Source organism: Danio rerio, chromosome 19, assembly GCF_049306965.1.
Source record: "Danio rerio strain Tuebingen ecotype United States chromosome 19, GRCz12tu, whole genome shotgun sequence".
NCBI classification, from domain to species: domain Eukaryota; kingdom Metazoa; phylum Chordata; class Actinopteri; order Cypriniformes; family Danionidae; genus Danio; species Danio rerio.
In genome coordinates this window covers 45,706,121-45,778,209 of record NC_133194.1, presented here as the reverse complement: position 1 = coordinate 45,778,209, position 72,089 = coordinate 45,706,121, and the positions used below count along the sequence as shown (strand labels likewise).

The 72,089-nt window shown below is 37.2% G+C and overlaps 3 protein-coding genes across 61 annotated transcripts in view; all 3 read right to left on the bottom strand.

The window, feature by feature from the left end:
* pdcd6ip (programmed cell death 6 interacting protein) overlaps positions 1-26,316 on the bottom strand; it is a 27,877-nt gene extending 1,561 nt beyond the window's left edge. For 2 of the 4 annotated variants that reach the window (XM_005159737.5, XM_009294414.4), the window contains exons 1-18: positions 25,996-26,281; positions 21,244-21,292; positions 21,059-21,128; positions 18,907-19,034; positions 16,764-16,917; positions 16,583-16,683; positions 13,140-13,271; positions 11,488-11,710; positions 11,133-11,256; positions 9,268-9,445; positions 6,891-7,002; positions 6,500-6,669; positions 5,059-5,307; positions 3,225-3,359; positions 3,042-3,136; positions 1,355-1,472; positions 1,084-1,280; positions 1-71 (exon numbers count right to left, since the gene is read on the bottom strand). The exon at positions 1-71 is cut by the window's left edge. In XM_005159737.5, coding sequence (XP_005159794.1) covers positions 1-71; positions 1,084-1,280; positions 1,355-1,472; positions 3,042-3,136; positions 3,225-3,359; positions 5,059-5,307; positions 6,500-6,669; positions 6,891-7,002; positions 9,268-9,445; positions 11,133-11,256; positions 11,488-11,710; positions 13,140-13,271; positions 16,583-16,683; positions 16,764-16,917; positions 18,907-19,034; positions 21,059-21,128; positions 21,244-21,292; positions 25,996-26,201 — 2,512 coding nt within the window. In that variant the 5' untranslated portion in view covers positions 26,202-26,281. Of the gene's footprint in view, positions 72-1,083; positions 1,281-1,354; positions 1,473-3,041; positions 3,137-3,224; positions 3,360-5,058; positions 5,308-6,499; positions 6,670-6,890; positions 7,003-9,267; positions 9,446-11,132; positions 11,257-11,487; positions 11,711-13,139; positions 13,272-16,582; positions 16,684-16,763; positions 16,918-18,906; positions 19,035-21,058; positions 21,129-21,243; positions 21,293-25,995 lie in introns of all 4 variants that reach the window. The other 2 variants (NM_213360.4, XM_068215110.1) reach the window with 2 other exon arrangements.
* A 2,062-nt stretch (positions 26,317-28,378) lies between these two features.
* On the bottom strand, positions 28,379-67,053 carry ubp1 (upstream binding protein 1). Of its 5 annotated transcripts, XR_012394455.1 has the most exons (18): positions 66,383-67,053; positions 56,022-56,173; positions 54,232-54,305; positions 53,606-53,711; positions 51,726-51,832; positions 47,276-47,428; positions 46,373-46,483; positions 45,877-45,990; positions 43,913-44,019; positions 42,670-42,724; positions 41,656-41,749; positions 38,673-38,763; positions 38,460-38,581; positions 36,366-36,508; positions 36,136-36,218; positions 33,761-33,812; positions 31,134-32,101; positions 30,895-31,082 (listed from the first exon to the last, which is right to left on the bottom strand). XR_012394455.1 is itself a non-coding variant. In XM_005159726.6 (16 exons), the coding sequence occupies exons 1-16, from the start codon at positions 66,496-66,498 to the stop codon at positions 32,064-32,066; spliced, it is 1,635 nt and encodes a 544-aa protein (XP_005159783.1). In that variant the 5' UTR covers positions 66,499-67,053; the 3' UTR covers positions 28,379-32,063.
* Positions 67,054-71,318: 4,265 nt separating this feature from the next.
* Positions 71,319-72,089, bottom strand: part of clasp2 (cytoplasmic linker associated protein 2) — a 109,376-nt gene continuing 108,605 nt past the window's right edge. For 50 of the 52 annotated variants that reach the window (XM_073930670.1, XM_073930671.1, XM_073930673.1 and 47 more), the window contains one exon: positions 71,322-72,089. This exon is cut by the window's right edge and continues 71 nt beyond it. In XM_073930670.1, coding sequence (XP_073786771.1) covers positions 72,071-72,089 — 19 coding nt within the window. In that variant the 3' untranslated portion in view covers positions 71,322-72,070. The other 2 variants (NM_001328259.1, NM_207072.2) reach the window with 1 other exon arrangement.

Here is a 72,089-nt window from a genome sequence, read left to right as displayed (position 1 = left end):
GATAGGGCATGTAGGGCATATTATACTGCCCGTATGCATAGGGATTATAGGCCATTGGCATCTGGTAATACCTAAAAGAGAGGAGAAAAAGAGAAATATACAAAAGTCATGCTTCTGTAATATGCAGAGTGTTGTAAAACCTAGTGAGCTTTCTGCTGCTGAAAAATTTGATTAAGTAGTAATTATTAAGGCCCAATCCCAGTTCTATTTTTGTACCCCTTCCTCTTGCCTTTGGCCCTTGAAAAAGAGTGTGAAGGGGAAGAGCTTTAAAATTTACCCCTAAGAAATTGGGACATCACTACAGCACCTGCACAGGCCATCATATGTCATCGTGAGCTCTTGCCTCATATGAGATCAGATGATCGATCGCGCCTGCTGTACTTATTACAGTTGTGTTATTTTTTGTCATTTATCTTCAGGAAATCACTGAAGGCCTATATTATGCTATTATAACAATATAATTTGGCAATAAGATCGTAACTGTACTGTGTATTTACACCCTGGCCATATTATCTATGTAAACACACAAAAACATTATTAACATTATGCCAGACACTGTAAAAAGCTCATTTCCACCCACTAGACATGTTTTGGATGTCTCCTTTGTCTGTCACACCCATTACAGGTCTTTCAGTCTCTGCTAATGAGCTGATGATCTGAATCTGGTGTGTATGCTTAAAGAGACATGGAAAATGTGCAGAGCTGGTGGTCCTTCAGGAACATGGTTGAGAAACGCTAGTTTAAAGCATAGACTATAACACCCATCGAGTTGAAAACTTATTTGCCTTGCCTTATAAGTCTTGTTTTATTTCGGCTAGAATAAAAGCAGTTTTTAAACCACTTTAAGGTTAATATTATTGGCTCTCTTAAGCAATGTTTTCTTTCAATTGTCTACAGAACAAACCACTGTTATACAATGACTTGCCTCATTACCATAATTTGCCTAATTAACCCAATTAATTTAAATAGAAATTGGAGAAAAAAAAACATTCAAAGGGGCTAATAATTCAGAAGGGCTAATAATTTTGACTTCAACTGTACCTAACACTGAGGACACATGCACTCTTGAATGTCTTTATTTACCCTGGGTAGCCTTGATAACTGGGGTATGGTGGCCCTTGAGCCTGTGAGGGTCCAGTGGGTGCAACAGGTGGAGGATTAGAGCTGCCGGGAGCCATTGGGGCGCTGACTGGAACGGCAGCACTGGCTGCCTGAGGAGCGATGCTGGGGGGTGGGGGTCTCGCCGGCGGCTGGGGCTTAGCCTGAGGCTGCTGCTGTGACTGGAAAACAGATATACATCAGACTATTGCATGCGATCAAGTGTTATATCTGTCATCAGTGCGTGTGAACTCACAAACACAGTCCTGGGCGCAGGGGTCGGGCCTCCTGCAGGGGCAGGGGTGTTGGACTGGTATGACGGGACGCTGAATGAAGGAGCGCTTGGCTCTCGAGCAATACTCTGCTGCAGCTCCCTGTAAAATGAGACAATTATCAGCCAATCATTTGCCTGGTGAGAAATGAGGATTTTGAAGCCATTATGATTTGTTATTCTGTGGACACCAGGAGTGTTTAATGTTTTTTTGTAAAACATTTAATATTTCCTGAGTGTATATTTGTGCTGGTTTAATGATAATAATACTACATTTGATTTATAAAGCGCTTTAAGTACAATCTTAAAGGGTCAAGCTCTGTCATGGATAAATACATATGACACTAAATTCACCAGTAGGTGGCGACAAATTCAATTCAAGTTTATTTCTATAGCGCTTTTACAATGGAGATTGTGTCAAAGCAGCTTAACATAGAAGTTCTAGTAAATTGAAACTGTGTCAGTCCAGTTTTCATAGTTGAAGATCAGTTTAGTGTGGTTTAGTTTTCACTGCTGAAAGTCCAAACACTGAGGAACAAATCTATCGATGTACAGCTTCACCAGTCCCAAACCAAGCAAGCCAGTGGAGACAGTAGCGAGGAACAAAACTTCACCAATCGACGAAGTGAATCCTTGATTTAATGAGTGATTCACTGAACTGTTCATTCAAAACAGCTGATTAATTAAGAAATTAAGCAAAAGGTTGTCTTACAGACTGTTGGTTCTTTCCAAACAAGATATATTGCCCTTCAAGGGGCACTTTGAAGTGAAAAAATCATGGCAGCCATATTAAAGTGTCATTCCAAACCAAAGCGATTAAAACTGGCCACTTCGAAGGGTCCCTTTGAAATGAAAGAGTTTGAAAAATGCAACTGATGGACACTACTGGAAATTATCCTTGAATAATCTCATCCCTATCTCTAATCCCTTCAGAGGGATCTCCGAAGATTAGGGTATAAAGATGAGCCCTTCAGATTGAAATCCACCTTGAATGAATGAATCGCTGACTCATGATTCTTTTAAAAAAAATGAAAGCTCCTACTTAGTTTACAACTATTTTATTAGTCAAACATATAAAGAGACAATATTTTATTGAAAATGTGATGAACTCATTAACCTTTATTTGTTAAACCATGGGTCTCATACTCAATTCCTTGAGGGCCGCAGCTCTGCACAGTTTTGCTCTGACCCTAATCAACCACAGCTGATGCAGCTAATCAAGGTGTTCAAGACTACTAGAGTCTATTAAGCAGGTGTGAGTTGGAGGTGCTTGGAGCTAAACTATGCAGAGCTGCGGCCCCCCAGGAATTGAGTTTGAGACCACGGTTTTTATCTGTTGTATAAATGTGTATATAAAATGTGCTTATCTTCTGAATAAAGCTGCACTTGTTTCTGTAATATATCTTAACTATATCGTACTTTATCTTTTGAATATAAAAATGTAAACCCCTAAAATGTTTTTTTTTTTTGCTTCCATAACTTAAAATATATACTCAGTATAAGTAGATTATATAAAGCCTACATGCTTAAAGGCTGCAACACACAGTCACTGATGTGTGTTTGTTTATTTGAGTGACATTCTCACCATTGTCAGCTCAAACACTGCTAAAACCTCAATTATTATAGACAATAAATATTGCACACCCCTAATCCACTCTACTGAAGTACATACTTGAGCAGTTCATCTCTCTCAGTTTTGCGAGCGAAGACAATGTCGCTGCACTTATTTTGAAACTTCAGCAGGATTTCTGTCAGATCATTGTAGAACTGAAAGAAGAAGAAGAGAAGTGAGAATAAGACAGCTTTATGGAGGACACACGTGTGCAGAACTAATATTAGTGGATGTGCTGGTTACTTTAGTGCCTTCTTTGATATTGGAGCTGATCTCGATGTAGCTGTCGTGGGCGGAGGCCAGTTTCTTCAACACGTCCTCCCTGGTATTAGCCTCAGAGTTGGACTGCTTTAGTGCTGAAAACTCCTGGTGAGAAACCTGAGATGAGAAAGAAAGCACGATAGTTACTTACAGTGTTGGGTATTATTTGTGCCAAACCGATACTTTAAAAATGTTACAGAGGTGCCTAAACGGTGCTGAACCAACACTTTTAAAAAGACCCTCAAATCAAAAAAATTATTTAAATTCAATGCTATCTTTCAACTTCACAGCAGATGGCGCTGTAGGCTAGTTTTTTTTAATAGTGGACAGTGCTCTAGGCTAGTTATTGAACAGCGGCTGGTACGCTAGGCTAGTTTTTAAACAGCAGATGGAGCTCTAGGCTAGTTTTTTTTTTAAATAGTGGACAGTGCTCTAGGCTAGTTATTGAACAGCGGCTGGTACGCTAGGCTACTTTTTAAACAGCAGATGGCGCTCTAGGCTAGTTTTTCTACAGCGGATGGCGCTCTAGTCTAGTTTTTAAACCATGGACGGCTCTCTAGGCTAGTTTTTTTTAATAGTGGACAGTGCTCTAGGCTAGTTATTGAACAGCGGCTGGTACTCTAGGCTAGTTTTTAAACAGTAGATGGCGCTCTAGGCTAGTTTTTCTACAGCGGACGGCGCTCTAGTCTAGTTTTTAAACCATGGACGGCTCTCTAGGCTAGTTTTTAGACAAAAAACGGTGCTCTAGGCAAGTTTTTTTAATAGTGGATTGTGCTCTAGGCTTGTCTTTTTAACAGCAGACGGGGCTCTAGGCTAGTTTTAAACAGCAGCAGTGCTCTAGGCTAGTTTTTAAGCAGAAAACGGCACTCTAGGTTAGTTTTTAAACAGCAGATAGTGCTCTAGGCTAGTTTTTAAACAGTGGGAGGCACTCTAGGCTAGTTTTGAAACAGTGGACGTTGCTCTAGGCTAGTGTTTAAACAGAAGACAGCAATCTAGGCTAGATTTTAACACCGGAAAGCACTCCAGGCTATTTTTTTTAACACCAGAGAGTGCTCTACGCTATTTTTTTTGCAGCTGACAGCGCTTTAAGCTGGGTTTTTTTAAACAGCGAACAACGGTCCACTAGTTTTTAAACAGTGGACAGCGCTCTAGGCTAGTTTTTAAACAACAGACAGCACTTTAGGGTATTTTTTTTTAATAGCAGACGACGCTCTAGGCTAGTTTTTAACAGCAGATGGCGCTCTAGGCTATTTTTTTAATAGCGGACGACGCTCTAGGGTAGTTTTTAACAGCAGATGGTGCTCTAGGCTAGTTTTTTTATAGCGAACGACACTCTAGGCTAGTTTTTAACAGCAGATGGTGCTCTAGGCTAGTTTTTTTTAATAGCGGAAGACGCTCTAGGCTAGTTTTTTAATAGCAGATGGCGCTCTAGGCTAGTTTTTAAGCAGCAGACAGAACTCTAGGCCGGTTTATAACAGCAGATGGTGCTCAAGGATAGTTTTTAAACAGCGGATGGCGTTCTAGGCTAGATTTTAACAGCAAATGGCGTTCTAGGCTGGTTTATAACAGCAGATGGTGCTCAAGGGTAGTTTTTAAACAGCAGAAGGGGTTCTGGGCTAGTTTTTACCAGCAGAGATTATATTAATGTAAACATAACTCACTGTGAACACTCTTGTAATTTGCGTAAACCTTTTTTTAGTTAACTAATAATGATTATTTCAGGTTCAATGCAAGCAGAATATTTGTAATGTATAAAGTAACCTCGGAATCTATTTAAGAGATTTATTACGCTATTTATAATCTATTTATTACGCACCTGTATCTGTGACAGCAGCTCTTCCTGTCTGCGTAAGTTCTGTTGAACGCGTTGATTGTGTGAGCCGTATCGAGCGTCAAGCTCACTGCTGGTCATGACCTCCTCATTGATGGCGCCATCTTGAGCCAGTGCTGTAAGAAACTTTGCCGTCAGGTCAAAGGTCACTGACTTCACCTCTCCTTCCAGAACTTCTCGTTCCCTCTTGACCTCATCCAGTTGCGCCAGCTGAGACCTCAACACATTTACCACCTGTGCAGGAGATGAGACTTGGCATTAGTATAACAGCTTGGTTAGTGTGTGTTTTTTGGTGTTATATACCATTTAGGCATTTTTAATATTAACACCTATTTTAATAGTATAATTGTTTATACTAGGGTTGTTCAATATATCGTTTCAGCACTGATATCGCAATGTGATCATTCGCAATAGTCACATCACACTATCTGCAATCTTCAGTCTGTATTATAACTTGTCATTTGTATGTGCTTTTGATGCCTGTGACGGTATAATGATTTTGAAAGCACTCAAGCACAAGAAATTGTACCATGACTAACTTTAAAAATGAGTAATTGCATTGAATGAATGACTGTATCTAAATATTTGAATCACTTTCAACAGTTTTTTATGAAAATTAAACAGGTTTTTATTGAATACATTTTTAACTAATAATTAAATTGAATTAAACTAAACCAAAATTTTGCATTTACACCTCTGCATGTGGATTTGGGAAGCTTTTGAATTTGGGTAGACAAAATACAGACGGAAATCCCAATATAGCACTTGACTTTATTTGTGATTTGCCATAATGTTCATTTTATTTTAAAATAAGAAAATAAAATAAAATTATTTAGTTAATAATTATACCTAGTACAACTTTGATTTAAAATTCAGAAATTTTAAAAGAAGTTTGTCTAATATGTACAGCTGAAGTCAAAATGTTTTGCCCTCCTGTGATTTTTGTTTCTTCCCTTTTTTAAAAATACTTCCAGAATCATGTTTAACAGAGCAATGTTTTTTTTCACAGTATTTCCTATAATATTTTTTCTTCTGGAGAAAGTCCTGTTTGTTTTATTTCAGCTGGAATAAAAGCAGTTTTTTATTTTTTAAAAAGCAATTTTAAGGTCAATATTATTAGCCCTCTTAAGCTCTATATTTTTTGATTGTCTAAAGTACAAACCCTCGTTATACAAGGAATTGCCTAATTACTTTAACATGCCTAATTAACCTAGCTAAACCTTTAAATGTCACTTTAAACTGAATACTAAATACTAAAATATTATGTATAAAAGATAAAAGAAAACACTCATTAGAAACGAATTATTAAAACTATTATTTACAAAATATATGGGAAGGCTAATAATTCTAACTTCAATTGTATATATAGTATTTTAACATCACTACATGTTTTAAATCATGTTAAGCACATCGACACTGATCTCACCTCGCTGCCCTGCAGAGTCTTGGCAGGGTTGGCAGACGGTATGGCAGCACTGAGCTCATTCTCTGGCTTGCAGAGCAAAGCAATCATCTCACAATGTGCCGTGTAACGCTCTCTCACCACCTGATCGGCCTGCACCGCCTTGTCCAATATATTGCGAAAATTATTTCCCTCTGCAAGGACAAAAAAAGAGACAGACAGAGAGAAGTGAGGACAAACCATCATGAGCAAAAATGACCCTCAAGTTGGAACCAGAGAAGCATGAATCTTGAAGCAAAAGTCATGATCAGGGAACGCACAGACTCATAATGCGTTTACCTAGAAAGCACTGCAAGTCTCATTAGGTAAGAGCATCTGCTAATGCGTAAATGGGAGGCTGGAAGTGTGTTTGTACCTGCTCTGAGTGGTTTATACAGATCTCCAGAGGGAGTTCTGTTCCAGCGCTGATTGAATTTGCCTCGGAGTTCATTGTCTGTCGCTTCCTCATCATCTAACATCTTCAAGGACTGCAACATCAACACACAACAGTTTTAATCAGGAGGCAAACTGAGATACAATCCAGGTACAGTTGAAACCAGAAGTTTACAAACACTGTATAAAAAGGCACATAACCATTAAAAAAAAAAGATGTGACTTTGACTAAACTTTTTCTCTTTTAGGCAAGTTAGGATTATCATGTGTGTTTCTGTTCTGCTTAACAGCAGAATAATGAGAGAGAGATTTTGAGAAATTGTTATAACTTTTCTTGGCAAGTTTACATACAATAAGATTATTCAGCCTCTGAAAAAGCTCAGATGATGATGTCAAGGTTTTGGAAGACTTTGATTGGCTAATTGACAACATTTGAGTTAACTGGAGGCACAACTGTAGAATAGTATTTAAGGAGAACCTCAAACACACTGCTGCCTTCTGTGACAACATGGGAAAATCAACAAGCCAGAATCAACAAAAAAGCCAGATTACAATTAGCTAAATTACACTGGAAAAATAATCATTTTTGGAGACATGTCCTGTGATCTGATGGAGCTAAGAATGAACTGTTTGGCTATAATGACCAGTGTTATATTTGGAGGACAAAGGGGAAAGCTTAGGACACCATCCCAACTGTGAAGTATGGGGGCAGTAGCATTATGTTGTGGGGCTGTTTTGCTGCAGAAGGGACTGGTCCACTTCACAGCATAGACGGCATCATGAAGAAAGAACATTATGGAGAAATACTGAAGCAACATCTCAAGACATCAGCCAGGACATTAAAACTTGGCCACAAATGGGTCCTCCAAACAGACCATGACCCTAAGCATACTGCCAAAATAGTTCAAATGTGCTTTAAGGACAACAGAGTGAATGTTTTGGAGTGGCCATCACAAAGCCCTGTGCTCAATCCTATAGAAAATTTGTGGGCAGAGTTGCAATATGCTATTGCGGGCAAGGCAGCCTACAAATCTGACTGGGCCAAATATCCTTCAAACTTTTGTGAGACGCTAGTGGAAGGATACCCAAAACATTTGACCAAAGTTATACAGTTTAAAAGCAAAGCTAAAAAATACCAAGGAAATGTGTGTAAACTTTTGACTGTCTAGATATTAATCAAAAATTCTCCAGAAACATTATGTCTCATTATTCTGGCATTCAGCAAATGTAAATCATTTAGGTAATCCTAACGGACCTAAAATTGTAAACGTTTAATCTTGAGAGTTGCCACTGCATGAGAATTGCCACCAAAAACAGTTATTATTGTCTCCTGTTTGACACATAATTTTATACAAGCACAATAATTCTGCCTAAAATATACATTTTGCTCAAAAACATCTTGTTGGAATATAATGAGCCACCTAACATTTGAAAGTTTATTTAGCAAAGCAGTAACTGTAGAGTGACTAATGTAATGTATTGTAAACAAAATTGTTTAATTTAACTTGTTTTAGTTACTTAGGTTATAACGAGACAATGTAGAATGTCATGTGATCTTATAGCCTACAACAGGGGTGTCAAACTCAATTCCTGGAGGGCGGAAGCCCTGCACAGTTTAGTTCCAACCCTGCTCCAACACGCTTACCTGTAGGTTTCAAACAAGCCTGAAGGACTCAATTAGTTTGATCAGGTGTGTTTAATTAGGGTTGGAACTAAACTGTGCAGAGCTGCGGCCCTTTTGGAACTGAGTTTGACACCTGTGGCCTACAAGGTTACATTCACTATATTTGGCTTAATGTGCTTTAGTTTGAACATTGAGTTTATTTGACAACATTGGGATATTTAAAAAAAGCTCCTGCAAAAGTGGTGTGGAGCATTAAAAAAAAACACATGGGAAGAGTCTTGACAAAAACACAAGACTCTTGTTAATTCCAGGTGGAAACAGTAACGCAACTCCACTGTCTCTTGTGATCAGATTTTGAATATTTTCACTTGTTATAAGGGTAAAATTATCCAAATCTGAAGAATTTTAAAGGTTATTTTTACCCAAAATGGTCATTTAGCCACTTAAATAGTTTAAAGCCATTCAGTGTCTGTTTTTCTGTTGAATGCAAAAGAAGATATTTTGAAGAATGTTGATGATCAGTAGCTATTGACATCCATAGTAGAAAAAAAATACAACAGAGTTGATGGCTACAAGTTTCAGACAACCTTCAAAATACCTTCATTTGTGTTTGTCAACAGATGTAAGAAACTCCAGCAGATTTATGACAACAGAGTGAATAAATGATGACAGATGTTTAATTTTTGGGTCAACTCTTAGCAGTTTATAAAAGGGGATGAAACATAAAGCTCTTGACCTCATCCAGGATCTCTCGGTTCCTCTGCAGGAGCTCTGGAAGATCTTTAATCAGCTGCTCGATGCTCTGAAGGCCGCCCTGCTGGATGAGAGCACGGCTTTTCTCCAAGATGGATTGAGGAACTGCGTCTCCTGACAGATCTTCAAGAGCAGCCGGCAGGTTCAAGGATGCCAACACCCTATACGATCAATAACAACCAAATAATCACCAACAACCCAAAATATGGGTGTTTAGAAAACTTTCAGACGTACAGAAAACCCTCGTGTGCACTATTCCATCTGTGGCTGTGTTTCTATTAGAGCAGAACAATATATCGCTTGAGCACTGATATTGCAATGTGTGCAATAGCCACACCGCAGGATTAGATTATTTATCAAAGATTAAAAGATAGATATTGATATTTTGAACTATATATACACACAATAATGACTATGTTATTTAACATTTGGTTTTTCAAATTCTGTTTATATATATATATATATATACTGTTAGACACCCAAGAAAACAATTAAGCATTGTGAATTTATTACATTTTGCTTGTAATTTATTACAATTTATGCAGATGCATGGCATTAAAAAAGACTTGATCATCCCTCAGTCAGTTTAAATAATAAAATATTTGCAAATAGAGTCAAATAATCTGGTGAAGTGATGTACATATTGCAATATATATTGTGGGAAAACAAAAAATAGCAATGTCAGATTGTTCCAATATCGTTCACACTGCAAACAATTCTTACTTGGATTGTTTCTTCTTTTTTTCTAGTGCAGTTATCTAAAAATTGTTAAATCAAGAACAATTTTCTAGACAAGCAAAACATAATGTCTTGTTTTTAAAAATAATATGCCAAAATGAAGTGAGTTTTTTCTTATAACAAGCAAAAAAATCTGCCAATGGGGTAAGCAAAAGAATCTTATGTCAAAAGGAAAATGAAGATTATTTTGTTTACCCCATTGGCAGATTATTTTGCTTGCAGTGCAGCCCTAGTTTCCATCCACCAAGTTTTATGTTTTATATTGCAAACTATAAATATTTTTTAAAATGCTTACATTTTCTGGTCCTTTTGAAAATGCACATAAATAATCGTATACACACGCCACTGTGTAGAATTAACTTTTCATCTAATAGGAAAAAATGCAAATAAACTATGATGAAAGCACATTTACACAATAAGTTCAAGCAAGTGCATCAAAATTCACAAGATGTTTTTTTTAAAATTAGATAAAAATGATAAAAATAGGCGCAATGGCATGACATGTCTTTGGTACAGACATACAGTGTCATCCGAGACACTACTCGCTGCAGAGCCATTTGAGCAGAACTGAGGTCCAGCGAGGGGGAGCATGAGCTCTCGCTCCTCCTCCTATAAGCTGTTTTAATGCGTGCACCAACCCCACCCCTGACCCTACCCCCAGTGACATCACTCGTAGAAGAAGTGCAAGAAAGGAGGAGTGAGAGCTCAAGCTCCCCCTCGCTGGAGCTCAGCTCTGCCCAAATGTCATCCTGCAACTGTTTTGCAGCATATGAAATGTCCCAACCCCTATTTTTAACTGTCCAAAATGGGGGGAAAATTAGTTTTTACTCTCTAATAGTCAAAGTGTAGATAGAAATAGAAATAGAAATAAATAGAAAAGTGTTTTATGTGAATTCGGACCACGAGTCCACATGTATGGACATCATTTTTCTCTAAAAGTACATTGTATCAAAAGATGATACTTAGACTTTTATTCTAATTAGGTTCCAATAAGCCTAAATAGCAAAAAGAAATAAAAAATGCATGTAAAAAAACACCTTAGGCCTTTTTAGGAGGTTAATGCAGTGAAAATTGACTCGCGTAAGAGTAAATATATGCACAAACACTGACCCGTTGCAGAGATTGGTTGCCTCTCTCATGCTGCCGATGAGTCTGTTGACTGTTTCTGCCTTTCTGGAATTGGCTGCACTCACAGACTGCTGCACCGCCATCGGCACCATCTTCTCAAACAGATCTACAAAAACAGAAAATAATGTCAATGTGGCGCATTTTACTGGCATTTTTGCTTATTTTTCCAGATTAGGGTTACACTATATTCATGGTCCCCTGTAGACACCGTGTTAACTACATAAACAACTTCGCAGCAACCTTACATCAATCAATTAGCAGACTGATAGGTTGGGGTTAGAACAAATTGACAAGTAGTAACAAAGTTACACAGGTTTACATCAACTATCATTCTGACCTGTGAACTTCTGGCTGAGTGGTGTCTGAACTGCAGTTGCTTTGACCAGAGATGCTTTGCCGATGTGCTCCAGGTCTTTGACCTCCGGTACGCGGTCATGGTAAATGAAGTCATTGTCTTTCTTTGCAGCTGTAAGCGCTCTGTTGATCTTATCTGACAGATCCTTCACATTAACATACTCGTCGTATCGAGAAGCCGCCGTCTTCACCAGCTCTTGTGCGTGCTGCAGACAAAAACAGAAGCATTAATATTCTATTGGTGATGAATTTATTTTATTTAAGGCTAGGTCAGCAACAAAGGCTATTTTCACGGCAGAACCGTTTCATTAATAAATAGATAAAATAAATTAAACTGAATTAAAAACAAGAAACAAATTAAAAAAGATTTTTAGCGTTAATCCATGATAAAAATAGAGGCAACCAGCATTCTTCAAAATATCTTCTTTTGTGTTCAGCAGTAGAGAAAAACTCAAATAGGTTTTAAACAAGTGAATAGTGAAAAAGAGATAACAGAATTTTCATTTAATTAAGCATGCAACCAAGAAAAAAAACGAAATAAGGAAACATCATCATTAGTATAAAAACACACACTGTAGACGAGAATATTTTGACTCCACTTTCTGGCTAATGTGCAGCTAGTTTTTTCAGCCAACAGCAATCTTCCGGTGAAGGTAAATGTGACTGTTTTCAGCTTCATAAGGTTCCTTTTACACCATCGCCATTGTAATGTAATAAAATACAATCAGTAAATAGACTTAAGCATTCATTTAGCTGTCGTAAAACGAGATGAAAGACAGTGTAAACACTGCCGCCGTCAGTAGCAGCAGACTTGTGCAGAAACTCTATTGAAAAAATACTGGAGTAAAATAAATGTTCATATTTTAAAGGCATGTTGTGTAAAAAAGGATTTTAACCCAGTGCTTCTTGTCCAGTCTGAGACCCACTTTATATTGTATATCAATCAGGCAGTGATTTTCAAAGAAAACATCTTAAACATGGCATTTTGTTTTTCCTATGGAGGTAAATGGTTAAGGTTTTCTAGCCTTTCAAAATATCTTATTTTGTGTTTAACAGAAAATGGAAACTCAAAGGTTTCCAACCACTTGAGGTAGAAAGTGAGAAAAATGTTATATATATATATATTTATATACACACACACACACACACACACACACACACACACACACACACACACACACACACACACACACACACACACACACACACACACACACACACACATATATATATATATATATATATATATACACACACACACACACACACACACACACACACACACATATACATATATATATATATATATACACACACACACACACACACACACACACACACACACACACATATATATATATATACACACACACACACACACACACACACACACATACATATATATATATATATATACATATATATATATATATATATATATATATATATATATATATATATACATATACACACACACACACCTTATCAATTTTCCCTGCCCCTGGCTTAGTTATGAATGTGTGTGTTTTTTTTTATGAATTTATTTTCTACTGCTGTACCCTTTGCATATTTGTATTTATATATTTTCTGTATTGTTCTATGGTCTAATATGTGTTAGCAGGCAGACAAACACACCTGCAGCCGGGCGATCTCCTCCCCGAACTTTTTCTTCTGATTGGCCAGGGCTGACTGGTGCATCTCGGCGGTGGCCTGCATCATGCAGTGCTTGGCGGCAAGGACCGGAAGCACGTCCTGGAAATAAAAATACTGACCAGGGAGAGGCAACCACAGCAATCACAAACGCCACGGCAACCACGAACCAACACCACGGGCAACCACAAACGAGCACAGACACACAGCACAGGGCGCAGGAAGAGAAAACAGAACAGCAAATCAGCACGCGTCCTCCGGCAAACCCCAACCAAACCCTCACACAACGCTCATGCAGCGTTCACTCACAGATCAGTAGGAGAAGAAACAAAGGCTCGAGGCTTTTTGAGACTGTGTGTCTGAGTATGAGGGGACGACTAGCAGTCATACGGGAATCAAGTGCACTCATATCTGCAGATGCAAGTAGGACTGGGAGCAATGTTTTTTTTTTTTGGCAAGACTTATTTTGTTATATATATTTTTTTTTAAACCTAGGAAATATTTACATGCATCCTTAACAGTTAAGGAAAAAATGTAAGCATAGTTTAGTTTAAATATTAACTACTGGTGCATTTGCACGTTTAAAATTTGCACATTCACTGCACCACATTGAACTGTTTACTTATTGAACTGTACATACCCACTGCATATGGGCATTTGTAATTATGTACACACCCACTATACATATACATTTGTAATCATGCTTATTTATCTGCATACTACTGATTATTAATAGCAACCTGTACTTATATTCATATATTGTAACATATACACTTGTTATCATGTTTATATATCTGCACACTACTGATTATTAATAGCAACCTGCACATATATTCATATATTGTAAATCTGCTCATAGCTTATCCAACCTGTATATAATTTTCATAGTACATCCATCTGTAAATATCCCCATAGTTTTCTATAACTGCACTTTATAACTTATTCCTGTATCCTGCACTTGCTGCTATTGCACTGCTGGTTAGACCTAAACTGCATTTCGTTGCATTGTACTTGTACATGTGTGATGACAATAAAGTTGAATCTAATCTAATTACCTGCCTATTATTAAAATATTGGCTGTTTGTTAGCACTTATGAAGTATGATCATATTCTACATCCCTAATCCTAGCCAATACATAAACCTAAAAAATATTAATAAGCAGCAAATTAGGAGTTTGAGGTAAATGTCTATGTTAATTGTTTGGTAATAGGACTGGGTGTTATTTTTTACTTATTTTTTTCAGCACAACTTATATTTTGTCACGCCATAATTTTTTTAAACCTAGGGATTGTATACATGCATCGTTAACAGTTGAGAAAAATAAATAGTAACTACTGGCTTATTACCTGCACCGGCCACTTTATTAGGTACACCTGTCCAACTGCTCGTTAACTCAAATTTCTAATCAGCAAACGACATGGCAGCAACTCAATGCATTTAGCCAAGTAGACATGATCAAGACGATCTGCTGCAGTTAAAACCGAGCATCAGAATGGGGAAGAAAGGTGATTTAAGTGACTTTGAACGTGGCATGTTTGTTTGTGCCAGACGGGCTTTTCTGAGTATTTCAAAAACTGCTGATTTACCGGGATTTACTAGAGTTTACAGAAAATGGTCCGAAAAAGAGGAAATATCCAGTGAGCGGCAGTTCTGTGGGTGCAAATGCCGTGCTGATGCCAGAGGTCAGAGGAGAATGGCCAGACTGGTTCCAGCTGATAGGCAACAGTAACTAAAATAAGCACTCGTTACAACCTAGGTCTGCAGAAGAGCATCTCTGAACGCACAACACGTCCAACCTTCAGGCGGATGAGCTACAGCAGCAGAAGACCACACCGGGTGCCACTCCTGTCAGCTAAGAACAGGAAACTGAGGCTACAATTCACACAGGCTCACAATAGACTGGACAATAGAAGATAGGAGAAACGTTGACTGATCTGATGAGTCTCGATTTTTGCTGCGACATTCGCAAGGTAGGGTCAGAATTTGGCGTCAACAAAATTGTGGTGGTGTAATGGTGTGGGGGATATTTTCTAAGCACACTTTGAGCCCATTACTACCAATTGAGGTGTACCTAATAAAGTGAGTGTATATGCCTATTATAAAAATATTGGCTCTGTTTATTAGCACGTATAAAAGATGATCATATACTAAATCCCTAATCTAAGCCTAACAACTACTTAACTATTAATAAGCAGCTAATTAAATTTAAAAAGTGTGACCCAAAAATGACAAAATTTGGAGGACTAAATTCAAATTTCTTACATTAATGAATGCTAATAATTCATATTAAGATTGAGCTCTGCTTTAGCTTTGATGAAACCACCACAATTTGTGCAATAAATGCAAGTTGAGTTTTCAATGCATGGAAATTCCACACAATATTTTAGCAGTGTTATCATTCTCACAAATAGAGTTTCAGTAACTTTACTCTTTAATTTTTAGCTTGATTGGTTGAAATTGACCTATAAACTTTACATTTTGGCTTAGAAATATACACACATTTATTTTTATGTAATTTCTGAACACACAGGATATATTTAGGAAACTATTTGCTTTCAAATTTCATAAAGATATTAAACAAATGATTGTTTTTACATTTACATCTTGCTAAAAACGTAATATGTCGGAGCAAAGAGAATTGTTTTTCATGTTTGCGCTAACATGCTGGATTTATTATTTTTTCTTTAAAAGAAATACTGTTGATAATAACAACCTATTAATAGTATAATAGTTTCAGTACTTTTACTCCTTCATTTTTACTTTGAACAGTTCAAACTGACCTCTAAAACAGCTCATTTACAACAAAACAATCTGATGTTTTACATTTAAATCTTGTTGAAAACTTTATATTTTGGAGCACAGAAGAAACTGTTTCATGTTTGCGCTAATATGCTGCACTTTTTTCTTTGCTTTAAAAATACTGTCAATAATAACAACATATTAGTATAATAGAGTTTCAGTACTTTTACTCATTAATTGTAAGCTTGAACAGATCAAATTGATCTATAAACTTTACATTTTGGCAAAGAAATAGATACATTTTTAGTTTTGCATTATTTTTGAATACACAGGATATATTTAAGAACATTTTTACCTTCATATTTTATTCAGAATTGGTTGTTTTTACATTTACATATTGTTGAAATCTTACTCGAAGGTGCACTTAGAATATAACTTTTTAGCCTAATGGTTAATAAAGAAAATGATAATAAAACATGATGTAGTGAAACTTTTATTGTATGTTGACTAAATCTTCTAAAATCTTCTGCCATATTGCCCAGCCCTAAATGCAAGTATACAGACACACCAACAGTGATTGTTGCATGCAGTGTGTGGGCATCTTTATATTAAACAGTCTCTAGTGACCCCTAGTGGATCATCTTCCTCATGTTAACCGTATGTCATGTGTACTAGCAGCTGTACATACCTTAGGCAGATTCTCTTTGTATTGGCATTGCTTAAAAGCATCTCCGTAATAATCTGCCGCCTGGTTGGCAAGCTTAGCGACAATGGCGTCCTTCATCTTGTCTGTGATATAAAACACCAAGTAATTAAAATTGTGTGTCATCTATAAACACAAAAACGGCTAAACATAAACACAGACGCACCAGAAGTGGCCTTGAGAACGAAGACCTCCTGAGCCTGACTGAGCATGATCTGACTGAGCGTGCCCACTGTTTCGGGAGAGATGTCCATGGTGGGCTCTCGATTCAGGGCAGACAGAACGGTGTCCTTTATATGAGCAAACGCTCCACTCGCCAGCTGAAAAGAGACAGAATTTGCTTGAGAATGAGAGGAAATTAAACATTTACACGTGTTTTAGAAAGATTTAAAGGGGAACTATTATGCAAAAATCACTTTTTAAAGGGGTTTAAACACAGTTGTGTGGCAACAGTCTGTAAATATAACCATCATCTAATGGTAAAAATTGATTCAATTATTTTTTTATAATCACACTTGATCAAAACAGCCTGCAGAAACACTTTGATTGACATTCTCCCTTTGTACATGTCATCAGAGGGGGAAAGCCCCGCCCATTAGTGATGATCTCTCCCTCATTAGCTTATGAGGTTAGTCTTGTTTTTGAATCTGCCACTAAGCTGACACACAGGCATTTGTAGCTCCACCCTCTTTTGAAAATCACACAATCTTATTCGAATTTAAAGTAGGGATGCACCGATACCATTTTTTTTTTTTTTTTGCCGATCAGATCTTGATGCCAAAATTCTAAGTATCAATTAATACAGATCTGTCCTGATACTGTGACGTTTTTTTTTCCCAGTTACAGTTTTTATAGCTCTGGTGCTAAATTCAAATAATACACCTTCTTTGGTAAACAAAAACAACCTATAGGCCTATAAATGGCAAACAGAACAATCGAACTAAAAAAATTAGTGTGTGTAAACTAAGCTCCATTATTTGAGCATTCGTTATGACATTGATCTGCTGTGGTCCAGCTTATGTGGTCCAGTTTCCTTTTTTAATATTAAGAATTTTTTTTTTTAAATCTGCAATATACCACTATTGACATTGTTGGACAAATAATCAGCAATAATTTAGCAAAGCCTGATATTTTCCTGCAGGTTTGACGCAGACTAAACACAAACAGGTCTGAAAATATTGATATAAATAAAATGACAGTGAAATATTCACAGTTTCAGAGTGGCCTATATAAGGCTAATTAATTTTTCTGGTAACGACTCTATTGATTTAGGGTCCCTTCACACTTGCCTTATTTAGTTTGGTTGAATCGCACTAGAGTTCGTTTTTCCCTCTTGATGCGGTTCGTTTGGGCAGGTGTGAATGCAGCAATCGTACTCAAGTGCGCACCAAAAGCGAACCAAAAAAGCGTACCAAGACCTGCTTGAAGAGGTGGTCTCGGTACGCTTTCAAACAAACCCTGGAGCAATTAGTTTGTGGTGAGAATATGATCCGAACTAAAACAGACCCAACATCAAAAAGTACTGCGTCTTTTAGACTAATCCAGCTGCCGTAGGCCGATACGCTGTGCCATGGAGGTCCATGGAGGAAAAATATTTGACAGCGCTTTACCAACAGAGAGAGAGAGAGAGAGAGAGAGAGAGAGAGGGGGGAAAACATTACCTGATGAATAGTTGGTAATATTTCCGCAAGATGACCATGTCGCAGTTTAGCTAAATTAATTCATGCCTCCTCCTGAAGTGACGAAAACACTGTTTTCCAGCCGCGCTTCATTCTCTAAATGTACAGTTTGTTTAAAGTGATGTACAAATAATATAGTATACTATGAGCAAGGATACAATCAGTCAGCGCAGCGGACATTTCCAAATCAGCAGCTCAAAGGGAATAAATCAGTGTGTTGAGGATCTGTCCAATGTATTATTGAGCCTTTTCTATTTAAACATTTCAGGAAGGCCTACTTTGTGCATAACGAGCAGGAAATAATCCTCTCTACTCCAGTGCTGCGAATACGATCTGCTGATCTAACAGACACAGCGCAACGTGATTCAGAAACAAATATATGCAGTATCGAACCGATATCCGATAAAAGTATCGGCATCGGTGCATCACTAATGTAAACTGACAGCCTAAAAGGGGCAGTTTTAGAGAGTTATATATGTGTTGAGTTATATATATATAAACAATATATGTGTTGTAATTTGAGCTGAAACTACACACACACACACACACACACACACACAAACACTCTAGGGACATCAGAGACTTATTTAACATCTTGTAAAAAGCAGCATAATAAGTTCAGACTTAAACCTGGTAGAACTTGGCGGCAGTTTTGAGTCCCTCATCATTGTCGAGATTCTGCTCGGAAGCGATCTGACTGGCCAGAGCGCCCACATTAAACAACACACACGTCTTCTCATAGCCCAGACTCGCCAATGCTGAAACACAAACAACATAAAACATATAATGGAAGTTGCTGCAGACTTGTATTTCAGTATCATGACATATATTAACTTATATATATAGAATATTGAGTAAGGGGTGGGGTTTATTTATGCCCTGCCTCTCATCATTCACGTGCAGCAAACTAACAAATGAAGGATGTGGCTAAACATTTCACCTAATCTGTCAAACTGATATCATCATAGAAGGACTACTGTTTCAGAGTGAAAGCAAATGGTCGAATTTGGAATAAAGATTACCAAAATAATCTGACAAATGCTATGCAAATGACTGCATTGCCTCATGGAGTGATCATAATACACTTTTAGACAATGTACATTTGTAAAATGCAAAATTTAGCAAAAATATGCAGAATTGTAGCTTTGAATTATGTTTATAAATTATATGCAAATAGAATGTGACTTAATATTAGAACTGCTGTGGTGCATGTTGAAATTTTGCTCGTGTCCAGACTCCAGTAGTGTGAATGCAGATGAAGCAATTAGATGACCACATTAAATATTCTTCAGTGAATAACAAGTCAATGCTTGTTTTATAAAATAGTCACTTATATTTTTTCAACTGAAACTACAGTGCATCTCATAAGCAGTAAAAACTGATACACAATTTTTCTTAACAGTGTAAGAATTTATTTGATTATATCACAGATTTACTGGAATTAATAGTTCATTTTATTTGAGTCTATTAAACTCATCATGGCTCATAAACAGTCTAAATTTGATTGTTTCGAATAAATAAATATATTTAATAAATTAAATAAAAAATAATTGAATTTCCTTATCACAATAAATGAATCTTACTTGTATACAGTTTCACTTTCGGATGAAAATAAAAACTGATGCAATGCTTGTACCCAGTTCTATTAGGTTTGCCACATTTCTATCAACACAATTCAGTCTCAAATGTGTTCAATATGAAGAGAAGGCTCAATGTATTATTAATTAATTTTTTTTTAACAATGAATGAAGTTCATTTTCTTTTAGTTTACTTAACTCGAAATTGCTCATTAACAAAAAATTAAAATAAATGAAATTTACTTGTATAAATTTTCACTTTCAGGTGGAAAAAAGTCATGCAACGGTTGTACCCAATTCCACTGGATTTGCCACATTTTAATCAGCAAAATCAAGCCTAAAAAGACTAAACAAATTTTAATGGCTTTTATTATTATTAAACAAAACTAATAAAATGATGCTCCATACATATCTGGGTCCAAAATGACAGAAGCACAAAATGAACATCCTTAATTTGAGTTGTAAAATGTCATAAGGAAATATGCAACAATTAAAAAGCATGGGTCAAGAGTTGTGAAGAGTAAGTTATGTTAGTATTAGAGAACATTATTAATATGCACACATTAATACGCTTTTTATAAAAAGGAATCTCAAACTAAAGCCTTTCTTTTTATACTGGATGAGGTGCAGGTTTGCTCTGAATATGGAGAACAGAGATATTGACATTTAATTGCACCATATAGAAAATCTTTATACGCCTTCTTTCGAGTTATATCTGCAGTAAAGTATCTAACAAGTCCAAATGGTTCAAAAGAATTTACCCATAAGTCACATTCGTTGTGCAAAATAAAAGTAGATATAATATTACTAACAACAACACATGGCATAGACAAACTAAAGTGACAGTTCACCTAAAAATCTGCCATTATTAACTCATCCTATACTTGTTACAAAAGTGTTTTTCTTCTGTAAAAAACACAAATATAAGCTGAAGAAAAACAAGAAACAGCCATTTATTTCCATAGTATTTTTTTTGTTCTTATTATTGATGTTAACTGCTGCTTTTCCCCACTCAACATTCTTCAAAATATCTTATTTTGTGTTCAATAGCTGATAGAAATTCATCAAAATTTAAAACTACCTAAGTGTGAGGTAATAGTGAGGAAATGTTTAATTTTGGGTAAACTATCCCTTTAAATGAATCTGGCACATGTTTGTTTATATGCACACATTCTGCTCTTGTTTTGAATGATGCATCAACTCACCAAGCTTGACCGAGCCTCCAAAAAGAGATCCTTTATCAAAAGCATCTTTCCATGTGAATGTTAGACATAACTGAAACAAACAAAAATAGTTAGGTATTAGTTACAGGCACTAATGCATATGCTCAGTATATTATGATCAATTATTGTTATTACAGGACACGTCAGTGCCAGTGAATGACAGATACCTCTGGAAAGGGAAATTTGGGTTCGATTGCACAGAGCTGATCATAATATCTAGAGGGGAGAAAAAGAGAGAGAACAACAACTGTTAAAATTAAAAGTGAGGGAATTATTTTATTTTTTTAGTTTCTTTTTTTTAGTTTAAAACAATGACAATAATGCTGGGCAACAACAATTCTCATATCAGTGATGATAATGATATTTATCATGATATATTACCACTTCTGTAAATTCAATCGATTGATCGTATACATACTGACCCCATGTACATTTATTCATTCATTCATTCATTTTCTTTTCAGCTTAGTCCCTTTATTAATCCGGGGTCGCCACAGAGGAATAAACCGCCAACTTATCCAGCACGTTTTTATGCAGCGGATGCCCTTCCAGCTGCAACCCACCTCTGGCAAACTGACCACACGTTTAAAATTCTTATTCATATTCATTATTTTTTCTTACGCTTAGTCCCTTATTTATCAGGGGTCGCCACAGCGGAATAAACCGCCAACTATTCCAGCATATGTTTTACACAGCGTATGACCTTCCAGCCTCAACCCAGTACTGGGAAATGCCCATACACTCTCACATTCACATTCTCACACACGCACTCACGCACGCACACGCGCACCCACGCACACACATACACTAGATGCAAACATGGTTTATCCAATTTACCTATAACCGATGTCTTTGGACTGTGATCTGATTGAAGGATCATAAAAGATCCTTCGATTAGATCAATGATAAATATTTTAAAATTTGATGAACAAAATATAAAACACCTCTTTAAAACTAATATTGAAAGGCTCAACGTATAAATAATGTTAAATAAAATGCAAAATATAAACGCTGCACATTCAAGATTGCAACTTTCTCATGATGCTGTTATTCATGTTTCTGTCTGCATATTAGTAATGGTATGTAATATTGCATAAATATGTATTACCGTAAATATAAATAGCGTATTTTATGGCAGCATGAAAAATTAAAATAGAGCGTAATATGATATAATAATATAATAATATGTTTTTTCCATTCGATAGGGCTGTACGATATTGGAAAAAACAACATTGCGATATTGAGTTCTTCTGTGATATATATTGCACTACGAATATAAATCCACAAGATGATATAAATAACTATTTGGGAAGAATTCATAACTTTACATAGATACTAGGGAGTGGAACTGCATAAAATATAATAAATTACAAGCATAAATTAATACAACAACTTTGTTGAATTGTCTTGGTGTACGTAACTGATTACGTAACATGTATCATATGTATGTGTAGTGTGAAGTGTGTTCTTTGTTCTTGGCTGTTGAACAAAAAAAAAAAATTAATTACAAAAAAAAAAGAATTAGTAGCGCTCCTGAATATTTCTTCCCCACGTTCTGTTTAATGGAGAAAATTTTCTTTATATTTGCCATGATGACAGTACAGAGTATTTGACTAGATATTTTTCAAGATACTAGTATTCAGCTTAAAGAGACATTTAAAGGCTTAACTAGGTTAATCAGGCAGGTTAATGTAAGTAGGCAAGTCATTGTATAAAAGTGGTTTGTTCTGTAGACTATCGAAAAAAATAACTGCATAAGGGGGCTAACGATACTGACCTTAAATTGCTTTCTAAAAAATTCAAAACTGCTTTTACTTTGTCCAGAAGAAAAAATGTTATAGAAAATACTGTAGCTGCACTAATAGCCGTACCATACCATATATGCACCGTCATATAAATGACACAATTGATTTAGGCGTGACAGCACTCTCATGTGACCGCCAGTCTGTAAACAAGAAGCAAGTGACGTTACAGATGTTACTCAACCTCATTGTTACGCAGAAAACTAGTGACACCAATCACAAAAACACTTCCTTCCTGAATATAGAGAGGAGCATTTCCACTCATCTCTGCTCCACATATGCTCTCTATCTGCCATTCCCTGCGTCCCGGAGTTATAAAAAGAAGATGGCGTGAAGGGGGGAAAACCACTGACGGAGTGCCCAAGAGGCCTTCGTCATACAAACCAAACACCCGTTTAACTAGTAGCTACAAAGCAGGCCATTCATCTTGACCATTCGGCATGGATACAAAGCAGCAAACAAACAAAACAAAAAAAGTGTAATCCTATAGCAACACATGGCTCTCATTCACTCTGCAGATGGCGCAAGGCCCAGATGCTACATTACCTCCACTGAATTACAGCAGTAATGAAATGCAGACCGTGACTGTGGAAATAATCTACAATTCTCAGTGGTGGACAGAAAGTTAGTATTTTAGAAGACAAACACTAAGACTGTTGGTCAAAAAAAAAAAAAAAAACACTTCAGTCAACTAGTAAGAATACTTAAAAAATAATTTAAACAACAGTTATAAAAAAAAAATGTAATAATCATGAAAAAATTATAAAAAAAACAAAACACAAATATTTAAAAAATTAAAAAAAAAAATTTAGTAGATATTTTAGTAGACAAAAACTATATTAAAGCTTTAGTTTAAAAAAATTAAGTCAACTAAAAAAATGTATAATAAAACATTTTTTCACAAAATATTGTTTTAAAAATCCCAAATTTTATATATTTTGAGATTTTAGTAGACAAAACTAAGACTAAAACAATTAGTAAAAAAAAAAAAAAAAAAAAAAACATTTCCATCAATTGAAAAAAATATTTAATACATTTTTAAAAATCATAATAAATTTTAGTAGATATTTTAGCAGACAAAAACTAAGACTGGTGGTCAAAAAAATATTTCCATCAACTGAGATTTGATTTAAAAGTTTTAACTTATGTATTTAAAGCTCTACATCACAGGTGTCAAACCAAAGTTCCAACCCTAATTAAACACCTGATCAAACTAATTGAGTCCTTCAGGCTTGTACAGGTAAGCGTGTTGGAGCAGGGTTGGAAATAAACTGTGCAGGGCTTCAGCCCTCCAGGAATCGAGTTTGACACCCCTGCTCAACATGGATCTCTTAGGTCAGGGGTCACCAATCCTGGTCCTGGAGGGCCGGTGTCCCTACAGGGTTTTGCTCCAACTTGCCTCAACACACCTGCCTGGATGTTTCAAGTATACCAAGTAAGACCTTGATTAGCTTGTTCAGGTGTGTTTGATTAGGGTTGGAGCTAAAATCTGCAGGACACCGGCCCTCCAGGAACAAGTTTGGTGACCACTGTCTTAGGTCTTCAGTATAGCTCCTGCTAATCAGCTGGATCAGTTGCCGTTTCAGTGTGGAGTTTGCCTGTTCTCCCCACATTGGTGTGGGTTTCCTCCGGGTGCTCCGGTTTCCCCCACAGTCCAAACACATGCACTATAGGTGAATTGGGAAAACAAACTTTGCCGTAATGTGTGTGCGTGTGTGTGTTTCCCAGTTCTGGGTTGTGGCTGGAAGGGCATTCACTGCATAAAACGTACAATGGAATAGTTGTCGATTCAATCCACTGTGGCAACCCCTGATAAATAAGGAACTAACCTGAAAATGAATGAGCAATATTATTTTAGGGCATCTGTATTTTTACTCAACTACCTAATTTGAGAAGTTTGTCCAGTGCTTCTAATGTCATGCATTTGAAAACTACTTCCCAATTTTAAACATTATGTGGTGATGTCCATCTGTCTTTTCAGACAAGCTAGATGAAAATAAAGTAAACAAAGAGTTCTGACAATCACACAATGAATTCACGATAAACATTCCAGGCAAAAAGGTTCAAATGGGGCAGATAAATGATGTGCTGAAAGCATGGAGGAGCAAATCTGACTTTGCTTAACAAATTAACCAGCCATTTCCTCCTCTCTTTCAAAGCAAATCATCAACTGGTTTCAAGATAGATATAATAGTGTGTAATGTGTATCCAATTATAAAAACTTCCCAAAATTAAACTTTAAGTCATACGTCACACAAACTACTTCTGCTTCACATGTGACGTAATGGAGTCTCTTAAAGACTCGACTATAACAAGCTTAACGCCTCAGCAAATATACATGAAATAACTCAAAAATTGATTTTGTCCTCACTTTTGTTAAATCGTGTATTATTATTTAACAGTTGAATGTCTGAAGAGTTCTGTGTAAACGACACACCTGAGTCACGCAAAACCAGGAAGCAAGTGACGTAATATAAATGGGTGGTTGACGCACAACGTGATCATCACTTTGCTTTATTACTGTTTTTATAATAAAGTATAAGTTATATGAGTGAATGAATGTATCTTTTAGATAACATTAATGATCGTTTTATGCTTTTAATCACCATTTTGATTTTGCTATTTTATTTTATATAATCACATGGATGTGAGAGAATTTTAATTTTACAAATAAGGTTATTATTCTTAGCCTGTACCACACATTACAATACATATATTAATTTGTGTAAATCTACGTGTGTGTGTGTGTGTGTGTGTTTCTATATATAGCATTAACATATGTCCATATCCAGGTGACAAAAACAAAAAAACAAGGTAACGTTAGTAACAACAATTCATTTCTACAAAGGTTTTTTTCTGAAGTCATCCCTAAACTCTTGATAAAACTATAACTGCTGTCAAATGACATTAAACAGGAATCGTTTAAATAAAGTAGGATGATTAAGGTAGTTTCGACAGCTTCTGACATGCGCTACAAACAGACTAACAGTTAACGTTATTTATATAACGTTAACGTTAGATCAAGCTACGACACAGGCCTGTCGATGGAGAAACTGACAGAATAACCAAATTACAAAACTCCATCAGCAAAATAACGTCTTCAGGCCAATGTCTTACCGCAGCAGGATCTCCAGCGAGCTCTCGTGTTTGTCCAGCGGCCTCCCCAGAGCACTTTTCCGGAGCTTGTTGAGCTCGTCCACGGCGCGCAAATACTCCGCCTGCTCCTCACCCGGAGGATACGTGGCCGTGACAAATTTTGACAACGGTTTAACAAGGTCAACCTCCGAGGACTTCTTCAACGGGACAGAAATAAACGTCGCCATTTGGGCCCGCGGAAACGACACGGTTCTTGTGGAAAATGAGAGCACTGCAGACGGACAAAAACAAAGGCTGAGCGCTTCCTGGTTCTCTCGGGTGCGTCATCACGTCAGATGTACTGTCAAAATGGCGCATGCGCACTGGAGAAAAAGCCTACACAAGTTTCTGTTGTGATTTTTCACACATCAAGCTGTTTAAAATATTAATAAATACGCATCCTGACTCTTGTAAAACTATATTTTAGTATTTGATGCACTGTGTAGATGCAGTGAATTCAACTTCTGCATTCAACTGAACGTTTAGCTGGGTGTAGGGTAATTAAACAGGTGCAGGACAAAACTTGAACTTTTTCTTAGTACAAATGATACTGAATCACTAAAGAAATGTACTGTTTCTATCCATACAGGAGTTCAATGGTTTAAGATTTTTAACTAGGGGAGTTTACTCAGTGACACACCTTTCCCCTATGACTCACCCAACCATGATTAAGTCATGTGATCATATATTATTAATATCCTCTGTTACCAGTAACTGAGATGCATGGCAAAAGTGACATATGAAATATCAAGTCATATTTGTATATTTCTAAATCATATTTCTCTTTTTCTATGCCATAAATGCCTTAAAATTGATTACAGATAATCTTATATATTTTAGGAATATTTTAACCCCCCCCCCCCCCCCCCCCCCATCTACAAAACAACTTATTCTTCATAAAGCATTCAAAAAAATCTGTATACTATTCTAATATTTCAAGAATCACAATAAAATATTTATAAAAGTTGTAACTTAATATTTCATTGCATTATCTGATCATTTGAAAAGTAATAAAAAGCATTGAATTTTCCATGTTTTTGCACTTGCCTATTTCTATTAATAACAAATATTATTCTTTGAAATGACAGAAAGCACACACAAAAAAACAAGCATTAATAACAATAACTATAGTATTCCAAGATTGTGTTAACCTCGTACTGAATGGAGTTAAATGTATATCCTTCTCCTCTATAACTACTTAAAATAGATAAAACTTTAGATAAATAGATAAAATAGATAAAAAAAATGCTTTTTTTAAAACTTTTACTTTCAATAAAATACACTACCTGACAAAAATCTTGTCGTCTAGTTGATCATTTGGAAGTGTCAGAAGATAGATTTTCCAATAAATCATCTCTTGAACTGCATCCTAATCATCACAAATACTGCAGAAGACCTACTGGAACCCGCATGGACCAAAGACTCCAAGAAGTTTGGTAAAGGAAAAATCATGGTTTGGGGTTACATTCAGTATGGGGCGTGCGAGAGATCTGCAGAGTGGATGGCAACATCAACAGCCTGAGATATCAAGACATTTGTGCTGCCCATTACATTACAAACCACAGGAGAGGGCAAATTCTCCAGCAGGATAGCGCTCCTTCTCATACTTCAGCCTCCACATCAAAGCTCCTGAAAGCAAAGAAGGTCAAGGTGCTCCAGGATTGGCCAGCCCAGTCACCAGGCATGAACATTATTGAGCATGTCTGGGGTAAGATGAAGGAGGCGGCATTGAAGATTAATACAAAGATGAATCTTTGCCATTCCAGATGACTTTATTCATAAGTTATTTGAGTCATTGCAGAGATGTATGGATGCAGTCCTCCAAGCTCATGATGGAGTCAGACACAATATTCATTCTGTCTCCACTGCACCATGACTTTATATTATATACTGGACAATATTTCTGTTAAATGACGAGACTTTTGTCTAAGCAAAGTCAGACCTTCCTGTCCTAATGAAATCATTAATTATCAAGGCATGATCATATTTTATTTAGGTGAAATAAGCGTAATCTAGAGGAGTTTGCCTTTCATATAAGCCACTTCTCAAATGATTAACTAAAGGTCAAGTTATTATTTGCTGTTCCTAAAACTTGGATAGGCAACAAGACTTTTGTCAGGGGTGTACATCAAAACAGCATGAACATTACTTTTAATAGTTCTCAAACCAAAACAACTTCCCCCAAAATAAATTTAATCTAAATTAAATACTATTAATATATATATATATATATATATATATATATATATATATATATATATATATATATATATATATATATATATATAATTATAAATAAATACAATAAATCATCAAACATAATCATCTTCTGCTTTCCCAAATTAAAATCACTCCAGAGAAAATATATGAAAATTACTTTTATTTCTGGTACAGGCATTAATTGTGTACATCTCAGCACTCCCTATGGAAGAGAGGCTTTTCTTTAGACAAACAGTGACATGAGGAAACCATCATCATCATCATTATTATTATTATAACAGAAACAAGAGGATCCACCGCATTCAATCTGAGGAGCAGAACTAACCTCCACGTTATTTGATCATCTGTTCAACCTGGAAACATTGTGTAAGTCTAAAAGTGAGCATCCGACGACTGCCAGGAATCCAACGGCGTGACATTTTTTGTATTGTGGTTTCAGTTTCAGTGCAGACTTGGTCATTCCTTTTTTAACGTATATATTTTCTGAGCATTAAAAGGAGTTGACATTCTCATCACAACCATGCTCCTCTATAAAGTGGCAATAATAAGCACAGTACATGCCAAAGCACAGCTGCCCAATACATCACTACTGAGATGGACGACCTACTGAGTTCAGTCGCTATTCAAGACCACGACGGGGGGAAAAAAGCTGTCTGACCGCAGTCATGATGGTCGAGCATAACTGGAGCAGCTGACGGTAAACCATGTGTGCAATGAGAAAAGCACCAGTCATATCCTAAACGTACGATTAAAAGGATGTGAAAGGCATTATAGGGAAATATCATTTACGGAGGCCTGCGATTGTGCTTGTTTATTCAACAATAACTGTGTTATAATCTGTGCCAGGAGCTACCAGTCACATATAGATGCCAGGCACAGAGAATATGGAGCACAACGATCAACAATCAATCTAAAAACCAAAAGACTAATCATTGAATTCTAAATGGCTGACGCTTCATTTAATCAACGACAAAGAAACCATGGCACCAGAAACGATTGGTCTTGAAAGAGAAATTGGAAAATTAAAATGGTCACACTTTACAATTGAGTTCCATTAGTTTATGTTTGTTAAAGGGTAAGTTCCCAACCAAAATTACCATTGTATTATTAAAGGGATAGTTCACCCAAAATACAAATATTTTGTCATCATTTATTCGCTCTTTTCTTGTCACAAACGGTTTCTTTTTACTGTTGAACACAAAAACAATCACAAAAACCGATAACCATTGACTTGCATAGTATTTGTTTTTCCTACTATGGAAGTTATTGGCTACCGGTTTCTAGCATTCTTCTAAAATATCTTCATAAACGCTTGGAACCACTTGAGGGTGAGTAAATGTTAATTGTTTTTATGTGAACCATCTCTTTATTTATTGACCCTCGTGTTATTACAATCCCCAACTTCAGAACGCAGGATATTTCAGATGAAACCCAAGAGCTCTCTAAGCCTCACGACAGCCCCCCAAGATGTGTAAAGTACAGAAAGGAACCAAAAATATCCTCAAAATTGTGACCTTCAGTGGTTCAACTGTAATGATATAAAGCTACAAGAATACTTCTGTGTGCATAAAAACAATAAAATAATAACTTCATTCAACGGTTTCTTCTTATTAACGTACAAATCGATACATTTCTCACTTATATTTAAGCACATTCTTTAAAGGATAGTTCACCCAAAAGTGAATACAGAGAGGGTAATCTCACTATTTACTCACCCTAAATGTTTGGAAGCCACGTCTATCAGCTGATCTGTCTTTGAGCCAATACGCTGACAGATCAGCTGATAAACGTGGCTTTCAAATGCTCTAGTGTCTATGTATATGTTTTACACTCGGTGAAAAGTGGTGAATTGTCCCTTTAAACCACTGATTGTTTTTTGTGTTCACATTCTCAACAGATATGACTGTGATTGGCTCTGAAGGTCATCACTTCACCATCACTTCATCAAGTGCAAAACATATGCATGGACACTAGAGTGTTTCAAAGCTACGTTTAACAGCTAATCCATTAGCGTATAATTCATAGATCCACTCATAGATGGTTCAGCTGACAGACGTAGCTTTCAAACACTCGTTTAAAGGGTTCAGTCTGTGTATCTGTGTTTGCGCTTGGTGAAGAGTTGTGAACCGTCCCTTTAAATCGCTGATAGGTTGTCGTGTTCACATGCTTAACAGATAAAGACTCTGAAGGTCATCATTTCACCACTTTTCATCAAGCGCAAACATATACATGGATACTAGAGCGTTTGAAAGCCACGTTTATCAGCTAATCCATCAGCATATTTTTTTATATATCGGATATATATATATATATATATATATATATATATATATATATATATATATATATATATATATATATATATATATAGTTGGATCAGCTGATAGGTGTGGCTTTCAAACACTCATTTAAAATGTTTAGTTTATGTATTTGTGTTTGCGCTTGGTGAAGAGTGGTGAAGTGATGAACTTCAGAGCCAATCACAGCCTTATTTGTGGAGCATGTGAACACAATGGCCAATCAGCAGTGTTAAAACTCTACAGTGCTCAAATGTTAGCGCAAGATTGAGGTTTTACTTTCATTTTCAATATTGATTGCAACGTTAATACTTTTGACAACTCTACCCTGAAGAGAGGAAATTGTTAAATAATAAATTCATTATTTTTGTGTTTTGTTAGTTTGTGTGTGGCCAAAAGTATTCTTGTAGCTTCATAGCATTACAATTGAATCACTACAGACACATGATCCTGTTTTGAGGATGTTTTTGGTTCCTTTCTGGACTGTAGTGTGCACAAAAGTATTCTCATAGCTTTATAGCATTACGATTGAACCACTAAAGACACATGGTCCTGTATTGAGGGTGTTTTTGGGACCTTTCTGAATTTTAAACATCTCGGGACCCTTGTTTCTATGGAGGGTCAGAGAGCTCCCAGGTTTCATTCAAGATATCTTAATTTATGTTCAAAGGTCTCAGGGGCTTAATAATAACGAATTAATCACAGAATATTAATATTTGGGTTTTATTTTACACTTAATAATGAATTATTAAAATCCAAAATGCACTGTGAGCTAACAAAAACTAACAACGAATGACTGTATTTTCAATAACCAACATTAACAACGAACTAATACTGTAATAATAGTATAGCTCATTGTTTGTTCATGCTAATAAATTCATTAACTAATAGAACTTTATTGTAAAGTGTGACCTCCCCCCACCCCCCAAAAAAAAACAAACAATATCAGCACTGAGAGCAAAACTGAACCTGGCGTTAGCTGCAGGTCACCATACTCAAAATCCCAGGAATTATTTCATCCAGACAGACATAAAGACGTCCTGCGCATGCCTTTAGTCAGGACGCATTTCCCCACATTTTGCACGAGAGGTCATTACTATCTACCTTGGGGTTTTTTTTGATGGCGTCTGTAGGCCAGAAATGGTTGACAACTCACAGACGAACAAACTCAAGTACTGTACGCTCAGAGTCGCAAAGACAATCGATTCTTCACCATGCTGAAGTAAAAGTGGTCACAGTTCTCCATGTTCTTGCGGACTCCCGCTCGCCTCCATCCCTCCTTTAAAAACGCACTTAATTAAAAGCCCGCCGCTCGCTCACACACTGGCATCAGTTTAAGTGTTTTCAATATGAAACAATTTTACGCACTGAAGTCAGATTCTAACAGTTAGGAGGCCCTGCTCGACCCCGGCCATTTTTCTCCATCTCACACCGAGACGTGAAGAACGAGGGAGAGATTGGGGAGAGGACGAGAGAGGAGGATGGAGGGAACACTTTTGGTGCGGCAGTGATGGCGTCACAGTCTCTGCTCGTCTACTTCAGGACCAGGTGAAATCCATCATTGCTGTCGTCTGAGGAAGAGCCAAGATGGAGCACAAGTGAGACAAGATGGAGAACAGATAGGTTGGAGTTTATAGCATATCAGCTTTAATAGCAATGTTTTCATCGACTTATGTTTATTTCAATAGGAATATCAAACAAAAAGACAAAAATTTGCATAAATAATTTATCCGAGTAGGATAACTTTTAATCCGATTAGACATAAGGTGCATAAAAAACGTTTACTAAATAAATTCCAGCATGTGCATCAAGAAAAGTCATGTGATTTTATTTTAATAGGTCATGTGGTTATAAAAATGTTTGCAATGGGGTGGTAATATGGTATTAATTGACACAGCAGAGCGAGTACATCTGAAGTGTTGTTTTGGTCATCCTAAAATCCCTCAGCTAAAGTCTGTCATCACAGTGGTTCAGTATTATCATTACAGGCCCATAGTGAGGGGTGTTCAGGTGGTATGAAAGACCCACCCCCTCACTGAGGTCAGGAATTTGTCCAATACAAGAGCTCATTTGACTATTTTGACTGCCATGTTAAAATGAATTAAGAAATTAACCCATCGATAAAGGCTTTAAGACCAAGCGGAATCCTGTGTTGGCCGTCTGAGGAAAGTGTAATGTGCTGGCCAGTTTATTATTCGCCTAATAAATGACAATTGGCTAGTTTTTAGATACCCATTTGTTTCTAATGATATACAGTTGAAGTCAGAATTATTAGCCCCCCTGAATTATAAGCGCCCCTGTTTATTTTTTTTCCTTATTTCTGTTTAACGGAGGGAAGATTGTTTCAACACATTTCTAAGCATAACAGTTTTAAAAATCTATTTCTAATAACGGATTTATTTTATCTTTGCCATGATGACAGTAAATAATATTTTACTTGATATTTTAATATTGATAATTAGGTGAACTAGGCAGGTTAGGGTAATTAGGCAAGTTATTGTACAATGATGGTTTGCTCTGTAGACTATCAAAAAAAAAAAAAAAAAAAAAAAAGCTTAAAGGGGCTAATAATTTTGTCCCAAAAATGGTTTTTAAAAAATTATAAACTGCTTTTATTCGAGCCGAAATAAAACAAATAAGACTTTCTCCAGAATAAAAAATATTATCAGACATACTGTGAAAATTTCCTTGCTCTGTTAAACATCATTTGGGAAATATTTAAAATAGAAAAAAATCAAAAGGGGGCTAATAATTCTGACTTCAACTGTATGTAATATGAGTTTTGAAAAAAAAAACCGAGTTTTGTTATTTCTTATACAATTTTGTTCTCTTTGACTCACTGGATGGAAATGTTGCTTTATTCGCACATCTTTTATGCGATATTCCAATTTTGTGCATAAATCTTACACACATCTTTAGATGGAAACATGGCTACTAGCAAAAACAGATCAACTTTACAGTTTATAAATAACACCGGCTCAAAACAATAAAAAGCCAAGCAATAATAACACAAAATAAAAATCTGAAACCATTTTTTAAGATATACTAATTCAACAATTTCAAAGTATTCATATTTCTAAATAATTCCATAATGTCATAACAATAATTAGATGCCTCATTATATTAATAGCAATGCATTATGAAAGTATGTGTTTTACATGTAGGATAATGGAGAATGAAATGTTTCTGGTGTACTGATTTGTTTTTAGTGTGATGTGAAAATGCTTTACCTTGTATTATGCTAATGATGAAACTGCTCTCATCAAGGAAGTTATAAACCATCTGTAAGCAGAAAAAAGTGTGTCCATGAAAGATTGTGTTTACTTTAGATGCAAGTATGATCTCCTTCTTAAATTAAACTTTATGAATGGATGTCATTTTATAAGGGATTTATTAGCTTTTTTCTCCAAAGACATCTAGTCAATATTATTATAGGTTGCTTTAGTAATTATTCACCTACACATTACTTCATACAAAGTCAACAGCACTGGTTTTATTCATAGAAAATAATAGACATTACTTTAACACACTATTTACAATACTTTATGATTTACTTTCTTTAAAAAAAACAGACTTTCAAAAACATACATAAAGTTACATTTATAATAATAATAATAATAATAATAACAACAATTATATGGGATTTTCCAATTTTTTCAATGTTTTTTTTTTTTACTTTTTCCAACTCCTCCAGGAAAAACTTTGGATTTGTTGATTTATATATTTTCTCAAATACAAAATGATCAAAATAATTAATCAAATCTTTAATCATTTTATCATGAAATATGAAAGTGTATTTGTTAGTGCTGTCAGTTGCCATTGATTTTGTAATAAAAAATCTCTGAATAAAACCTAACAAAGGTTTAAAAAAGACAAAGAATAAATAATTTTATTGAGCAAGAAATCAATTAAATTTAAAGTAAAACATTTCTGATTATTTACATTTCAAATAAATGCTTCATTGAACTTAATTTTTATAAAATAACCCTTAAAGGGCACCTATTTTACCCCTTTTACACGATGCAAGATAAGCCTTTGGTGTCTTCAGTATGTGTCTGTAAAGCTTCAGCTCAAAATACCCATCAGATCATTTATTAAAGCCTCCAGAATCTGCCCATTTTGGTTTCTGAGTATAGAGTAGCTGATTTTGTAGCCTGTGGCTTTAAATGCAAATGGGCTGCTTTTTCCTGCCCAACACTCCCATGTGCGTCTGCTTCTCATCGTGTTACATCAGATAAACAGCAGTCAGTGATAAAGACAGACAAGGATGAAGCTGATATACAGCTCATTAGTTAAAAATACCAAGTATTGGTGGTGATGTATTTGTGGTGGAGTTTATTCAAGCCTTTCTGAAATGATGAGTTACACACAAATGCTGTTTGCAGCACACATATATGTGCGTTTACTGACACCATGTGGTCGTGGTGATTATATTAGTTAAGAATTACAGTGATTTTACTGTCTTTATTACAAACATGCTCTGTTTTAAAAACATTTTAAACTTATAAAAATCAGACAGTTTTATTAATCATTTTATTCCCAGTTTATTTGCAAAAAAAAAAAAAAAAAAAAAAAAAAGGTTTAGTGTTTTTATGGTATTATAGAAAAGAGGCATCTGTCAAAGAATTCGGGTGTGGGGAAACCGCACTCCTGCATCACCTTGCAGTGGGCCTCTAAATCACTGGAATTTGGGTCCTATTTTAATATCATGAAATATATAAAGAAAAAAAGAGAATTATTAGCTGCGTCCCAAATCCCATACTTATGCACTATTCTAAGCCATTTTGTAGTATAAATAGTGTAAGTAGTGCATTCACACTGAAAACTCATTCAGCCGCTAAAATGAAGTGTGTAATGATGGACACTTCACGCACTCAACGACCGCAGGTTTGCTCATGTAGCGGAAGGGGCGGAGCTATCAGGCGCACATGTTGGATAACTTTGTTTATTTTGGATGGTGAAAGCAAAATTCTCCTACGAGAGTGATTATAGTGCCTCCCGATGATGAATGCAGTCATACTCACAGCAGGTATTATTTGACAATTCGGTCGTTTATTTCACTGATTTGGCGACCGTCAAACATCATCAGAGAAACGGTTTGAATTTCCACTTCGTAAGAAAACATTAGTGCTCTATTTGGGACAACACTACATACATATACTATTCTGTTGAGTGTGTAAGTGCATAAGTACATAGTGCATAAGTGCATAGCGTGCTATTTGGGACGCAGCTATTGCCTTTATATTACTCCAATATGACAGTGGACACACTATACCTACAGTTCTGTCCAAACAGCTCACAAAAGTTGATTTTCCTCATAGGTGCCCTTTAAAAGATCACTATTTACAATCCAAGCAGTTTTCAGGACCGATAATAATCTAAATCGTTTCTTTTAGCATAATATTAGCATAATTTCTCTGAAGATTGGAGTGACGATGCTGAAAATGCAGCTTTGACATCACAGGAATAATCGAAACGTTATATTGTATTAAATTCTAATTTTAATGCAACATTTTAAAACATTAATGCTTTATGTATCCTTTGTGAGCAAAAACCATTAAAATGTGTGTGTGTGTGTGTGTGTGTGTGTGTGTGTATATCTTACGTCACTTCTGATCAACACATTCTGTTCCAGCAGTACATGAATACTACATTCACTAGACAAATCAGTCACATGATGTCCCTCACCTACACCACCCATTTATTCATGACAAATGATAACAGAAGACAAAAAGGGTACGATGAAGCGAGTTTTATGCAAAACATTATTCAAACGAGCAGTTATATTTGCCCAGAGAGTAGAGGAAGAGATTGTGTGAATGTGTGTGTGTTTACCTGGTCACTGAGCAGTATGTGTATCCCTGTCGGCCCCTGTTTGTACACTTGACTGATGTGGGTAAGTGGCAGCGCTAGAACACTGGAGATCTTCCTGGTGAGCTCACAAGCCGTCATCTCTTCAAGGTAAAGAGCGTGATAAACTACACGCAAAGACAAAACCGTAATGAATTTACTTCAAATTTAACAGTCTGACCGAAGAAAAACAAACATCTGCACAACACCCTTACAAACACTGACAGAGAGCCGTGAATATAGAGATACATATTGATGGAAAATGATATCTATATATTACATGTCTGATATTTTTGTGCTAATTAAGAATAACTATTAAGCTATTCTTTTATGCTGATTTAGGTCAGTTACGGATCAACAAATATTTGTATGTATGTATATATGTATATCTGTGTATATTCATTATGTGCATATAAACACACATCAATGGCCATTTTATTAGGTACAGCTCTCCAACTGCTCGTTAACGCAAATTTCTAATTAGCCAATCTCATGGCAGCAACTCAATGCATTTAGAGATGTAGACATGGTCAAGACAGCAGCAGAAGTCCACACCGGGTGGCACTCCTGTCAGCTAAGAACAGGAAACTGAGGCTACAATTCACACAAGCTCACCAAAATTAGACAATAGAAGATTAGAGAAACGTTGTCTGGTCTGATGAGTCTCGATTTCTGTTGCAACATTTAGATGGTAGGGTCAGAATTTGGCAACAACAACATAAAAGCATGGATCCATCCTGCCTTGTGTCAACGGTTCAGGCTGCTGGTGGTGGTGTAATAGTGTGATTGAGCATTGTGTCAGCACCACAGTCTACCTGAGTATTGTTGTTGACCATGTCGATCTCTTTATGACCACAGTGCACTCATCTTCTGATGGCTACTTCCAGCAGGATAATGCACTATGTCATGAAGGGCAAATCATCTCAGACTGGTTTCTTGAACATGACAATGAGTTCACTGTACTCAAATGGCCACCACAGTCACCAGAACTCAATTCAACAGAGCACCTTTGGGATGGGATGGAATGGGAGATTTGCATCATGGATGTGCAGCCGACAAATCTGCAGCAACTGTGTAATGCTATCATGTCAATATGGACCAAAAGCTCTGAGGAACTTTTCAGTACTTCCAGTACCTTTTTCAATCTATACCATGAAGGGTTAAAGCAGTTCTGAAAACAAAAGAAAGTCCTAGTATACTAGTAAGGTGTACCTAATAAAGTGGCCGGTGAGTGAATATATGTATAAAGAATGTTTATACATGTCTATATACTTTAAAATACTTACTTTAATTGTAATTATATACATTTGTTATATATATACAAATATATATATATATATATAAATAATATATATATATATAAATAAATATATATATATATAAAACAAATGTATATAATTACAATTAAAGTATTTTAAAGTATATAGACATCTATGTGTGTGCATTTATATATACATAATAATTATACACAGTACATGCACATATATTATGCAAATAAACTTTGTACATCAGTCACGAATAATTATTAATCAGCACTACACTAAATCCACCAGTTCCTATAAAAATGATTTAGTCAATAAATCCTCAATTCAAATAAATCTTTCAAAATGAAAATTTTTATGAAAACAAACATGTCAATGAAAGTCGATGTTCATACCCAGAGCTCAAACTTTTAGATTTACATAAAGCAAACTGATTATTTTCTTGGTAATTGTGTTTTGGGTTTCACCACAACTGTGCTACTGACGTCTGTTATTAGCTGTGGCTCCAGAGAGAACTGTGTCAGCTCTGACTGGTGGTCTTACTGCATTTATTTATGCAGTACTGATACAATACATCACAAATTCAGCATCAGCTCTTATAGTGTCGTCTTTTAGTGGGGAGCATTAGGAAAATAGAGTCTTTCGTCTCCATAATTCTAATGCTTTACAATTCATTAAGTAAAATCACAATATATCGCAGAAAAATTAAACATTATAATGGCAGTGTTTTCAAATATCGTGCAGCCCTACAACAGCTGTTAATTAGTACATTGATTGTGGTATGATGCGTGCAAGTCTCTTTTTTTAATATCTTTACCAGGTATGGCTGCTGGGCTGCTGTGTTCTCCGTTCTTGCTGCGTCCCCGTTTCTCCAGCAGAGGGCTCTCGCTCTGAGACGCTTCCAGAGACACATAAAGTGTGAGTCTGGGCCGCACTGCTCTGTTTGGGACATACACACACAAACACACATCAGTACAAGGCTTCAGTTTACATCTTCAGAACTGTAATATAAAGATCACTTCTATTGTACCTGGACTTAAGTGCATTGTAGAGTCTAATTCCATCGGCAGCACCACAAATTTGGACTAAATCTTCACGAGTTAATTTCAGTAGATCAGAACCTGCAGTAGGAGAAACACACATTAACTGATTCTCTCATTATTAACCACATTTGGTTAATTTGTTAAAAGTGATAATTCGCAAAGACCAAACGCTACTCAATGAATAACAAATGTTGTCAAGTCTGCCATTAGAAAAAATAACTTATATACTAAAAGCTAAACAACGTGTGAGTCCTTTCATTAGTTACAAGTTATAAGTGGAATTAACAGAGGAAGAAGTTGATGAATAATTTTTGATGGATAATGCAGTTCCAGCTTTATAGTTTTCCATTGATACATTACTTAATATATATTTGCTTTGCCTAGTACTCAGTATGATTATAATTGTCATGTTTGAATAGATTACTATTATTGAAGAAAAAGAGGAGCAGTTTTATTTTCATTTATTTTTTATTTTATTTATTTATTTTTTGTTGTTTGTTTGCTCGTTTGTTGTTTGCTTTTAGTTTTTATTATAAAGATATATATATATATATATCCCATATTTTGTATAATTTGTGAATGCAACAAGGTTATTATTGTTGTAAAATGTTTGTAAAATGTTGTATTTCAATGTGTACAAACTGAAAACTAAAAATATTATGGTAAAAAAAGATATTATATATATATATATATATATATATATATATATATATATATATATATATATATATATATATATATATATATAAAAAAGATATAATTCATTTAAAATTGCTGTTTAATGAATGACCCTCAGGCTATTCAGGATAACGTTTTTGTTTTGTTTTGTTCAGTAAGTCATGCAAAATGATTTTTTTAGCTGAAATATGAGTTTTGAGTATTGAATGTGAATTAGAGGTAATAATGTAAATAACATTCAGATTCAAGCACAGAGAGGTTTTTTTCGTTTCATAAAGACTTCAATGTATCCCCAGGGGTCTGTTCTTCGTATCTCGCTTAAATGATCTAAGATGATTTGGCAGATCCCGGATCTTTTAATCTTGATAACTGATCTCTCGCTAATTTGGTTCTTCAAACAAGTTCGTGAATCAGATTAGAATGTCTGGATGAACTGATCTGAGATCGCTGCGTGTGTTGTGAAGGACAGATCTATCAATCCTCGAAATCATGATCAGCTATGCAACGATTGGCTGACGGCACAGCAGCGTAATCATGACATCATCTGATAGATATTCAGTTATTCATGTGAGCTAAATTACATCAAATTAGTAGTAAACGGTTTGTTAAATATGATACACAATAAGTATCATGTGTTCATGTGTCAAGAGTATTTAGCAATTTATTTAGTTTTACAGTTAGAGTGGATTTTCTCTATTATAGTAGCCATAGTAGTATTATTGTAGCCGTTTTCTTAATCGATGTAAAGAATAACTGGATGTTCACAAATATTATTAAAGATATTGGATATTGGTAAAGGCGTTTCTAAAGTGTATATAACAACCGGTACTACTGTAAGAAAATATCAGAATTCGGTACATACTTTCAGTATTATCTTTGCCTAAACTGACTCAATCTAATCCTGTTTACATGAAATAAGCTGCTGCTCCCAAGCAGGTTTGAGCTACCAGAACTGTTGCTATGACAACAACTCTCGGATCAGTTTTAAAGAACGAAACGATCCTGGATCGTGTCAAATCGTCAATAACCAAATCCAGCTAACTGAATAACCCACGTACGAAGAACGGACCCCTGGAGACTTGAGTTTTAATTTTCCTTTGCCTGTGTGTTTTTTTTACTCTGAAAGTGTTGACAGACATTTACTTGCATTTTAACATTCAGTAAAGATCATGATTATAGCTAAAAGTCTTCTCTCGTGAAGTGCTTTGAAATGTGCATTTTTATTCGATGTTTGTCGTAACTTCAACCAAAACACAAAGAGAGGGCGGGACATAGGGTAGCTCCTCCCTTTAAAAAACAGCCAATAGCATTTTGCTTTATCACAGCTCTGTCAGTGAAAGTGGTTGAGCCCAAGTGCATCAAACTAAAAGCATCTTAAAACGGGCGGGGCATGTCAGACACTAGACCGCATTTGATTGGTCAAGATTGGATGAGAAACTGAAGTATGAGGAGATATGAATAAAACGTTGATCTATTTAAGGCTGGTTTATACTTCTGCGTTGAGTAATCGCCGTGCATTTAAACTTCTGCATGCTGCTCTGCAATAACACTTCCGAAATGCTGGCTGGCAGTCATGCCAGGAACATGTTATGTTTATTTGTATAGAGTTTCTTTGAGGGTGTTTTGTTTTTTTCTGAACGCTACTTTAATATACAAGTAGCTCAAACTTGCTCAATTTTAACCATAAGGTAAACACAAAACAAAAGTTTCCATCTGGAGTTCCTTCACAGGACTCCACACTGGTAAACACGCGCTCCATCGGGCACTCGGCTCTCATCACCGCATACACTCATCACAACTTTCCAAGCAGACCAATCACAGAGCTTGAGCTATGCATCGTTGTGACGTGTAGTTACATTTTTTAGAGAGGTGCACGTCAGCATTGGTGTCAGTCACGGCAAGGGCTGTGACCGAAGGCTGCGCCGGACCATACGCGTGTGTTTGACACAGAAATATAAATCAGCCTTTAGGCAGAAGTGACAAACTACAAGCTTTACATGTTTATATCAGTCTTATATCTTCTAAACGTGAATTTTGTCATTGTTTTGGAGCACACTAGCTTATAGAAGCTAGCTAAGAACTAAAAATACTGATACTAACATTTAAAAAAAGTTAGTTGGGACCTTTAATGCTCTACTGTAAAAAAAAAAAAGTCACATCAAGGATGGTATGGGATGTGGTGGTATTTATGCAGTAATGTGATATTTATGTAGGTACAGGTAGCTACATTTTTAAGTATTGATTCAAAAAAACATTGATTTTTACAACATGAAACTGTGTCTGTGTAAATACCTGAGAAATGGGCGAAAACACGACTGTAGGAGTTGAATCTGTTCTTAAGGAGCCACTTCTGTGTGTCCTGTATGGAGGCCGTAGGACTGAGAGACTGTATAATAAAAGTGCACATTTAATTTTTAAATGCTAATTAGAATAGGAGCATTTTCCTCTTAAAATATATAATTAACCTTTTTAAAAAAGCACATTATATTGTAAAACTGCAGATTATAAGAGAAATATATATTAAGCAAGGCTGAAAAGATGCCATGAAATAAAAAAGTAATCATGATTTTTTTTATCCCACAATTTGGACTGCTATTGAAATATGTTGAATTAAAAAAAAAAAGAAATAGAAATCCCAATATAAGAGGAAAAGGCTAAATTGTGAGGTTTGCAATTTTTCATTCATGGACTTTCTTCTTAAAATTCAGAGCTGATGTCAAAATTCTGCTTTTGTTGTTTGTTTGTTTGTTTTAAAGAGGGTCTATAATGCACAAATAACCTTAATAAGATTTAAACAGTAGTGGCAACAGCCTGTAAATATAGCCAGCTTCTAATGCCAAAAATGAATTAATTCTATTTTTATAATCACACTTGATAAAAACAGTCAGCAGAAACACTTTGATTGACATTCTCACTTTATACAGGTCATCAGAGGGGGTAAACCCCGCCCATTAGTGACCATCTCCCTCTCATTAGCATAGACAGCCCTGAGTGAGATGCATTAGAGTTTTATATTTGCTGCGTAGCTCCGCCTTCTTTTGAAAAGAGCTCAATCTCATTTAAATTTAAAGCAACAGTCACCAAAATGGCATAATTTCGATCAAAACCTAAAAGTGTCAGTTTCGAAGAGTTATGAAACAAAATTTATGAGGCATTTTTAGCTCAAACTTTACATTCACACTCTATGGACATCAGAGACACAATATAGCATTCCCTTTAATTTTAGAACTATGACTTTTACGAAATTGCAACAATAAACACAGTACATCTCCAAGGTAAAACAGAGTAAAAATGAAACATACAAACCTCCACAACCGTGAGGTTACCAAGATCTCCTTGGTGGTTTGGTGAAGACGACTCACTAAAAACAAAAGTATCAAACATTGAATAACTGCTCATCACAGGAACACTGTTAAAAAGGCCCTGTTTCCATGTGGCATTAAAATGCTATTAGATAAGGATTTTAAGACACTTTCCTCTTTTTTCCATCATGATATACACTGCCTGACAAAAGTCTTGTCGTCGATCCCAGTTGTAAGAGCAACGAATAATAACTTGACGTAGTTGATCATTTGAAAAGTGGCAGATGATAAATTTTCAGATGAATCTTCTGTTGAACAATCATCACAAATACTGCAGAAGACCTGTTGGAACCCGCATGGAGCCAAGATTCTCATAGAAATTAGTCAAGCTTGGTGAAGGAAAAATCATGGTTTGGGGTTACATTCAGTAATGGGGCGTGCGAGAGATCTGCAGAGTGGATGGCAACATCAACAGCCTGAGGTATCAAGTCATTTGTGCTGCCCATTACATTACAAACCACAGGAGAGGGCAAATTCTTCAGCAGGATAGCGCTCCTTCTCATACTTCAGCCTCCACATCATAGTTTGTGAAGGCAAAGGAGGTCAAGGTGCTCCAGGATTGGCCAGCCCAGCCACCAGACATGAACATTATTGAGCATGTCTGGGGTAAGATGAAGGAGGAGGCATTGAAAATGAATACAAAGAATCTTGATGAACTCTGGGAGTCCTGCAGGAACGCTTTCTTTGCCATTCCCGATGAATTTATTAATTGGTTATTTAAGTTATTGCAGAGATGTATGGATGCTGTCCTCCAAGCTCATGATGGAGTCAGACACAGTATTCATTCTGTTTCCACTGCAGCATGACTTTATATTCTATACTGGACATTATTTCTGTTAAGTGACAAGACTTTTTTCTAAGCAAAGTCAGACCTTCCTGTCCTAATTAATATTGAAGGCATGATCATATTTTATTTAAAAAAAATAAATGTAATCTAGAGGCCTTTTGCCTTTCATATAAGCCACCTCTGATACCAAATGATCAACTAAAAGTCCAGTTATTATTTGTTGTTCCTAAAACTCAGGGGTGTACTTCATCTTTATCTGATTGGGATGCACAAGTACTATTGAATACACTATTAAAGCAAGTGGATACAGTTTCCACTTATATTTAATATTGCCACTGACAAAACTGCATGTTATTATGAGGTGTTCACAGGGCCAGAGATGCACTGATGTGTGTGTCACCTGTCTGGTACTGTGCTGCTGGAGCTGTAGGTGTTTGTGGTGGAGGTGAAGGTCGGTGTGGCTGCTGTAATGGGGTTGACATATGCATTATCTGGCCATGGAGAGCACTAGAATGAGGGAAAGAGGAAAAAGGCATTAAGATTAATACAGAGCACAGAGAAACATCTGGATCACAATGATGGAGGCAGAAATAATCATAACTGTGGAGTCTGACTCCAGCAAGAGTGAACTGAACACAGCAGAGGTGAATGAGTGAGTGGGTGAATGAGTGAGTTAGTTAGTGGCTGAGAAAGAGAGTAAATGAGTGAGTGGGTGAGCAAGGGATGAATGGGTGAATGAATTAGTGTAAATAAGGGGGTGAGTAAGTGAATGAGTGAGTGGGTGAATGAGTGAGTTAGTTAGTGGCTGAGAAAGATAGTAACTGAGTGAGTGGGTGAGCAAGGAATGAATGGGTGAATGAATAAGTGTAAATAAGGGAGTGAGTAAGTGTGAATGAGTGAGTGAGTGTGAATGAGTGAGTAAATGGGGGACTGAAGGGTGAGTGAAACTGAATGAGTGAGTGGGTGATTGAGCGAGTGAGTGAGAGACCAAATGAGTGAGTGGGTGAGCATAGGACGAATGGGTGAATGAGTGAGTAAATGAGGGAGCCAATTGGTGAGTGCGTGTGAATGAATGAGTGAGTAAATGAGGAAGTGAATGGGTGAGTAAGTGAAACCGAATGAGTAAGTGGGTGAATAAACAAGTGAGTTAGTGAGTAAGGGTACAAGCATGGTGAGCAAGGGATGAAAGGGTGAATGAATGAGTTAATGAGGGAATGAATGGGTGAGTGAAACCGAATGAGTGAGTGGTGGGTGAATGAAAAATTAAGTTGGTAGGTGAAAAAGAGAGCGGTGAGCAAGGGATGAATGGGTGAGTATGAGTGAATGGGTGAGTATGAGTGAGTGCAAATAAGTGAGTGGGAATTAGAGAGTAAATGGGTGGGTGAATGAGAGGGCAAATTAGTGAGTGTGAATGAGTGAGCGAATGGGTAACCAAGTAAGGGAATGAGTAAGTGAGGTGGGTAAGTGAATGAATGAGTGAATGGGTGAGTGAGTGAAACCCAATGAGTGAGTGGACGAGTGAATTAGCAAATGAGTTAGTAAGAGCATGAATGAGTGAGTGGGTGAGCAAAGGATGAATGCGTGAATGAGTCAATGAGTGAGTAAATGAAGGAGTGAATGAGTGAGTGCATGGGTGGGTTAATGAGTGAGTGCAAATAGGTGAGTAATTGTAAGGGAGTAAATAAGTGAGGTGAGCGTGAATTAGTAAGTAAATAAGTGAGTGAATGAGTGAGTGGGTGAGTGAATTAGCAAGCGACTTAGTGAGTAAGAGAGTGAGTGAGTGAGCAAAAGATGAATGGGTGAATGAGTCAATGAGTGAGTAAATGAAGTGGTGAATGTGTGAGTGAGTGAGTGTGTGTGTGAAGGAGTGAGAGTGCAAATGAGTGAATATGAGTGAGTGAATGTGTAAACAAGTAAGGGAGTGAATAAGTAAGTGGATGAGCAAAGGGTGAATGGGTGAATGAGTCAATGAGTGAGTAAATGAAGAAGGAGTAAACAGGTGAGTGAGTGTATGTGTGGGTGAATGAGTGAGTAAGTGTAAATGAGTATGAGTGAGTGAAATAAGTGAGTGTTAATGAGTGAGTGAATGAAAGTGCAAAAGAGTGAGTGTGAGTGAACGAATGAATGGGTAAACAAGTAAGGTGAATAAGTGAATGAATGAGAGAACAAGTAGGTAATTGAGAGAGTAAGTGAATTGAGTGAGTGAATAAAGAGGTGCATGAATGAATGGGTCAGTAAGTGAATCAATGAAAGAGAAAGTAGATGAGTGAGACTGAGTGAGTGAGTGAGTGAGTGAGTGAGTGAGTGAGTGAGTGAGTTGATGGCTGAATTAGAGTGAGTGGTTAAGAGAGAATATGCACTTACACTTCCTCTCTTGCTTTTGGCGATGGAATCTCCACAGTCTGCAGGAAGTGTCCGCTTGCTGGACTTCTTCAGCTCGAGTTCCACTACCTCCTCCATAACAGGCTCCAATCGAGTCTACAGACAGACAGACAGACAGACAGACAGACAGACAGACAGACAGACAGACAGACAGACAGACAGACACACTTAGTTGGCATTACTTTCATAGCAAGTAACAAGTTAGAATACAATCAAAGAGCGGTTTACACATATTTTAAAAGCATGCTTTACATAGAAACCTGATGGATTAATGGTTTATTTGTGTTTGTCGGATAATATCTGTCATTAAAAAAACTTCAAGCAGAACAATGACATTTTTAAAGTCATTTATACAATGCAATTACATCAAGCTAACAAAATAGGCTGTAAGTGCACACATTTTAGAGAGATCTGTTTAACATTTCCTATTGGCTGCTTATTCAATCTACTAAAGCAAATCAAATATTAATATTCTTGCCTCTGACAGTATAGTGGTATCATAAGAGGGCTGATATTTCTCTTTCTCCTGCGGAGTCCTCTTCTCCATCTTCTCCCGGTCTGTTTTCTGTTTTCTGTCTGCTCCCTTTGGCTGTGAAAGAAGACAAGAAGAACATTTTAGAACAAACTATGAATAAAACTGACCATGAAATGATATTCAAGTCATTCTTCAAAATCTGAAACTCCTGCAACTCTTTTCAAGTGGGTAAAGGATGACTTCTTATTTTCTTGTGAACAGTTCCTTCATTTATAAAAATTGTTAACCGTTCAAAACAAACTATAACAACAAAACATGGATACAAATGCAATATTCACTCTTCAACCACACCCCATATGTACTGCCCTCCACTAATATTGGCACTCTTTTTTAATCAAAGGCTGCTGTGATTTGTTTTCAAGCCCTGTGATATCTTAATGAAAGTATCGTCTTAATCAAATTAAAATCAGATTACATATTGGTGTCCATGTAAACTACTCATTGAGAGTTTTTTTTTTTTTTGTTTAAGCGATGGTTCACCCCAAAATTCTCATCTCCTCTGATTAGAAGGCTGAAAACCTGTAACTATTGACTTCCATAGCCACATAAGCAAGTCAATGGTTACATGTTTTCAGCTTTCAATAAAAACAAAATCAGGGGAGTTTTTGTGTTTAACAGGAGAAATAAAGACAATCAGGTTTGGAAGAGTAATGGGGTGATTTCAATGATGACAGTATTTTCATTATCGGTGAATCTCTTTAACAGTTTGTGTAAAAGATCAAAAGGTTAAACTAAGATAATTTCAGAGCTCTCCCTTGCTGATATTTACCCAGGACGCCAGTATTAGCGGAGGGCACAGTGTTTTTGTGTGTGTGTGTGTGTGTGTGTGTGTGTGTGTGACGTCACCTTGAAGACTTTGATCTGGCAGCTGGCGGAGTGCAGGTGTTCAATGTACTCTCCGCTTTCATCCTGTTTGAAGGTGTCGATCTGGATCCGGAACGGAACTCCTTTCTCTCCGCCGTGTTTCCGCGGAGTGAACTCTGTACTGATGCAATGAACCTTCAGAGACGGAAGGAAAGAGGGAAAGATAAATAACATGGTGGCTTTCTGGAGCACATTAGATTTTCCTTGGCACCCATTACTCTAGATCAGGATGTGCCAGATACGCTTTTAATCAGCTAGAATGATATCCATATGTTTGAAACTCGATCGGATGCTTCCAGGGCCAGGAGATAATGTCAGAGAGTCAGCTTCCCTAATCAAGACTCTCTCCAACATATCAGAGACACCAGGATCATCTCAAACATGTCTGACTCTTTCTGCTCCTCTGTGTTTGTGTGTGGAAAGAGAATTTCTGGCCAATGAGATTGTGCTTCAGGCATGCTCAATTCATTAACTACACTAAACAGCTGTAGGGATCTTGACAACAAGCACTAAATAAAACTGACCTGCAGTAATATGCACCAGGGTGGCTAAGTCAACGGTTGACTGAAGGCGTGCCTGAAGTTGAGGCTAACGCGATCACCATAGCAGCGTCAGCCAATGAAATTCAGTCAGCAATAGGCCAGTGTCTAGCTGGTGTATTTGCATACAGTGATCTGATTGGCTGACGCTTCCGTCGGCGCTTGAAAAGTTGAGCTAGTCCTAACTTCTGCAGCGAGCAATGCCTCTGACAATGCAGTTCGGCAACACATGATGTCACCCATTCAAAGTGAATAGGAAGCGTTGACGCTGATGCGCCGTGTGAATGGGGTGTTACCGGGTTTCCTCCGGGTGCTCTGGTTTTCCTCACAGTCCAAAGCCATGCACCATAGGTGAACTGAATAAACTAAATTGGCTGTAGTGTATGAGGCTGGAAGGGCATCTGCTGCATAAAACATATGCTGGAATAGTTGGAGGTTCATTCTGCTGTGGCGACCCCTGATAAATAAGGGACTAAACCAGGAGTGTTCAATGCCGGTTCTGGAGGGCCGGTGTCCTGCATATTTTAGTTCCAACCCCAATTAAACACAGCTAAGCAAGCTCTTTGTAGGTGTACTAGAAACCTCCTGGCAGGTGTGTTGAAGGAAGTTGGAACTTAACAACGCAGGACTTAACTGTGCTAAACCAAAGGAAAATTAATGAACGCGCACCAGTAAATGCTCAACTGCATATGTATGTGCATAAAACAAACAGGTCTGCCAACATTATATCGAATATATGTAACGCATAAATGTATGAATTATGAAATAAAACTGTATTATTTGGCCATGTGACCTTTTGGAGTATTTTTGGCCACGTAAATGTTTTTGATAAAAGCATGCATAAAACATAGTTTCCTGAGACAAATCCTTTAAATCTGATGGCGATTAATTAATTGGATGGATACAGCAAAATAAAATCATGGCTTTATGCTAATTTTAAAGGCGTGTTATTAATAGCAGATAAATAATTTATTAAAAAATGGGGTTTCTATTATAACACAAAGCCGACTGCAGTTCTGATGTTTTTGCTTTGATTCAAATTTGATTTATTTTGTGTTTATTACAGTCCTAAAATTTGGTTGTACAAAATAGGGCTGCACGATTAATTGAAAAAAAGATCACGATCTCGATTTGACCCTACACACGATCTTAATTCAGCTTTTCTATGATTCAGCCAATTATATTTTCAAGGTTCATATTTTCAACATGCCACAGCCATGTCACCCTGCAGCCCAAGACCGCTTACTCACCGAAGCTAAGCAGGGCTGAGCCTGGTCAGTACCTGGATGGGAGACCACTAGGGAACACTAGGTTGCTGTTGGAAGTAGTGTTAGATAGGCCAGCAGGGGGCGCTCAATCTGCAGTCTGTGTGAGTCCTAATGCCCCAGTAAAAGTGAAGGGGACACTACACTGTCAGTGAGCGCCATCCAGGCCCGTGCAGAGACCGTACAAAGGGCATGTGCAGGATAAACTTTTTAAAGAGGGGGGGGGGGGTGTTGTCGCACGCGTACTGTAAAGCGGCGGAGGGGGGGGGTATGAGCGCGCGTACTCCAGATCAGTATTGTCGTGCGCCTACTGAAGGGCGGGACGGAGGGTGTGTCGCGTCGCGGGGGCACTTTTGATCATTTTGGAAGGGCACTTTTTATCCAAGACTAAAAAGGGCATGTGCACTGCACAGGTTGAGCCCTATGTGTGCACGTGCCTGGCGCCGTCTTTCGGATGAGACGTTAAACCAAGGTCCTGACTCTCTGTGGTCATTAAAAATCCCATGGCACTTCTCGTGAAAGAGCAGGGGTGTAACCCCGGTGTCCTGGCCAAAGTCCCTTAATCGGCCCTTACGATCATGGCCTCCCAATCATCCCCATCCACCGAATTGGCTCTATCACTGTCTCTCCACTCCCCTGGTGTGTGGTGAGCGCACTGGTGCTGTTGTCCTGTGGCTGCCGTCGCATCATCCAAGTGGATGCTGCACACTGGTGGTGGTGTGGAGAGACCCCCCTCATGATTGTGAAGCGCTTTGGGTGTATGGCCATATACAATAAATGCACTATATAAATACACATTACATTACAAGATCAGGAGAGAAGCTTAAAGGCGGTCGCACAAGTCTTCACAGGAACATGAACATCTTCAAATGGTGTTAAAAGTGTCACGTACTGCATTTATAAGGTATAATTCACCCAGAAATGTAATTTCTATTTTCATGTAATGATGTATGTGCGGCCGCGAAATCACACGTGAGCTGATCACGAGCTACCGAGAACGAGCGCACACAGCACGCCAATGACGGCTGCTTTAGTGAACAGAACCTGCATAGTCTGTGAATAACATGTAATAAAGTTGTAAATAACGTTCAGTTAGTTGAACAGAGCGATCGTTTGAGAGCCGCGCTGAAAGAATGATTTGCATGTGTGTGTGTTTTATCACAGTGACAGCAGCCAACAGCCGCACTCGGAAGTGAAAATGAAACTGGCCGCACATCATTTAAATGATCATAATGCATTTTATGGTTATGATTCCGACAAGCATTTGATATAGCTAACACAGTGTTGTGCATGAAAATAAATGTTTAACAGTGCAAGTATAACTACTCTAGCTTATATAATGTTGAATATAATGCAAGAAGAAATCTGATAATGACAAATGTCTGATTTTACCAGTGATTAAAATGGTCTAATAATGCTGTCAATGACAAATGACAAGCACATGTCTCAAACGTAATCATTTAACTTTATAATTATGAACAGGTGTACTCTGATGTCATCACTTTACTGTGAAATAACAAACAGGACAGATTGAAAGTAGTAATGGGAAGTTTGGATCATTTTACTGACTCGGATCTTTGAGTCTTGTTCATCGAAATGAACGAATCTTTTTTCGAGTCATTTCGTTCATTTGGTTCAATTTGCCAAAATATTATTAAAATGTTACGAATTGTTTCCAAACACATCTACAACTAGCCCAAAAGGTTGATCACACAACAAATAAGTCATAAATAGAATACTATAAGGAGAAAATGATAATTCAATATTTCCCTGCTCTTTTGTCTATGAAGGCATTGTTGTCTCTTTGCTCAGCTCAGCACTTCATGTCTTCAAATGTCAGTGGTTTGTTCACGTTACTGACAGTCACATATAATCTTTACCAATGTACACAGTCTGAGTCGATAGGAGCCATGATAATTAGTCAACCTTTCAATTCAATTCTTTTTGGCCTGTGAGGAACGAATGACTCAGACCTGATAGAGGACTCGAGAGATGAACGGTTCAATTCTTTTTCCGGCTCTAAATGCATATGATTGACTTCTGTCTTTCCGCGATGAACAACTCAAAAGACTTGAAATGAACGATATCACCTGCACAAATGTGCGCATGTGCAGATGAACGAATCACTCCCTGAGAGGACTTATAGTTCCCGAGTCATATTGAAGATTCGTTCAAAATGAACGAATCATTCTTGAACGACCCATCACTAATTGAAAGTCTGTTCAAGTCCACCATAATGACTGTACAAAGATGAGCATTTTAAGCAACAGTAGAGCTACACATAGGCCTAATATTATTGTTGTTTTACCATATCGTCACCTTAGAGTTATAAGGTTATAAGGTATGCAGCCCTGGTACAAAAGCATCAATGCCAGCAGCTGATTTCCACATTTATCTGTCAGTCTACGCTGAAAAAATATCCCATGCAATGCTGCAACAGCAGTAATCTAATGCAGTGTTTCTCAACCACTTTCCTGTCTCTTTAATTAAACACACCTGATTGAGATCATCAGCTCATTAGCAGAGACTGAAAGACCTGTAATGGGTGTGACAGACAAAGGAGACATCCAAAACATGCAGTGCTGGTGGGCCTCTAGGAACGTGGTTGAGTGTAAATCTGTGGTGTACCTGCACAAACACAGAGGCCCGTTTGGAGAGATCCCACAGAAACTCTGCAGCGTTGAGCTGTGAAGGATGAGCTTGAGCCTCAGTGATGCCCACTGACATGGGGATATCTGAAACAAACACAGTACAAACACAGTAAACTCCCTCTGCAGTAGCTTTACACTACTCTGACACTAGAGCTGCACAATATTGGGAAAAACCAGACGTTGCCATATGTTGCTTTTTTTCTCATGTATGTTGCATGTCCTTATTTAATGTTGGGGATGATTTCATCCACTCTGGGCTAATTTTGAGGCTGAATTTGGCCACAACTTTCTCTGTGTTTCAGCAAATGGAATGATCTTTGCTGACAGATTTATTTATTTTGGGAAAATGCTTTGAAACTATCAAAAAACTATCAAAAATGTTTTTGCCCCATTGACTTCCAGTATGATGACATTTTTTGATTGTAAATATATGACACCATATAATCATGCAATGACACCTTATAATCATGCATGTGTAAGAGTGTTCTTTTATCTTGATATATCTGAGAAAATCAAAATGAGCAGCTCAGGGTCAGGGGTCTGTTCTTCGTACGTGGATTACTCCGTTAGCTGGATTTGGATATTGACAATTTAACACGATCCAGGATCGTTTCATTCTTCAAAACTCACCTGTTGTCATAGCAACATTTATGGTAGCTCAAACCTGCTTGGGAGCAGGTTTATTTCATGTAAACAGGATTATATAGGGTCAGTTCAAGCAAAAATAATACTGAAAGTGTATACCAAATACTGATATTTTCTTACAGTATTTATATACACTTGGGAAAAAAGTAAATGTATATTTTTAACAAAAAAAAAAAAAAAAAAAAATATATATATATATATATATATATATATATATATATATATATATATATATATATATATATATTAATAAAACTTATGCAATCTGCACTCCAAAATAAAAGTAAAGACTGCCACCTGGTGGTTCAAAGAGAAAATTTTTTGATATAAACTTTTTAAATACGAACGTGTACATGCACAATATTCGACTTATTTAAAAAAAAGATAATAATTTATGCAGTCATGCACGTGTTTTCTACTCTAATATAACGATGATCTGATGCTTTGCAAAGGTTGATATCAAAATCGATATCAAAATGCTTTTTTGATGCAAAATTTAGTTTTTTCCTTACACCGATTAAAAAAAAACTTGAGTAGGCCTAGTCTACTATAATAAAGAAAATCTTCTCTAAATGTAGAACTAAATACACTGATATGCATTGAAATACGTGATGAATACTCTCAACACATGAAAGTGTAAAGCCTGCAGCTCACAACAAATCTGTAAAGTTATTGCGTCTCATATTTAACAAACCCTTTACTGCAAATATGATGTAATTTTGCTCACATGGATAACTGAATATTATTAAAAGATCCAGGATCTGCCAAATTATCTTAGATCATTTAAGTGAAGTACGACGAACAGACCCCAGCTCTCAGAAGATAGCCAACATAGTAAGTGTATATATGCATGCACACTATAATCTGCTGTTTTACTCAATAGAGCTCCATATAAAATCCAGAAAGTTTTTTAAAAGCCTATCTAAAGCGTTAATGATAACTAGAGGATGCTGGAGACCGTTATAGACCGTTATAGGATGAGTATATGCTGTCATGGCTTTGCAATCAGAAATGTGGTTACGATGGAAGTCAATGGAGCAAAAACAGTCACAAGCATAATGAGAGGGTAGTCAATTTGAACACGTGGGTTAATAATTCTGTCTGGAACATTGCAATGTTGATAGTAAAATGATATATTGTGCAGCACTGTGCAACACCTGATGAAGAAACGATAACATGTAAACTAGAATAACCTCATCAACAGGCTCTCACCGATATCAAGGAGGCGATCGCCAGGCCGATTCCACTTCCAGCCCTCCAGCTGCTGGTGCTCCATGTACTGAAGCCTTCGGTCGTGGAAAACCACCCTAACTATACTCTTTTATTCACCCCAAACCAAACACACACACACACAAACACAAGAGCATCAGGACACGCAGCCTTCTGATTCAATCTACCAGCACAAGAAAATCAGATCTGCTTCATGTTTGGAGTCTAATGTCAACAAAGTGCATTGCTGTTAAGATTTTTATCTATTTTTAATCATTTATTCGTTTTTATTTTCTTGTTTCTTTGATTCGTGTTTATGTTAAGCACTTTGAATTACCATTGTGTATAAAATGTGCAATATAAACAAACTTGCTTTGCCTTAAAATCAATAAAACATCAGAACAAGGTTCGTACACAATTGTCATTTCTGTATACTGTTTATACTCTTAGTTGATTCCACACATTGATTTTTATTTTATTTTCAATCCAACAATACTTTTACACCACAGGCAATCACTTGTGAAAAGTGCAATCAGAGTAAAATATTTATATATTTGAGCCATTCTGCAATACTCACAACACACAAAATCCCAGACATCCTGCAGTGATAAACCCACATGAGCTCTCACCTTCACAATCTTGTTGAGTTCAGGCATCTCCCCTTTTTTCCTGTTATCAAGCATCCGGATTTCATAAGACTGGCCTGAAGGAGAGATAAGATGTGTTAGTGAATAATAACTCCTAACACTTATATTAAAAGCCTGAAATACTCAGGAAAAAAAAGCCATTTTAATTCTGTTTAACAGTAAAAAAAAAAAAGCTGAAAAATACCAGAGCAGTGACATTTACATTATTATTTAAATGTGTGCTGTGCTCTTTACTTTCAATAACTAAATTGGGGTGTAACAATATTCAAAGCAAACCCAAAAACTGCTTATTATCCTAATTTGTAATTTATAATGAGAATTAAAACACTATTGTTTAAACATTTTAAACACTATCGTTTGGCTTGTCGGCTGGTATTATATGCAAGCTTTTTCATTCATTCATTCATTTTCTTGTCGGATTAGTCCCTTTATTAATTCGGGGTCACCACAGCAGAATGAACCGCCAACTTATCCAGCAAGTTTTTACGCAGCGGATGCGCATACAGTCGCAACCCATCTCTGGAAAACATCCACACATGCACACATACACTACGGACAATTTAGCCAAGCCAATTCATGCACGCTTTTTAATGCACTAAAATATTTCCTATTATTATTTTATTGCTTACTATAATATTTATTACTAAACTAAAACAAGCTAAAGCATTTATTTACAAATATGTATTTAATAGGCAAGATTTCTATAATACGTCTATAAGTAACGTTATGATTTTGAATGAAGTAATGTTGGGAAAAACATTTTTTAAATGTAAAATTATATAAAACATTTTTAAATATTGTTTTAGAATAATTATTATTTAGTAAAACGTCTCTCTGCCGGCTATAAACAAACACATAAAAAAATAAACTAACTACATTTGTTAAATTGTTAAAATTGTTGGTTTCAAAAAAAGTTTTAAAGTTTAAATAGTTAAACTTATAATTTCCTTTGGTCTCACGACACAATTTAAAAGGAAATCAAGCTTTAATAAGGGAAAATATCGAAACCATTTGGTCATTTTCAACGAGATGCTAATGGTCTAATCTGATTTAATCATTTATGCTAAGCTAAGCTAAAAATGCTCCCTCCAAACCCAACGATCAGCTACATGGATTCAAAAAAGATTTAACCCTAATGCTGCATTCACACCAGATGTGGATGAAGCGTCAAGCACTAGTGATTTACATGTTAAGTCAATGCAAAGATGCGAATAGACATCCTGCGGTGCGTTAACCAACCATGAGCTTGCTCTTATAGGGGTATGATTATGACTTAGTGCCTGTTGTTGGTGTCCCGAGGGGAAATCCTTTTACTGACACAGGACAACAGTTCAAACTATGCTCTGCTGAGTCGGAAGCACCGCTGAAAGCTCCCATCGTCCAGGTATAGTTTCTGGAGGAGTGGATGAACTCAGTGCTGGGTGCACCTCTGAAAGGATGTAGTGAACTCAGACACTGCGCTAAATGAATCTACGCTGTTTATCAGCACATAAACACAGCTAATCTCTCAATAAAATCCATGTTAGCCATTTAGCAACAAAGCTAGAGTCACCGGGCTGACACCATGATGTGTCCATGTCTATTGTGAAGTGAATTTGACACACGAATGAAGTGGATTTGACACGCGAGTGAATCAAGTAAACTCATAATGTTCACGCGTCAATTAGTGTCAGATAGCCCGATTTATTCAGGAAGCATCAGGAAGCTGTAAAATGAGCCTATTTCCAAAAGAAATGGAGTGTTCCTTTAGCTGTCCAGCTCTAAACACATACCTTGGTTCAGGTAGGTGAGCGTCTCCTCGTGCAGTTTAACAGCTGGTGAGGTGGCGGCGCACATCACATACTGAAACGGAGGATTCTTGGTGTCGGACTCCACAGGAACGCTCACATCTTCCTGCTTAAAGATGGGCAGAGCCAACACATCACTGAGAAACAGAGACAGACACACAGAGAAACTGAGGTTATGAGATGAACCACAGACCCTCGCCATCAGCATGGAAATGGTTGTCATGGAAACAGGTATATAAGCACCTGCCACCTTACACCTATAGACACTTTAAAAACCTCACGGCACATGACAAGCTTGTGCACACCGCAAACCCACAGACGTAGAGAGACATGTTCTCAGACGACTACTGAAGTACAAACCAAGAAGAATACAAGGGAGGTCGCAGATCTATCGATTTTAAAAAATATGTATATCATTACACTGCAGTTAACCAGTTACACTCTGCTGCTATTTTGGGATTTCCGCCTGGATTTTGCAGACCCAAATTTAAAAGCTTCCCAAATCCACATGCAGAGGTGTAAATGCAAACATTTGGTATCATTTTAAAGAAAACCCTTTGAATTTTTACAAAACACTATTGAAAGTGTTTAAAATAACTGTATATGTTGTCTGTGTTATAGTAAACACCTAAAAAGAGGCGCTTTTTGTATTTTTTTATAAACTAAAATTTAACAGTGCACCTTTTAGGTTGTGTGTGGTCTAGCGTGCTGTAATTAATTTAGGTGGTTCCTGCAAATGTCTGTAATCATAGAAAAAAAAGAAAATTGTCTCCACCATAATCTATGCAAAAGTCATTGTGTTCCAACTGATGAGAGGTGCTGTACAAGCTACAGGGATCGATCATTGTTTTCAAATTTCACTATTCTTCTGTTTAATCAAACATAATTCACTGTGTTTGGACCACGTCAGACATATAAAAGGATTACTTATGCACATCACCTCAAAAACAGAGGAGAATAGCCCTGAAGCGCACAGCATAAGGTGAGAGATGACAGCTGTCTGTGCTATCTGGGGCTGCTTATTGATCATAAATGTATTGTTTTCACTTCTGCGCCATGGAAACACCGCGATTCATTCGACAACTGTTTGATATGTGAATATAATTCAGTAAAATGAACCATAGTACCATATGAGCACTGGCAAGAGCTTTCATTTGAGCTATAACTTGTACATGTGTCATATGAAAAATATGAAAATGAACCAATGTAAAATACCCAGCTCGGATATTCAAATACTGTGTATTTAAAGGGTCACGAAACACCAAAACACATTTTTTGAGCTGTTGACAGTCATATATGTGTCCCACACTGCTAAAAACACTATTAGGACACCTATATTTCACTAAAAAGTGTAAATTGGTTGTTTTTGCGTTATTTCAAGCAAATTCGTACTTCTGGTTTGAAACGAATTTTTGAAGCTGCGTCACGGCTATGACATAATAGCGTGTATTCCAGCGTGCAGACTGGACGTCTGTGCCAGAGTGAGTCTTATTACGTCTTACAGTGTGATGCATTAATGCACGAGTAAGGCTTGGTTCAAACCAATCAGCGCGCTCTATTGTGCAACTTCATTAATATTCATTATTGTCACCGTGTTTACACCACAAAGACGCCACGTTGTGTTGGCAAAACAAGCGTGAAGTGTTGCTTTTATAGTTTGCTGCCGTTAAGTTTCGTTTTCATTTTCTCTCTGTGAGAACTCATCTGGATCACGTCTGGATTAACAGTGTACGTGACGATCGACAACAATAACTTGCGTGTCTAAGGAGGATTATTGTTCACCTGAGAGCTGTTCTCATCTGCAAACGCTGAAATCTGGATTCGCTTGTAGTATTCTCTTAATAAAGACGCGGCTCTAGTTGCTGGTGATTGTCCTGTCTCTACAGATTTGGTAAGTGAGCGACCAGTGCTCTTTGTTTATTCAGTTTGTTCATATCGAATTAAGTTAACTATTGCACTGAGTGCAGAAATGTTAGCACCGCATTTTGTGACCGGAATAACACACGCGGCTTTCTGATGCTACCTGCCGTATGCATCTAAGTTTTCCGGAGTTTTTTTTTCTCTCATTCGCCGTGCGGTATCAAGCATTGCATGAAAAATACACGCTTGCAGCAGTTCCTTGAATCAAATATCTCGTTTGTCGCGAGAGGCATGAATGAATTTCCTGAATGAAAGAGCCAAACTGCAGTTAAAGTCCAACATTTAATAATTTGGCAAATAATTCGACTACAGATGTCCCTGTAGGTTAAACACCATCACTTTCTCCTGTCTGTGTGGGTGTGTATTTTGACTCTGAAACTCGCGCGTGCACAAATAGACACTCCCACACCATCCCACTTTAGTTCCTCCGACACTCCCCCCTAAACAGAGCTGGACACGCCCACTTTTCTGACTTTTTCCAAAGTAGAGGTGTAAAAACACCCTGCTGAAATGAGGGGGTTTCATGGCCCTTTAAATGTAAATAACTTTTGTACAGTAGAATAAAAACCTAAGTGATGCATATGTGCATAAAATATAGATTCTACACTTTCAAACAAAACCACTTAAGGGGGTCTGGTGCAATGCTAGCCCTTTAAATCTGAAAGCGAAAGTCTATGACCGGTACCGGGTCCGCAGAGTTTAATGGGATTATTGCAATTTTGTTTTAAAGAAAGCTTCAATGTGATTAGAAATTATGTAAACACTGTTCTTTTTATATTCTCAAAGAATCCTAAAAGAAAACCTGAAATCTTTTCAACTTTCTTAAACAGAAAATCAACATTTTATAATGATTTCCAAATAATTTGATTAATTGAGATGATTCTGCAGTGGGAATGCATCACCATAAAATCTAATAATCAATCTATAAGTTTCCCGACACATTTCCGTTGTGGTCTGTGCTATTTGTAGTGCATTTCTCTATATGCATGTGTTGTACAGGTGAATTAGGTGAGCTAAAATTGACCGTAGTGTATGTGTGTGAATGAAAGTGTATGGGTTTTTCCCAGTGATGGGTTGCAGCTGGAAGGGCATCTGCTGCGTAAAACATATGCTGGATAAATTGGCGGTTCATTCCACTGTGGTGACCCCTGATTAATAAAGGGACTAAGACGAAATGAAAATGAATGAATGAATCGTTGTTAAAAATCACAAATGATACAATTTACCTGAATGATTTTAAAATCGTTGCACAATCACAGGCATCAAAAACACATGCAAATGATAAATTCTAATACTAATTGCATATAATCAACACATTGCAAATATCTTGCAATGTGTCTATTGTGAATTATCACATTGCGATATCAATGCTGAAACAATATACTGTGCAGCTCTATATCGTACAACAAAAATTCCTTATCGTGACAGGTCTACTTGCGATGCGACTACCCAATGATCACATTGCGATACTAAAGCTGAAACGATATACCGTGCAGCCCTAATAAACATCCCACAGGCCTCTGGGGCAAATAAACACTGTCATCATCATGACTTTAGCTTTCTCTCTCTCACAAACACACATACAGGCAGTATCAGAGACAGCTAAATCCGCTGAGTCAGTCGGCTGGCATACACTTGATGTGACGTGACGTTTGTAACAGTGTGGACCGCAGGATCCCTCCTGTCTGCCAATCTGCAAGTGTTTTCAGCAATATGAGCAGCTCCACTGTAACATTCCGTTCCACAGCTGCTCATTCCACATGATCGCCAGTTAGATAATCAGAATCTCACTGCCTCGCTCACCTCCAGCGCAACTCATTAGCACCCCGTCACAGCACTGACTTACACACGCAGTGGGAAAATGATAAGCATGTCTGCATGATATCTGCTCTGCCAACCCAATTTGACCCGCTTCACTTAAAACATCGCAAACAGGAGTGCAAGCCTATAATTTATCAATTAAATGGCTAATGCTAGCTCAAAAAAAAACAACAAAACAAGAATATATAGGAAGCTGGCATGAAGATAATACTGCAGTTCGGCATGCTGTAGTTGCATGTATTTAGAACTGTTGCAGATGTTTCCAATTCCTCATTAGGTCAGAAACTACACGGAAGATGTGAAACCGCATATAATGCAATGCTTTTTTTAAAGTAAAAGGGATTTTATGCATGTAAAATGAACACTACCGGACAAAAGTCTTGTCGCCTATACAAGTTTTAGGAACAACAGATTAAAATTTGACTTCTAGTTGATCATTTGATGTCAGAAGTGGCTTATATGAAAGGCAAAGGCCTCTAGATTACACTTATTTTGCCAAAATAAAATAAGATCATGCCTTGATTTTGATTATTTAATTAGGACAGTAAGGTCTGACTTTGCTAAATATTGTCCAGTATAGAATATAAAGTCCTGCTGCAGTGGAAACAGAATGAATATTGTGTCTGACTCCATCATGAGCTTGGAGGACTGCATCCATACATCTCTGCAATGACTCCAATCACTGATTAATAAAGTCATCTGGAATGGCAAAGAAAGTGTTCCTGCAGGACTCCCAGTTCATCAAGACTCTTTGTATTCATCTTCAATGCCTCCTCCTTCATCTTACCCCAGACATGCTCAATAATGTTCATGTCTGATGACCGGGCTGGCCAATCCTGGATCACCTTGACCTTGTTTGCTTTCAGGAGCTTTGATGTGGAGGCTGAAGTATGAGAAGGAGCGCTATCCTGCTGGAGAATTTGCTCTCTCCTGTGGTTTGTAATGTAATGGGCAGCACAAATGTCTTGTTATCTCAGGCTGTTGATGTTGCCATCCACTCTGCAGATCTCTCGCACGCCCCCATACTGAATGTAATACCGAATAATTTAATTTTTGTGAAAAGATGTCAATGTTGGAAAATAATATAATATTGAATTTTACAATATTGGTATACTGTTAATAGCTATATTTGTAAAGTATAAAGATTTTAAATGACAAGTAATTAGTGTGACTGTTTTAATATGATAATCATGAAATTTGACAGACAAGTTATTATTATTTGTTGTGTATAAAACTGCTATTAGATCAATACCAGACTACAATTTAGCTAACGTCTTCTCTAAATCATGGTGTAAATTTCTCATTTCTACTAAACGTTATTTAAATATCTAAACAATAAAATCCAGTTTTAAAATTCAATGCGTTAAAGTCAGGTATAAACTAACAATGTGTCATTTAAAATGCTACTTTAGACGTCTATTTACTATGAAAGTCATTTTAGGCATCTAAGAAAATAGAGATCAAGTTTAAACTGGCCGAAGATTAATTTTAACAGACGCAAACAATTAAAATCAGTGACAAGCATAACATAACATAAACAGGATATTTCAACTTCATGTTTTTTTCCTTGGTTTGAAGCTTCCATGATGAAACACATCAGATTAAAACAAGTGTAAAGTGATATTTTGCCGACGTGCACTGCTCTCTGCCAGCTCAGACGAGTGCATGACAGTGTGTGTCTGTGTGTGTTGTCACGTGTTTTCAGCGGACGGAGAGCTGTTCAGAAATGCTAGGTAAAACACGATGTGGATCATTTTCGTTCATAAATGGCATTTTAATACCAAGACGTATTAGTGTAAACGGGGCCTAAGTGTGTATTTTTTGCGAGCAGGTTCGCAATGGGGGCGGAGAATCGGCGATGATGGCTCAGCATCAAGTTGTCTATTGGCCATCGGCGATGGACAATGACATCGTCTATCTGCCCAACCCTAATGTGCAATATCCATGTGTGATAATAGATATTTATTTTATGTACTAGTTGTTTATCTAAATTTGACCAATCAGATGAGGCCTTCCTATCTGCGTGCCCAGTAGTTGCTGTTCTGCTATTGGTTGGTGTAGGTGTGAAACTCTTTGAAACTGACCCTTCAAGGCTTCGATCTAAATTGTGCCATTTTGGTGATTGTAGCTTTAAATTCAAATGAGAATCTTTTTAAATGACTCAATTGGCGGACGACTGCTTCTCAATCAGGGCTGTTTATGCTAATGAGGGAGAGACGGTAACTAATGGGCGGGGTTTTCCCCCTCTGATGACACATACAAAGGGAGAATGTCAATCAAAGTGTTTCTGCAGACTGTTTTTGTCAAGTGTGATTATAAAAAATAAATTTAATTCATTTTTATCATTAGAGGCTGCTTATATTCATACGCTGTTGCTAAAAAACTGAGTTTAAACCCAATATAAACGTGACTTTTGCATAATAGGACCCCTTTATGACAAAATAAAAAGCAGCCACGTGTATATTTTAACCCAAGCCTCTGAGGACAAATTATGGCTCATTTTCCCATAAACACTGTCTAGTCCTGTAAGGCCAATAGAGGACCGTGTCAATCTGCAGGGTGTTGAGAAGTAGTGAGAAACTTGATATCGCAGGGGGAGAGCATGTGAACACTACAGCGCTCCAAAAAACTCTTCAGGCACTCGCACACTTGCAGAATAACAGAGCGCTCTGGGAAAACGCTGATGCTGCACTTTCCACCGCACGCTCCAGGAGCCGCCACATCCCGGAGAAACTGCTGCATGGAAGCAGACCTCAGGCACATATTAATGTGCGTTTCTATCACACAGACTGTATTTCAAACTCCTTTTGGACAAGTGGGAATAGTCAGAGCCGTGGGCAATTTGAAGAATCTACATATACAGTTGAAGACTCAATTATTAACCCTCCTGTGATATTGTAATTGATATTGTAAGTGCTGTTTAACAGAGTACGGACATTTTTATCAGCATTTCCTTTGATATTTTTCTCCTGAAGAAAGTTTCATTCATTTTAGTTTGTCTGGAATAATAATAATAATAAAATAGTAATAACAAAATTAATATTATGTCAAAAATTAGGGGTGTAACGTTTGATCCGTGATTCGTACGGATCACAACCCACGGTTAGCACACGTTAGCACACGCATTAAACTATGAATAACTGATCTGTAAAATGAGAGTTATTATATTAGTTTAGTGTGAGTTATTAGCTTATGTATGTTATTGGGATGGTATTCTAAAGTTACAACTATTCCTCATTTACTAAGAGTTAATAAATGAAGAATAGCTGCAACTAAAATAACATCGCAATAACATATATAAACTATTGACTGATACTTAACAAGTCTTTAGTAAGAAATTTACAAACATCTTCACGATCTATTACTCATGTATTAGGTATAGTTATAAATCATTAAAATACAGTTAACAAGTCATTTATAACTCGTTAACTAAAAACTTGTAAGTTATCTTTTGGCTATCTATAAGGTACATTTATAAATAATTAACAAATTATCAAACAAGCCATTTATAACCTATTAACTAACAGTTTATTAGTGATTTATTAATTTGTTATAATGGATAGTTATTCTAAAGTGTTACCCAATAACTTGACTAATTAATCTAACTTGCCATGTCAATAACTAATCTAGCTGAGCCATTATATTACATGTGAACCTGAATATTAGTATCTCGCAAAATAATTCATTATATTGTCATAATGGATAAAACTAATTAGTTATTTAAAATTAGTGATTAAAATAGTTTTCTTTTTTAAGTATAAGGGAAAAAACTCTTCATTAAACATTAGTTGAGAAATATTTGAAAAATATTTGAAATTTCACATTAGGACTGTTAATTTCCCTTAACTAACTTCTTTTAACTGGTTCAAATGCTTCAAGGTGATCAATAAAATGTTAAAAGCATTATGTAAATGATATTTGTTCATTCAATATTACCTAAATAAAACTAATTGTGGTATTCAAATGCTGTGAAAACTGAAAAACTTGGCATGAGGTTTTAATTAACTGGAAAACCAATACAGATCTATGAATAAAAAGTTCACGATAAGCTTCTGAAAGCACAGCGTTGTTTGTTAGTAACACTTAGAAATCAGAAATTATTTCATAATTGATATTTTCCACACTATATTTCTAATGACAGATAGTCTGACAGTGCCAACAGAATCCTGTAATCCTCTAAGTAAGTAAAACCTCACCCTAAAGTTGTTCCAAACCTAAAAAAAAAAAAAACATACTACTGTATGTGTACGTCAATAGCTATGAATGTCTTCAAGATATCATCTTTTGTGTTCAGCAAAAGATAAAAAAACTCAAACAGGTTTAGAACAAGTAGAGTATGAGTAAATGATATCAGATTTTTAAAAAAGGGTTTAAACGGAGGTCAGAGCCAGCTCCAAACAGGCTGGTCAGCTTCAAGTGTTTGCTCTTCAGTGTTTGGACGCTCAGTAATGACTTTAAATCACACTGAACTGAGCTAAACTGAACTGAACTTAAACACTAAAACCTGAACTACCCTTATCCAGTTACTATCATCTATGTGAAGCTGCTTTGACACAATCTACATTGTAAAAGCGCTATACAAATAAAGCTGAATTGAATTGAAGTGTGCTTTATAAAATTCATGGAGTTTTGTTCATTTACTTCAATTGACTCCAAACTATTGTGTTTTATTAACGTCTACACCACCCTAAACCCAACCACATAGTAACCAGCTGCTTTGTGTAAATGTCTACACTAGGGCTGAACAATATATTGTTTGTGCATCGATACTGCAATGTGTGTATCCACAATAGTCACATCGAAGGATTAGATCAGGGGTGTCCAAACTCGGTCCTGGAGGGCCGGTGTCCTGCAAAGTTTAGTTCCAACCCCAATCAATATTATTTACAATAATAAACAATTATTTATACAACAGCAAATAATGCTTCAGTTCGAACGCACATCTGAATCAGTTAATTTCTGTTTATGACTAAGTAGCTACAACTGCGACAATCTCTTTAAAAGAACCACTCACAAAGTGAAATTTTGAATTACTCTGATTTATGAAATTTTTGACAACTTCATAAAGCCCAATTTTGTTGAAAAAAATGTTTTTTGGTACCAAATTTCATTTGGTATAATTTGTATCTTTATTTTAATGCCAACTACAAAATAAACAAAAAATGAAGTCAGGGTATCTGTAGATAACAAGATGTCAAATGTAAGACTTTTTAAGACCTTTTAAAGACCATTAAGTATTAAATTTAAGACCTATATCGCAATTTGAAAAACTCGCGAGAGAAAATGTAAAATCACAAAATTAGTAGTAAAATAAAGTTATTTAAATTGAACAGTACTAAAGAAAGGTTAATGCACCATTAAACTACAGAAAAAACAAACAAACATCTTAATGCTAATTTATACTTTCGCCTGGCGCCACATCGCACAACTTACGAAACGGATGAGGCTTTTATACTTGACGCGGTCACCATTAAGATATTCTTTTAAATGACAGGGGTGGTCAAAAAAAAAAACACACAGTAAAATCAGACGAATAAAAATAAAAATAAGACCTGTGCAAAAATATTTAAGACATAGAACAACGAATTTAAGACCTTTAAAGACTTCAAATTTTGATTTTTAAATTTTCAGACTTTTTAAGACCCCGCGGGAAGTTTTAGGTGAAGTGGGATAATACTTGCAAATAATACTTTTAGGTCTTAAGGGAATTATGAATTCAAGTAGGCCTATTATAACATAAAATATAGTATGTCTGACAATATCTTTATAATTTGAGTTATAGTATCGCAATAATACTTGGTATCGTGATACTTGAACTGGTATAGTACCGTAAGATTAATTGTGTCGCGACATCCCTACTGTAAAGACATGCCAAGTATTACGATAATATCACAACAGCCGTCATAGATGACTTCAGAATACATATCAAATATCCGAATGACGTAATGACAGACGGTTTGTTTCGGTGCGCAGTCTCATGTGACGTAACTGAGTTCAACGTTCGCCTTGTCCTATTAATCTAATAATCATGTTATTCGCAAATAGTTTAAAAGCCTTTGAAACAACACACACGGTACTGATACACGTAAACAAATCCCGCGCTCGTGCAGTAATTTCCGATCTCATAATCGAGGAGCATTAAAAGAACAGCCTGTTCCAGGAAGTAACATCACTTCCAACACGCTTGTTTCTCTCTTCACTACAAACACACTATGACTATCAGATACAAACGTGTGGATGCTTATTAATAATATACCAGCAGCCTCAAACAAATGTTAGTACTCATTAGCTGTGCTCAAGATGGACAGACAAGGATGCAACTCGTTGTCTATTGTTTTGAGCTAGCCATAGCCACTCTCTCACTTAGCTCAGCTTCATCCTGCACACAACAAAAGCATCTCCCCGAGGGGCTACATGATAAATAACGCTCTTAAATCATGAATCCATCCAACATATGTTATTCAAAACAAATCCAGAGGTTTGCAACATAAACACTGAGGGCAAGACAGCTAGCCAACTGCGTTAGCTCGCCGTCAGGGCTGCATCGCCCCAGGTTTATTGTGGACTCTTGGAAAGCTGTTGATTGCAGTGCATGCTGCTCTAACCTCATGCTGTACGCGCCCGCCCCGAGCTCCTGCCCGATGCCCGACAAACTGGCATCGAAGTCGTGCACGAGCCCAGACTCGATGGTAGCATCGTCCATCTTCAGCACCCACGCCATGGCGCCCAGATCCTTCTCCTCCGACTCTAACCGGAGCGCCGCCAGCTTCACTGTGTAGCCGACAGCACCTGCGCGGAGCTCGCCTTGCCGCAGCTAGTCCCACCACAGCTGGTTAGTTACCCAAACACGGAAGGCTAGCTGTTAAAAGCAGGGCAAACGGCTCTAACGTTAGCCCCGAGTGCCGTGTGCCTCGCCATTGCTTCAGTTTCACAGTAACACAGGCGAGAAATAACAAAAGTCAGATTCTCCAGAACAGACGCGTTTCCAGCTCACTGTGGTACCGCATATGCACTAGCACGCATCATTTTCCCACTGTATGCGATCTTCCATTATATAAACGCAGGGTGGGAGGACGCTGTCACCGCTTTCACACGCAATGTCCGCTCGAGTAAACACGAGAGAGCGTCTTCTTCTAATCCTGACCGCAGCAGGGTTGTGTTTGTACAAAAGCTGTCCTCCGAAAGCGCTCGCCCAGTTCCATCGTGCTAATGAGTCGTTCCGGAGGATCACATTAACAGCAGCTCGACGCGGCCCTCCGTCTGTCCGTCTGCCACCATTCAAACCGCAAACTCGAGCTGCAGCCGCTGCGGGATCCGCTCGGGATTCAGACAGCCAATCACGGAGCTCTGCGAGCTGCGCTCAGCCAATCCGATTCCGAGGATCTGCCGTCACCGTCTGCCCGACTAGCGCTCCCATTCACGTTGCAATATGGTAGATAAATGTAAAAACAAACGCTCACAGGACTACTCATATTATTCGCAAACAGTATCGTCATGGCTTTTTTGCTAATTTTAATTCCTCTGGCTATTACTTTTCTGTTCTACCTGTAATAATATGTAACATTACTGGTTGAAATTCTGTGCAAATTGTAGTTCTCTTGTTGTTAAATGTGTTCATTTGCAAATAATAATAATAATCACCAGTGTGCGAATTATACACTGACGGCTGGGGGATCTCGGATACAAGCGGCCGAAATGACTTTCCGAAGGGTGGCAAGGCGCACTCTTATGGATAGGGTGAGGAGCTCTGACTCCCGGAAGGAGCTTAGAGTATAGCCGCTGCACCACCACATCGAGAGAAGTCAGCTGAGGTGGCTCGGGCATCTGTTTCATATGCCTCCTGGATACCTTAGAACAGGGGTGGCCAATCCTGTTCCTGGAGAGCCACCTTCCTGCAGATTTCAGTTGCTACCCATATCAAACACACCTGAACCAATTAATTAGGACCGGAACACCACGTGATAATTACAGGCAGGTGTGTTTGATATGGGTTGCACTTGCAACTGAAATCTGCAGGAAGGTGGCTCTCCAGGAAAAGGATTGGCCACCCCTGCCTTAGAAGGTGTTCCAGGCATGTCCCACCGGGAGGAGGCCTCGGGGAAGACCCAGGACATGATGGAGGGACTCGGGATCCCCCCGGAGCTGGAGGAAGAGTCTGGAGGGAGGGAAGTCTGGTGTTCTCTCCTAAAACTGCTGCCCCCACAACCCGGCTCTGGTAAAGTGGCATGAATGAATGAATGAACTGAGGAAATATAACTACTATTTAAAGTAAACAGAATTTAAATAAATTGTGTGAAATCTGTCTTTTTGAGCACGTGTTTTAAATAACTCTGTCTATTACAACATGCCCCGCAGGTGGGGTAAACAGTTACATTTTTACTCCTGGCACTTGTGGCAATACTGCACAGAAACCATAAGTCCGGCGATCACAACACCAGTGCTCATTTGTAGGAGAGACTTGTGTGTTGTTGGTAAAACAATCTGGTTTGTCTAACCCTGTTACTTTGTTCAATATTTGGCCAAAACTAAAAAGTGTCACTTTGTGCCCCGCTCTCCCCAATAAGTACATTTATGTTTATATTTTATTTATAATACAATTTTATCCTCTAATACAAGTAGTCGTATTAATGTACCATACCTTTCATTTGACCTGCTCAAAGAAAACACTTCTGTACATATCAAACAAAACTCCAGGACATGCACAGAACAACATCAGCATTTTCAGCAAATAAATGTATTATCCCGCTTTGCTGTTTGAGCGCTGCTGTTCAGTGAGTTCTTCAACACCTGTGTTTGGTCAATGTATTCCCACACTCGACAGAAAGGGCTGTGACTGGTGGTCAGCGCGGCTCTATTTTTAAAAACTTACAGCATAATTTATTAAAATGGACGCGAGTCTCGTCAGCTCTCCTCTTTGGTGATGCAGCTGTAGGTTGGAGGGAAGGTTAGTAGAGCAGTAATCAGCCCGATTTAAAATCATTGGGTTAATTTGTTGTGTTCACTTTAATGAAATAAAGAGACGTGTAAAAATTATAGGTGGGCATAGATACCGTTTTTAAATCTAGATTAATCTCACTGTTATCTTGGAATTAATCTAGATTAAGAACAGGTCTCAAGCCAGGTGGCGCATTAGACCAGGGGCTCATCTCCTGTTTCCAAAATGCATCACAAACTGCTTGAGAAACTGTTCTACTATGATAATTGGTGATGGAAATGAATGATGTTCAATAAGATGTGCTTGTGTTTACTCACTGTTTACTCAGTTAAAGATGAATTTTGCCCTGTAGGCCTACTTAAGCCCCAAACAGCGATTTTTGATTATCTTAATCCGACTAAAGTCATCACTGAACTAAACAGAAATGGAATTAAGTGGAGAACGCAGATATTAGTGGCATTATTGAAGTAAACAATCAAACTATTACCTTCATATTTACCGACAAGATCCACACACACAGCTGTCAGTAAAGGACCGTGCACGCACACGCACGCGCACGCACACACACCCACAGTGAAATGCGGAAGTTTTTTCTTTCCATTTGGCGTGCGTTATTAAATTCCATAACACTCTCACCAGTCCTTAGTCCTTATTTGCGTCTAATATCCCAGTTTGTCACAGGGGCATGAAGGAAATGTTCATGAGTGAATGTGAAACTGCTGAACTGCAGTTAAAGTCAGCCAAAATTACATGAAACTCTTACATGAAAGCACTTCACGTAAACACCTTAATTATATTGTCTATTAACTAGATTACTGACGTCCATGTAAGCGTAGTCAGTAGTGTCTTCGAAGTAAGTGAAAGATCCGGAAGGGCATCCTGCTGATTTGATTTAGAAGGGTATTTTTTTTATCAGACGCTCACCGGTTTGACTTTCATTCACCATCATTCATTTTAAAAAGCACCAACTCCATTTTATTTCTATATGTTTTAGTCGAACACATAAACTCGACAGGAGCCTGATAGTCAGATGTGGAGCTAACATCAATCAGATTCACTCTAGTGAACTACATCCATGTTAGCACGTCACGTTTGATGTGGTACTTTCACAGTAGGAATACACACAGGTTCACAGACTCGTTCTCGCCACCTACAGGGCACTATCATACATCCGGCGCAATGTGCCGCAAGGCGCGGCGCAATAGTCTTTTGCTAGTTTCAGCTTTGCGTCTTTCCTTGACGCAAGAGTCGTTTTGAGGCGTTGCGCTACAGTGTTTAAATAGCAAATGCATTAGCGCTCATATGTGCGCCCATAGGCGTTCTCGTCTAAAAAGGAAGGTGTTCTGAGGCGCATTGCTGGCGCGTTGCTATTTTGAGAAACTAAAATAGATTTTTCATTAGACCAAAACAAACCCGGTCTAAACTCCAGCGCAGAGCAGCGCCTCGCTTACGCACTGCTTAATACACACAAGAGAGCAATAGACAAATATCTTTACATATGAAAAAATTTAAATATTAAGCATATATATAGGATATAATTAGAATAGATATAGGATATAAATATAAAGGATTAAAATATTACAAAACATTAATTTCTAGCCTACATAAATATGAAAAACCACTGCTTTTATGTCTTCTTCATCTCGGGAGGCTTTTTCAGTTCATTCATAACAATTTGCTTTTGTATAATGTTATTATTATTAGCAGTATTATTTAATATATCCATATTTATATTTGTTTTATTAAAAACAAGCTTAGATTAGTCCAACTGCAGGTTTTAGACCATATGGGGCACAGCATGTGTTTTAGGATATAACTCAGGTTTTTGAGCACACTTCGTTATTATTGTTTATTTATTCGTTTGCTGGAAATTAGAACTGAATTTAGAAATAGTTTTGAAACGAATATTTGAGCTTAATAAACGCAATTAATTAATTATAGACTAATTGATGTCTGTGCGTAAAGGTTTCCCTATTCTAGAGCGAAAGTGAAAGTAGATCCATTATCTCTCATTCTCGCGCAGTAAATGCTCTGTTTAACAGTTTTCTGTTAAAAAAACTGTCAACTCTTTGCTAGTGAAATGCTCATTTTTTCCACTTAGACTTATTTGCGTCCTGTAAATAGCGAATGCGCTTATGGTGCGACACAGCTGGCTCTTAAAGATAATGGGAGATGAGACTCTGATTGGTTTATTCTAAAAACACACCTATAACTCATTAAGAAAATAAACTCAACACTTTTAGACCATGCGCCATGGCGCAAAGCGGATTTTCCCGTCCTTAAATTAGCAAAAATGCGTTCTGACATGCCCTGAAATCGTTTGCGCCCTGCGTTTTGCGCTCTGTACATGGACCGTCAAAATAGAGCCCACAGTGTAATTCGGCCAGATATACATCCGTGCTAAAATATCAAGGTGAAAGTCATCAGAGCTTGCATAGAACAGACCCAGCTCACACCCAAACTTTGAGAATAGATGGATATTTTGTTTTAATCACCCGATAAGAGCCTCGCGTTAACACAGCACGTTAACGCCGATTATGGCCCCCCACCACTAGTAAAAACACAAAATAATGAAATAAATCACGTCAGAAATCGTGAAGAGACAGTCGTTTCATTACTGTACATTTTCTTTATTTTAATTTCATCGTTAGCACAGTTCTAGAAATGCAACGGGAAGAAACAGAGCTTCCTCACGGGGGGAGAAAGAGCGACACCTACAGGAAGGAAGTGACACGACAATTGCGGCATTTAGATGCGTAAATACATTTCTACAAATTCCCCATCAGAGAAGAATGACACTATGCTACTCAAAAGAATCCACACGCCTTCAGGACGTCACAAGACCTTCTCAAATATTCCTCGTTGTTATGGTATACATAGATACATGTTGCCTATGTGGGGTGTGTGGTTTCACATGTGGCCTCTTGGGGGCGACCAATGCGTCCAGGTACGCGACCAGATAAAAAGGTTTGGTTTTATTTTCGTGACATGCATATAGCCAAGCAAAGTATGCCTTATAATAAAGCAAGCTGGACCAACCGCTCACTGTTATGAACTGATATGACCGTTAATAATCGATTAGGAACGTTAACGACACGTCACTCGCACCAGGAAGTTTCGTACTTCATCTTAAAAATCATAGTTCGATAAAAAGAAATGATCTCCGCGCTGCACAGAAACACACCAGGACTCTCTCCGCAGGATTTAGCGGTCTTCTCACCGTGAAGCAGAGTCTCAGAGTCGCAGGAGGCTGCATGCGGCGGTGTGTGTTTCTGTGGGCAAGCGCAGGTGTGTGTGTGTTGGTGTTTGCATTTGAGTTAAAAAGCCGGCCGGGGTGCTGTAGTTGAGGACGGTGCGGTTACAGGCCCTGCCCTCCC

Excerpts from the sequence above, each read along its gene's own strand:
- ubp1 (XM_005159726.6), bottom strand. The coding sequence starts at position 66,498 with ATGGCGTGGGTGCTGAAGATGGACGATGCTACCATCGAGTCTGGGCTC. Across the intron at positions 46,484-47,275 it reads GCCAGATCAAAGTCTTCAAG|CCAAAGGGAGCAGACAGAAA; the intron begins GTGACGTCACAC and ends CTTCTTTCACAG. Across the intron at positions 38,582-38,672 it reads TACAATGCACTTAAGTCCAG|AGCAGTGCGGCCCAGACTCA; the intron begins GTACAATAGAAG and ends TGTCCCAAACAG.